This window comes from Gracilinanus agilis, chromosome 1 (genome assembly GCF_016433145.1).
Source record: "Gracilinanus agilis isolate LMUSP501 chromosome 1, AgileGrace, whole genome shotgun sequence".
NCBI classification, from domain to species: Eukaryota; Metazoa; Chordata; class Mammalia; order Didelphimorphia; family Didelphidae; genus Gracilinanus; species Gracilinanus agilis.
This window is the reverse complement of record NC_058130.1, coordinates 348,763,122-348,835,210: the sequence shown is the minus strand read 5'-3', so window position 1 is coordinate 348,835,210 and position 72,089 is coordinate 348,763,122. Positions and strand designations below refer to the sequence as shown.

General features: G+C 39.6%; 1 protein-coding gene across 1 annotated transcript; it reads right to left on the bottom strand.

Annotated features, from left to right (window-relative positions):
- Window positions 1–15,779: 15,779 nt before the first annotated feature.
- On the bottom strand, window positions 15,780–55,933 carry CD180 (CD180 molecule). Its single transcript, XM_044657714.1, has 3 exons — window positions 55,832–55,933; window positions 21,521–21,687; window positions 15,780–17,863 (listed from the first exon to the last, which is right to left on the bottom strand). Exons 1-3 carry the CDS (start codon window positions 55,931–55,933, stop codon window positions 16,138–16,140), a joined length of 1,995 nt encoding a protein of 664 aa, XP_044513649.1. The 3' UTR covers window positions 15,780–16,137.
- Between the last annotated feature and the right edge of the window lie 16,156 nt (window positions 55,934–72,089).

Below are 72,089 nucleotides of genomic sequence, written 5' to 3'. Positions count from 1 at the left end.
TGGATCATTGTCTTTATCAGATTAGCTAAATCTTTTGCACTTGATTATTGTTGTAATATTGATGAGACTCTGTACAATGTTCTCCTGGTTCTGCTTACTTCACTTTGTATCAGTTCATACAAGTCTTCCCAGGTTTTTCGGAAACCATCCTGCTTGTCAGTTCTTATAGAACAATAGTATTCTATCACAATCATATACCACATTTGTCCAGCCATTCTCCAATTGATGGGCATCCCCTCAATTTTCAATTCTTTGTCACCCCCAAAAATACTAATATCATTATGTACACATAGGTCCATTTTTTTCTTTGATCTCTTCGGAACACAGACCTAATAGTGGAATTGCTGGCTCAAAGGATGTGCACAGTTTTGTACTTTATAGTTTTATATCTTATTTTATATTTTATAGTCCTTTGGTCATAGTTCCAAATTGTTCTCCAGAATGGTTGGACCAGTTCACAGCTCCACAAAAAGTGTATTGGGAGCAGTATATGATATCCAAGGCAATATGAACAAATGAGATATTACTGGCTGAGGACTGTGTATTTGCAGACAGATTTAATCTTCATGATGCTTAAAGAGGACTTGAGATGCAGTTATTAAAGGCAGCAGTGACAGTGTGATGGAAAGAGTAATATAACTAAAATCAGATCATTCAGGTTAAGTCGCTGCTCTGCCACCTGCATGACCTTGGGCAAGTCACTTAACTTCTGTGGACCTCAAGGTCCTTATTTATGAAAGGAGGGGACTAGACTAGAAGGGCTAAAGGCTTTCTTCCAGCTCTAGAAGTAATAGAATCCTAGATGTAGACGTAGAAGGGACCTCAGAGACTTCCTAGTCCAGCTTCCTCCTTTTACAAAGAAAGACACTGAGCTCCACAGAGGCTATGACTTGCCCAAGATCATACAAGTAGCCAGTGTAGAGCCAGGGTTTGAATGATTGTAAATCCAGGATGCTTTCCATTGTCCCATCCACAAATCAATGTGACCTTAAGTTCTCTAAGGAGAACTGGAATACAGACAAAACTGATTAGAGGAGAAGCAGAAGGAAAAGAATGGCTTCAAAAAGGAAAACCTAACTAGGACAAAGGGACAGGTAGGTGGCACAATAAATAGAATGCCAGGCCTAAGACCTGAGTTCAAATTTGATCTTGGACACTAGCTATGTGACCAAGTCACTTAACCTTTTTTGCCTTAGTTTCCTCATCTGTAAAATGAGCTGGGGAAGGAAATGGCAAATCATTCCAATATCTTTGCCAAGAAAACCCCAAGAAGACATGAAGGGTCGAAATGATTGAAGTGACTGAACAAAATAGAACAAAAGGACCAAGGCTGAAGAAGATTATTAATATCTGCTCAGGCTTGTGGGAAGTGGTCATCCCCAGAAAACTTGGAATGAGTAGCCCTCATCCCTTGACAAGATGCACAGTAAGAGGGTGAAAGAATGCCATGCTGAATGCCTACTTAGACCACAAATCCTTCAACTGGTCCTCTGTGGCCTTGATCTTGAAAAGGAGGGAAAACTGAGGACTGCTCATTTTCTGTCAAACACAGAAAACTCTATTTAAAGGTCAGGGATGGTGCTCTAACATACTCTGCCCTCAGGAAAAGGAAACGTGCTTCAGAGGCTGGCACATAACATGTTTTATAAGAATTTAATTTTCCCATGTAAACCTTTAAGATGCAGCTCAAGCATCATCTTCCATATGAAGCCTTTCCTGATGCCCTGAACTGCTAGTACCCTCTCTCCTAAACTACCTTGTATATAGAGTGTTTATTCACTTTATGCTGCCTATATTTTTGTTTGCAGTTGTCTCCCTCATTAGAATGTGTTTTCCTTGCAAGTAAGGATTTCATTTTTTATCCTTATATCCCCAGCACCTAGCAAGTGCCAGGCATATCACAGGAATGTAATAAATGCTTGCTGATTAAGAACTAGGAAAAAAATTTCAATCAAGCCATTAGATAGAAAAAAACAAAACTTCAGGTCCTCTAAGCAGATTCTCTGTTACCTTCTGCTAAATTTCCCTTCAATCATGGAGGGCAAATGAGATGCTTAAAACATCATAGAGAATTGTTTTATAGATCCTCTATACGACTATAAAATACTAGTGCCGATATCACTACCCAAAGATGAACACAAATCTCATTGGCTGAAAAAAAATTTTTTTTAATTTATCTCTTAGTATGCAGCAAGGGATGGAGAACAATATTGTCTTCTTATCCTTCACCTCACCTCCTATTACTTAGGGAATGAAAAGAACTGACTTGAAAAGAGGTTCCTTTTGTGTTTTGGCAACCAAGAAAATTTCAAATGAAACTTACTAGAGAGTTGTTCGGAGCCAAAGTGATGCTGCCATTTTTCATTTTTAAATGTTGAGACTTTCGAAGAAAAATGCACTCATTCCATAATTTGCTACTGAGTTATTAGTGATGAATGGAGATCTTGGGATGAGCATAACTGGCTCGCTCACTCCTGGGTGCTGCAATTCATTCCTCAAGTCTCCTTGGATGGAGGCTGGCCAGCTTTTATGTACTACTGTGTTATTTGCTCAAACTCACTATGAAATGCAGGGTCAGCTCACTGAGCTCTGGCACACAATAATAACACATTTTTATAGGAGTAACTTGTCAGGGCCAACAACAACATGTGATACATAAAACCAATAAACACACCGAGTATACAGATTCTAGCCTCATAACCAAGATAAAGCAATAAAATTGACAGCAGCCATCAAAACACTCCCATTCTGACTTTGCACTGTGAATTTACTGTTGCTTAAAACAGAGCAGCTGTCATAAAATATTAGATTAGAACGAAGTTATGGAGTTGCAAGTACATACAATGGGCTGGGCACTTGCATGGTAAATCATATCAAGGCGGAAAATTATAGATTTTTCCAAACTTGGAACACTTTGACACAAGCAGGATATTAAATCACACACACATACATATATATTAAAGTAACATTTATAATATACGTGTGTGTGTGTGTGTGTGTAATTTTTCCAAATTAAACTTAAAAAAGAATTCTGTCTATTAAGTGGTGGAAACATTTTTAGTCTACTTGGTGGAGGAGCATAATTCCACCATTGGAATTATAGATCCTGATGAGTCTTGGGAATGTAAATAATGATTCCTCTTTCTAGTTTTAACTTCAACAGGAATACCACGTATATTAAAAATATATTCAGAATTCCTGAGTTCAAATCCAGCTTAAGAGACTTATTAAATGTGTGACTCTGGACAAGTTACCTAGCTGCTTTGCCTCAATTTTTTAATTATAAAATGGAGATAATAATAGCATCTAGTAGGGCAGCTGGGTGACTCAGTGGATTGAGAGCCAGGGTTAGACACAGGAGATCTTAGATTCCAATCAGACCTTGGAAACTTCCTAGCTGCATGACTCTGGGAAAGTCACTTAACCCTCATTGCCCATCCCTTCCCACACATTACTGATTCTAAGACAGAAGGTAAGGGTTTAAAAACTTATATCACCTAACTTCATATTTTTTATAACAATCAAATAACTTTAAAAATTTTTACTTAGAACAGTGCCTGGCATATAGTAGATACTATATAACTATTTGTTCCCTCCTTCCCTTTTTCTTTCCAATTGAAGTGGAGTCTTCTTTTCCTCCACCCCCTATTATTCAATTCTGGTCTGGGCTTATTGTCCAATTTGTAGCAATGGTCCCAGTTTTATTTGCCAGAATATAAATTCAATGGATTTATATATTCACAAATAAATGATGAATTTTCTTGTTTTCCTTTGGAGATTTCCAAATGCAATGTCCTTTGATTGCCCATGAACTTCACGGAAGAAGTTCCACGGCTTTCTAGGAATTGTTGCACCCAAGACAATGTAATCCACCAACAGGAGCACCTGGAGACACTGGATTATCTCTTAGAAAGCTTATCATTTGAGACATCATTCAGGGCAGGTGCAATCCCCTTTTGTGTGCATTTCTCTCTTGGATACTTTGCTCATCTTTGCTAATCAGAAGATCTCTGGTCAGTTCTGAATTACAGTTTCAATCCATGCCAGCTTGAAAGTTGCCTCTAAGACAAAGGGAGCTACAGTCTTTTACAGATGTACTAATCTGGGCCAAGAAAACCCCAGGTACCTTTGAATGGACCAATGTGAACAGATCAGAAAGGGATAATTAGGGGTTGGTAGAATTCCTTAGGTGGTAGGACCTGCATTGAATGAATTTGTTAGTTATTCTGCATACTTCCTTCTACCTTTCCTCTCACTCTTCCCTGTGGGAGAAGGAGCCCTGTTTAAGCAGCTTATGTTGCAAGGAATGCGGGAGGAAAAAAACCAAGAGTGTCCTGCCAGTCCTGAAAATTCATGAAGCTTTCCTGGCCTCCTTTGTGGCTGTTAACCCCTCTTATAATGATTTTTTTTATGTGTTGTATTCCCCATTAGATTTTGAGCTTCTGAAAAGGCCTGTCTTCTATAACGTGTACTTGGCACATAATAAGTAATTAGTACTTGTGGGAGCTTAAATCATGCAGGAACTTAGGACAAGGTGGTCCCAGGAAGGTCCAGACCAGAAGCTGTGTCAGCTAAGACACAGAGCTGCCACGTACTATTAAATGAGGCAGAATGGCTGACATGGCCAGAGAAATCAGTAGGTAGTATATATCTAAGCAGGCAGGAGATCAAATTAAAGGAAGAACAGACAGGTACTGAAGGTCTAACCGGGCAGGCAAGAGCCACTACCCGAGAGGATAAGGCAGCAGGAATTAAAAAATAAAAAAAATACAGTATCAGAGACCGGAGAACAAAGGTGAAGGACCCAGACAAAAGGTCTGGACAGCAATGGTTTCCAAGTACCAGGCCTGAGCCACCAGCTCCAAAGATGAGGCCAAATATCAAGCTAAAAGGTTGCTGGGGGAAAGGTTCATTTTATATTTCCTAGCCAGGACCAGGACTGACCTCAGAGAACACAGGTGAGCTCAACCCCACCATGGACAGAGATATGGGGTGCCAGGAAGCAGAGAAGGGCAGCATCTGCTGACCTCCATCCATAAAAGTAAAATTTTTCTTTTTCCCAAGTGAAACAAAGCTTTCCATGTGTGTGGTAACAAACCCCTTGATTAATACCTAGAAAAGCCAAAAAAACCCAGTAAAACCAGACTTTTACCTTCCCAATTTCTGCTCTCGGCTATCTTATCTGGACAGGAAATATTTATATCCAGGCAAGACAAACTTAATTTGTTAATCAGAGGGTCTTTAGTCAGTTCTGAACTACAGTTTAAATCCAGGCCTGCTTGAAAGCTTCCCCTAAGATAAAAGGATCTTCAGCCTTTTACAGATATATTATTCTGGGGTAAGAAAACCCAGGTACCTTTGAATGCACCAATGTGAATAGATCAGAAAAGAATAATTAGAGTTTGGGTTAAGTGGAGCCTGTACTATTGGTCAATTCTACCCTTCTGAAAAGTGTCGAATTTGCCTGAAGAATTCAAAATCATAGTCATCATTAGCAGAGCCTTTCAAAGTTTGCAACATGCTTTGCAAATATTACCTCTCTTGATACTCTCAACCCTTTGAGATAATAATGTATGTCTAGAGAGGCTGGGGTTAAAATGAAAGGAAAAAGAGAGGTAGTGAGGATCCATAATCCAGGCAGACAAGGGCCATAACCTAAGAGGATAAGGTGGGAGGCATTTGAAAAAAAATGTACAGATGGTGAAACTGAATTGATAAAGCTTAGTGATTTGCCCCAGACCACACAATACAAGTCTGAGGCAGGATTCAAATTCTGATTCTACCCAGTGTAGACCTAGCTGCCCCAGGCAAAATAGCACCATGGCCTCATCTCTAATAATAGCTAAAAAGTTAGCCTTTGGAGAGTGTTTTAGGGTCCATAAAGTCCTTTACAAATAGCGGTTCATTTTATTCTCACAGCAGCCTTATGGTGAAATGCCATTATTGTCCCCATTTTACAGATGAGGAAACAAAGGCACAAAGAAGTTAATCAACTTGCTGAAAATTCAGACAGCTCAGCTTCCTGACTCCAAGCCCAGAAATCTAAGATCTCTAGGTCACCTATATATTAACAACAAGCTTGTTTTGTGGTACCATAATCACTTCCAAGAGTACTATGAAAATTTCAATAAATAAGTAAACAAATAAATAAATGAAACGAATGAATGAAATAAATAAATGAGCAAATGAACAAACAAATGAATGAATGAAAAGCAAAAAAAAAAAAATTAAAGGAAAAAAAGAAAGAAAATTTCAAGAACGGAAAGACAAGATTCAATCAATCAGCAGTTATGAAATGCCTGCTATGTGTCAGGCACTATACTGGGCTCTGGAAATGCAAATTAAAAAAAAAAAAAAAAGGAAGAAAAGAAGAAAGGTGGGCCATTCCATCAGGGGAAATTGAACTTAAGTTGTTTTAATCTTAGAGTATGTGTAGCCGAAGTATGTGGGTTACAGCTAGGCTGGGGTTGAGTGAGGAAGACAAGAGCTCAAATCCAGCCTCAGAAACTTCCTGGCTATGTGGTCTTGGTTAAGTCACTTCACCTCTGCCACTGGGGAAGGAAATGTCAAACCAGTCCAATATCTTTGCCAAGAAAACCAAGAGTTGGATATGCCCGAATTGACTGAGGAACAACAGTCTAAAATCGAAAGTGCTCTAAAGTTTTACTCTCTACCCCAACCTGGCATTGAGGAGACTCCGGGTCCTCACTAACAGTGGAGACAAACTTTGGCCAAGCTCAGCTCGCTGGGAAGGTGTCCCATACAGGCTTGGTGATGACTGAAAGCATGGCTCTTTTGAAGCACCCAGGAACCTCAGCGTAGCAGCCAGCACTGATCTGGTGTTAAACCCCAGAAAGGCAGAGGCACAGCAGGGAAGCTCCAGGGCGCTCAGGGCTCTGGGAATCTCTTATGTGCGGGGCTTCATTGTAAAAGAGAAGGAAGGCTTCATGTCCGAGGCACCTGAGGCTAAGGTCAAAGCTGAGGCTTTTGGGGGGCTGAGCTACCACCTCTCACCGAATCCACGGAATCCTTCAATTCATTAGAACTGAGGGCTTTTTCCCCCCCAGCAAAGGTTAAGGACTGAAGTAGGACTCCCTGCCCTGCGAGTTTGGGGAACGTTGTCTTGTGAGCCTGGCTAAAGCTGTAATTTGGGCGGATGTATACACACTGGTTCTTTACTCCGAATGTCCCTTTTAGGAATTGATGGAGCGGTCGGGAAGGGGAAGGGGAGTGGGGGTGGGTGGGGGCGGCGCGCTGCATCCTCCAGGACAGCACCAGTCCAGACAGCCTCTAGTTTATCTCAATATGTCTTCTAGACCAACTGTCACAATCCAAAGCCACAATTACATCAACTCCCTCCCGACCCAACTCCCCAAACCCCAAGCAAACCTTTCAGCTTTGTTTCCAGAATTCAAGTCCCCTCCGAAACACAGAAGGAAACAAAAAGGAGAGAAATAGGATCCATGGAGTTTTTCTCCAGAGCCAAATAGACAAGAGTTTCCCGTCTTGCCCTCTGTTCCACCAGCTGCCTCATTATGTTTTTCCAAGGCCATAATGACATGGGGAAGGAGGGTCACGTTCATAAATCTGCTTTGGAAAGTGCTTTTGAAATCAGATTGAAATGAAATGACAAATTGGGTAGTTGCTAGGTGACTCAGTGGATTGGGAACGAGGTCTGGAGGCAGGAGGTCCTGGGCTCAAATCTGGCCTCAGACACCTCCCAGCTGTGTGGCCCTGAGCAAGTCACTTGACCCCCTCCCCCCATTGTCTAGCCCTTACCACTCTTCTGCCTTGGAACAAATGCACAGTATTGATTCTAAGATGGAAGGTAAAGGTTTTAAATAAAAAATGAAGTGACAATTTGAGTACTCAGAGTCTTGGGAGTTAGACACAGACACCTGTGAAGAAGACCCCCAAATGATGAGTGGCCGCTGTTCTTGCCCCTTCCCCCTACACCCCAAGCAACCAAAATGATTACATTAATTGGTGACTATCACTGACAAAGGTCAGAAGTGCCAACAAACATTTATTAATCACCTCATATGTGCCAGGCACAGCCAGAGATGGAGAGAGAAAAGAAAATTGTTCTTGTCCTCAAGGAACTTAAATTCTTGCAGAGGGGAGATATGTTCAGCAATAATCAACTAAAAGTCAAAAAAAGCAATGTCCCAAGAATTGAGGGGAGGGAGAAAGGTGCACTAGCAATGCAAACATCAGGAATGGGTTCTTGTAGGAGGGGGCACTTGAGTTGTACCTTGAATCATTCCAAGAGGCATAGACGAAAGAGGAGGGTATATTTCAGGCATGGGGACAATCTTTGCAAACTCAGAGGTGGGAGATAGATAGGATGTTTGAGGAATGTCAAGTAGACTAGATTGGTTTGAATATAGAGCACCCAAGGGGTAAGTAGTGTTCAGTTGTGCTGGAAAGTGATTCTGGAAATGATCAGCTTTGTCCCCCTCACATCATGCATGCATTCACCATGGTTGTCTTTTCCCTCTGTCTTTTATAGATTATAGCTCAGTTAATTTCATACAGGACTATCTCTCTTTCTCGCCACATATAAAACAAAAATCTTCTCCTTCCCCACTCTCTTCTGACTCTTGTCCAGTTACTTTGTTGTTGTATCTAACTCTTTGTCACCTCATTTAAGATTTTCTTGACAAAGATACTGGAGTAGTTTGTCATTCCTTTCTCTGGCTGATTTTACAGATGAGGAACCTGAGGCAAATAAAAAAATGACTTGCCCAGTGTCACACAGCTAGTAAGTATCTGAAGCTGGATTTGAACTCAGGAAGAAGAATTTTCCTGATTCCAAGTCCAGTATTCTAGCCACTGTGCCACCTATCTGCCTATTGCCCAGTTAGTTACTTCAGAAAAAAACAAACAAACAAACAAACAAACAAACAAACAAAAAACACCTCTCCTTCTCTCTGCCTTCCTTCTTTTAAAGCCAGGAAATCTAAGAAAAGAGCTAACACTATCCCTGGGTCATGGAAAAGGAATGCTTTCTCCAAATTTCAAAGCAAAATTAAATCAAGCAAGGGGTAAAACAGTGAGGCTCATCTCTAAAGCCCTGAAAAGTGCTCAAAGACCCTACTAAGAATATCTTTCCTAGTCCTTTCCTCTATCTGCCTTTTCATTTCTGTAAAGTAAGTATTATCCTCTAGTGCTAAATGTAAACAAACTTTTAATCAACTGTATTGTTTTTATTATTTTTATTTTATTTGGCAACTAGTATCGTGGCAATATTGTTTGGGGACCATATCCTTCACTGTAAATGCCTTTCGGCTTCAAAAATTCAAGGAACTGTAATTCCATATCCTTTGGGGATTAACTAGCTTCATGAGATGATGACTTAAGAATCTAATAATATTATTATTTTTATGAGAAAGAATGCCTGCCTCTGTTAAGCTAAAAGCTGCCTGGACTTGGAGGGCTAAAATCTTGGTTGGGAAGAAATGTTCCTCAAGATGTTTGGAACAATTAAATAAGACCTGGTCCTAACTATGGTTAGCAGTGCAAGGATTCGGACCACCCTGAAAGACTCAGGACGAAACATGCTTTCCACCACTGTAGAAGACTGATGGAGTCTGAATGTAGATTGAAGTATGCCATTCTTCGCTTTATTTCCTCCATTAATTTTTTTACTAGTGTAAGTGATCTGTGTCTTCTTTCACAACATAAAGATCATGGAAGTACATATTGTATGATACCATATGTTCAACTTGTATCATATTACCTGCCATCGTAGGGAGCAGGAAAGGTGAGAGGGAGGGAGAGAATGAACATGTATTACAAAATGTCAGAAAATGATTATTAAAAATTGTATCAAAATAGATGTATAAAGCAGTGGATTTGCTTATCAACTCCAGGAGGGGGGAGGAAAGAGGGGAGGGAGACAAGAATCATGTAACCATGGAAAAAAATTTAAATTAAATTAAATTTTCAAAAAATTGTATCAACCTGTCATTTGGAAAAAATAATTAAAAAACAAAAGACATGGTTAGAATCTTTATCCTCTTTGGGCATTTCACACCCTGGAGCACTATGTCCTCCTAAGGGTATGAGGAGAACCCTGGAACTTCCTGGATAACAAGTTCTTATCTGTGACTTTTTCTTTGCATAGGACAATAGATTTAGAGCTGGGGGTGGCAGGGGTGGGGGAGGGGTGTGGCAGAGACCATTTAGTCCAATAACATCAATTTGTTGAGAAGGAGTCAGAAGCCTGAAGAAGTAACATGATTTGCCCAATTGGGGTCATACAGTCATAAGTGACAGAATCCTGTGAATACAGACTTGATTTTCTTTCCATTATTCCAGAGATGCCTTTCTTTTAGTTAGTTGTGTTTTTCTAATTGAAAAGAGGCATTGGGAGGGGGTGGGCAGCTGGGTGGCTCAGTGGATTGAGAGCCAGGCCTAGAGACAGGAGATCCTAGGTTCAAATCTGACCTCAGACACTTCCTAGCTATGTGATCCTGGGCAAGTCACTTGACCCCCATTGCCTAGCCCTTAACCCTCTTCTGCCTTAGTAGATACAATTTTATGTACTTCTGCCTTAGTACATAGCATTGATTCTAAGATGGAAAGGAAAGGAAAGGAAAGGAAAGGAAAGGAAAGGAAAGGAAAGGAGCAAAGCATTGAAGGTTATGGTCTTTCTTTAGGGGTTGTATGAAAGATATTTTGGAGAGGGGACAGATTGGAAGCAGGGAGTCTCATTCTGAGGCTATCTCAATACTTCAGGATGAGCAGTAACCAGGAACTGACCTGGGCTAGGGTGGTGTGAGGAGAGAAAAGGGGGAAGATGCCAGAAATATTGAGAATGTAGAATCCAGAAGACTTGGCAACTGATTAGATATGGTGGGTGAAAGAGAAGAGTAGAGGCTGACTCCTAGGTTATAAACCTTAGCAACCAGAACAATGATGGCATGCCAACAAAAATAAGGAAACTAGGAAGAGGAATGGGTTTAGAGGAGAAAATCACGACTTGATTTGAGTACATTGTCTTTGAAGTATTATGAAATATTCAGGCAGGGATAACAGTAGGCTGTTGAAAACTTAGGACTGGAGATCAGGAGGAAAATGACCACCAGATATGTAGACTGACTTGCATCAAAATGATAGTTGAATTTGTAGGAGCTAATGAGTTAGTCTAGGAAGAGGACCCAGCCCAGGGTTCTGGGATACATGCATCAAGCAGAGGGTGGAATGAGGAAGGACATGGATGACACTTTGGTAAAGGAGAATGACAAGTAGAAAGAACCATGGGTGGTCAGAAAAACCCATGGAATAGGGAATAAGCAAGAGACGATCAACAAAGCAAGTCACTCTTTTATCATGGAGACAATAGCAGTTATTTTGAAGGTTTTTGAGCAGGAGAGGGATCTATCTAGTCAGACCTGTATTCTAATTGGTATAGCTGATTTTAGCATCTGTGTGAAGAATGGATTGATGAGAGGAGAGAAGCAGGGAAGCCAATTAGGATGCTATTATTATAGCCTAATTGAGCTTTACCCACAACGGGTGCTTAAAAAATGTTTCTTGCATTGTTGAAGGTGAGAAGGGCTTGAACTAGGGTGATGGCTCTGTGAGTAGAAAGAAGGGAGAGGATAGAAAAGATGTAGTGAAGATACAATTGACTAGACTTGTCAAGAGACTGGATACAGAGGACGTTTAGAAGAGAAAAGATGTCAGAAGTTTCAAGCATGGATGAATGAGAGGATAGTGAAGATAAGAGAAGAGGTAGTTTGGGGTGGGTTGGGAGGAAGGTTCAGGAGTGGGGAGAGATGAGTTCGTTTTGGACATGTTTCATTTAAGGTGCTAGGGTGAGTCATCCAGGTGGTTATGTTTAACAGATAATTTTTTAAGAATAAGGACCTAATAAAGTTCAAAGAAGAGCGTACACCTGGATATTCAGTGGAGTTATTTGTGCAGACGTGATAATGGAATCTATGATCGTGGATAAGATCACCAAAGGAGAGAATATAAAGGAAAAAAAGAAGGATGAGGTTAGACCCTTGAGAGGGATACCATTGTGTGAGGTCTGGGACAGGGGATAGGTAAGGGAAGTAGAAAAGATGAAAAAAGCAGAAAAGGCAAAGGAATGCTCCAAGAGAAAGGAAGAGAATCAGGAAGAATAATGTCATGGAAGCCACGGGAGGACAGAAACAGTAACCAGGAAGAAGAGAAACGATAGTTCTGTGTCAAAAGCTGCAGGGAGGTTAAGGAAGAGATCTGAGAAAAGGCCCCTGGATTTAGCAGTTAAATTGTGGTTAGTAACCTTGGAGTAGATTCAATAGAGCAGTGCAATCAGAAAGCAGATTATAAGGGCTTTTGGCATAAATTGGTAGTGACATAAGCTGGCCCTGGTTGGGATAAGGGAGGGGAAATTCTGCCTTTATTTTCTGTGTTTTAAAGATTTTTAAAATTGTATCACTTGGATATAACAGGGAACATATTGGCTATCACATTTATGGATAGGAGAGGAATTTATGAGTAAAGAGATGGAGAGCATTTCAAGTTGTAAAATAGTTAATTTTGACTTCATTAAATTGAAAAGGTATTGTGCAAATAAAATAAATGTTGCCAAGATTAGAAGGAAAGCAGAAAGTTAGGGGAAATTTTCATAGATAATTTTCATAGACCTCTCAGATTGAGGTCTCTTAGTTAAAATATATATAGAGAGAGCTTTGTCAGAATTATGGGAATAAGAGCCATCCCCCACCCCTAACTGATAAATAGAAAGAAAAAAATGAACAGACAATTTGGGGATGAAGAAATCAAATTCATATATAGGTATATGAAAAATGCTTTAGATCACTACTGATAGAGAAATGCAAATCAAAACAATTCTGAGATCTCATACCCTTCTGATCCGCTAAAATGGCAAAAAGGCAAAATTACAATGTTGGAGGAGATGTGGAAAAGCAGGGGCACTAATACACTGCTGGGAGAACTGTGAACTGATCCAATCATTTTGGAGAACAATTTGGAATTGTGCCCAGACAGCTATAAAACCCATTGCAGGATCTATTTCCCAAGGAAATCAGGGAAAAAGGAAAAGAAGCTTTATGTTCCAAAATATTTGTAGCAGCTCTCTTTGTGGTGGCAAAAAATGGAAATTGAGGGGATGCCTATCAATTGGGGAAAGATTAAATAAATTATGACCTATGGTTGTGATGTAATAATACTGTGCTGTAAGAAACACAAGCTAATTTTAAAAAAATTGGAAAGAACCACACCAGATAATAGTGAATGATATGAGTAGAAGCAAGAGAACATTCTATACAGCTACAGATTTAATATTTGAAGAATAATTTGTGAGAGTTTTACCTCTAGAGAATGAACTGAAAAAATGTCAACATGAAAGACAATCTATATCTACATATCTATTTGCCAGATGATGACTTCTGCGGTGTGAGGAAAGGAGGGAGAGGCTGAGATACATGGAAATAAATTCTATTAATAAAAATAAATGATATCCCTGGATTCTATTAAATCTCTTTCCCCCGGGAAAGGATGGGAGGATTGGGAGGATTGGGAGAGGAAGAGAAGGGATCCGATAACACATCTTTCTAATGCATGATTGCCAAGTGCTATGGAAACAGTTTGAACAGAGAGGGATGCTCATTGTTCACTGGCCCCAAGATGTCTGTTATCACAACCCTATTAATGAGGAGGGAAGCTAAGTGAAGTGAGCAGATAGGAAAGGCATGAGTTTGAACAAAAGAAAGAAAGTCAGTCTGCTGGGCATGAGGATCAAAGTTGAAGGATGGAGAACGTGGCAGCCTTGCTCAGTGGTCCCTAGTAACGAAGACTCTGAAGAGGCATAGTCTCAGAAGTCAATCTGGTTGAAACGATAGATAAAGAAAAGGATAGTAACATTAAATTTGGCTAGTAATTGTGAATTTGCTTTAGGTCAATGAATGGGTCAAAAGAGAGAGATAGAGACAGAGATTGAGGTCATTGAAATGCCCAGAGGATGAGAGAGGTGCCTACAAATTCACTACTAAGGCTTGAAAGATCTTAAATTAGTTAGGGAAGTTAGGTCATTTCTTGTCTAAGGTAACAACGGACCAGCACACAATTTCCACAGGTTTCTAGCCCAAATGTGTAGGTTATAGGGAGAACTAGGAAATATGGTACTAAATTTAGATTCAGAGATTGTGGTTTCAAATCCTGCTTTTGACACATATTTTTTGTTTAAAGAGGGAGTTGGATTAGAAGGCCTCTAAGATCTCTTCTAGCTAAAAATACCTTCTATGATCCTATAAACTATTATCCTATGTCATGGGACTCAGGATCTTTTTAAAGTACAACAGCCATTTGAGGTAACATTTTAACTTTTCTCCCAAGGCCCTCATCCCTTCATGCTTGGACTAATGTAATAACCTGCTGGTTAGTGGACTTGCTTCAAATCTCTCCCCATTTCCCTCCATCTTTCATTCGATCACTAAAGTGATTTTCCTAAAGCAGGTCTGACCATGTCACTCCTTCATAAATCAATTCCAGGGGCTCCAAATTGTCTCCAACATCAAATACAGAATCCTCTGTGTGGCATTCAAAACCCTTCCTCACCTGACCCCCTCCTACTTTTCCAGTCTTCTCCCATCTTGCTCCTCACCAGGTATTCTTGGATCCAGTGAGGCTGGCTTCCTGGCTATTTCACCAACAAGAAATTCCATCTCTTGGCTTGAGGCACTTTTTCAAACTTGGAATTCTCTCCCTCCTCTGCTCTACCTCCTGGACTCCTTGACTTTCTTCAAGTCCCATCTTCTATGCGGTGATTCCCAAAGTGGGTGCTACCACCCCCTTGTGGGTGCTGCAGCGATCCAGCAGGGCAGTGATGGCCACAGGTGCATTTATCTTTCCTATTAATTGCTATTAAAATTTAAAAAAATTAATTTCCAGGGGCTCTAAGTAATATTTTTTCTGGAAAGGAGGCGGTAAGCCAAAAAAAGTTTGGGAACCATTGTACAGGAAGCTTTTCATAACTCCTCTTAATCCTAGTGCCTTCCCTCTCATTTCCCATTTATCTTGTATATGGCTAGTTCATACATATTTGTTGTTTCCTCTATGAGATTGGGAGCTCCCTGAGGACAAAGATTTACCTTTTGCCCATTTTTTTGTCCCCAGTGCCTAGCAAACTGCCTGTCACATAGTAAGTAGTTAATGAATGTTTATTAATTATTATTTTAAAAAATACTTGCTTTTGATCTTAGAATTAATTCTGTATATTGATTCCAAGGCAGAAGAGTGGGAAGGGCTAGGCAATGGAGGTTAAAAGACTTACCCAGAGTAACAGATGGGAAGTGTCTGAGGCTGGATTTGAACCTAGGACCTCCTGTCTCTTGGTCAATGTTTATTAATCGATTGACTGACAAGAAAGCCAATCCAAATCTATTATATAGAAGTCTCAAATCTGAGTCACTGTTTGACCCAGGAAAACCTAGGCTAGCTAATTCCCAAGATAAAACGGAGAATGAGTTTTGGTCATAAAAGAAGGAAGGACCTTATAAAGGTTAAAGTCTATATCTTCAGGATACTTACAATAGGTCTGAAATTTACTGTGAAAATAAGCTTGTTACTTTTCCCTATTTATCTTGTGTATATTGTAATATCACCTGCTGGGGTTGTCCCTGTAGATCTTAGCAGTGAAAACTAAGCAGAACAAAAAGTTTTTAAAGACTGCAAAGTGGGCTGTGTGCTATTTAAATGGTGAGAGGAAGAGATATTGGGAAAAATTTTGCTTCTTTTCCTGAAACAAAGTCATGGCAAAATCAGGTTTGGAGAGAAGTGGGGGTATTGAGAAACCAGCAGGGGGAACCAAAGAGCCACATCTTGAGCCTCATTGGTGGAAGAAGAATGGAGGCAAGATGGCAGGCAACCAACACGACTTTATTCTCTAAGTAGTATCTGTCCAGCTCACTCCACCACCACCAGTCCTCTTATTGTCTAACAGAGCACAGAGCTCAACTCTACCACCACTACCACCAAAGAAAAAAGGAAAAAAAAGGTATCTAATTGCCACTGGACTCAGGAATCAAGCTGAAAAGGCTGGTTAGGGGAAGTAGGAAGTGGACACCCTCTTAGGGGAAGGTCAGCCAGTGTGGCTGCCTGTGTTGGAATCCTTCAGACCTAAATGTTTTGGTATTTACCAATTACACAGCGTCGGGCTAAGACAATGAACATAACTATGAGCATTAAAACAAAGAACACCACAAAGAAGATTCCCACCCCTGAAAGAGCACAGGAGAGGGTTATATTGGACAGCTTCACCCCTTTTAGAGGTGGTGGATCCGCACATGTTGTGTCTTCAGAATCTGAAATTTTATGCAGATTTTCCCTGAACCACTTCAGAAAGTTAATATTGGAACAAGTACAGTCTAGGGGGTTGTGACTTAAATTAATGATCCTCTGCTGGGAGAAGGCAGAGAGAAGACCAGGTGGAATGATACGTATACTGTTGGCTGCCAGGTTGAGGTGGATTTCCTTGAGCTCGCTAAGAGCTGCCAAGCCAGACTCTGTTAGGCTGTTGTGCTGCAGGTCCAGATACCTGAGTTTGTCAAGACTTCCAAATGCCTGCTGTTCTAGGGCTGTTAGACCACAGGACGATAGAATGAGGACCTCCAAGCTGGCCAAAGGATGAAGCAGGTTGCCCTTTGTGAGAATCCCAGAGGGAAAGGAATTCCCACTCAGGTCTAGATGCCAAAGGCCTTGCAGACCCACCAGGAGCTGAGGATTTTGGGTCTCAAGGAAGCAGTTAGAGAGATTCAGGACCCTGAGGAGATGGAGATTTTGGAAAGGACTCGGGGAAGCATCAGTATGAAGATGTGTAAAGGCAAAATCCAAAAGCTCCAGCTGAGGGCATTCTCCGAAAGCCTCAGGTTGGAGATAATGTGGGTCATTATAGCTCAAGTTCAGATGCTGTAGATGAGATAGGTTCCTCAGCTGACTATTACAGCAGGAGGCTGTGTCAACTTGACTGTGGCTTAAATCCAGGTGCAGGAGGTCTTTTAGTTTCTCTAAGCAGCCTGTGCCCAAGTCCAGCTTGTGTAAGTTGCCTTTAACATAAAGATGAGTAAGGGAGGGGAAGCTGGCAGCATTGATTTGGCACAAATTGTCAATTCGGTTTTGATTCAACACTAATTTCTTGAGCTGATTCATTCCCTCAATGCCAGTGGGCAAACTGTGCCAGTGACTGTGAGTCAGATCCAACTCTTGGAGTCCAGAGAAGCACTGAAAGATGGCAGCTGACTCTGAGAAAAAGCGAGCCTGGAGGTTGAGGACTTCCACTGACATATTGCAGAGCCCTTGCAGCATGGCTGGGCTTATATTTAGATTGTTTACATCTTGATAGGTCCCAAGCCAGAGAGTGTGAGTGGTGGAATTTTTCAGCCCATTTAACACTATGGAAACATCATTGATCCCTCCAAAATTCAAGTTTTGGAAGGTCATGGAATGGAAAGCCCCATCCTCAATGTCCCAAATATTATTACCCTTCAAGTTAAGGGTTAAGTTGGTTGTCTGTTTCAAGGATGTTACATCCTTTTTATTGATGTGATGTATGGCATTCAGTTCCAAGTCCAAGACTTTTAGGTTATGGGTGGGAAACGTTGAAGGGAGTTGAATGGATGAAAGATGATTGCTACCAAGATGGAGGGTTTCCAAGTTTTCCAAATTCTGCATTGGAATAAATGTGATGCTGGTCAAGCCTGTTTGGGTAAAGGTGAGATGTTTTAGGGCCTTAGGACCCTCAAAAGCTGTGTCTGCTATAAATATCAGGGGATTTCCAGTCAGTACAATGGTGCTCAGATAATTATTGTTTTGAAAAGCATCTTCATGAACCCAGTTAATTTCACACCTTAAAAAGATGAGGAAGGAAAACAGAATAATCAATTAGAAATTTTTATAAATGGTGCAAAAACACAGACTATAGGATCACAGATTTGGATCTGGGAGGGAACTTAGAGGTCATTTAGCCTAAGCTTTTCATTTTATAAATGAGAAAACTGAGACCCAGAAACATTAAATAACTTGTTCAATGTCACTCAGAAAAATGTCAGACTCTTTGTGACCCCATTTGGGGTTTTCTCAGCATTCAAACTCAGGTCCTATGACTCTAAGTTCAACTCTTCACTCCATCATGCTATCTTCCAGACTAAAATATTCCCTTAGGTACATACTGAAACATACCCATCCCACTCTCCAAGTCCGGCATAGGGGACTTGCCTTGTTCACCACACAGGTGCCTGCCTCCTTCTGGACATTCTAAGTGGATAGTCTCCTCAAATGCCTTTCCCTTATGCAACTTGAATATGCTGGAGGGCTTTTGTTTGCTATCCAGGGGAAAGAAAATATTATAGTCACATAGTCAGAAAAGAAACTTGTCAGAGTATTCAATGAGGCTGATGACTGATACTAGGAGACTCTTGGAATAGCAAGTCATTTGGCAATGCTTTTATGCTTAAACAACACTTAAGTCAAAGCAGCTAAATCCAAAGTCTCAAAGAAAAATGTGAGTTGGTCTCAAGACCAAAAAGAATTCCCAGGAAGAACTCAAAAGTACTTTCAAATCAAATAAGAGAGGCAGAGGAAAAATTGGGAAAAGCAAAAAGAGTAATACATAAGTCATTAAAAAATGACTTTGAGGGTCCTAAGTAAAGTAAAATAAAGGAAACAACCCTAAAAGCAAGCTTAAGACTCAGTGAACTAGGGAAACTACTAGGCCTAGAATTAGAAAGGAAGGTAAGTCCAAATGGAAATAGACATCTACATATGAGAGGATATGAGTTTTTAAGGAGATAATAACTGGAATTTTCATTGTCCTTCAAAATATTTGAAAAGCATCCTATTGGTATTATTTCAATGGAGTTTCACAACAACCCAGTGAGCTAAATGCTGAAGATATGATTAGTTCCATTTTACAGATAAGATTACTAAGACCTTCTGGTCACACAGCTTATATTTGTAGTAGGTTTTGATTTACTTCAGTTTCTGTATTCTTTACATAGACCAAGATACAGATGGAAGGATCAGTTCTATCCCAAAGCAAATGAGCATTAACTGCTATTTAAAAAAAAAATTAAAATATCAACCTGTTAAGTAAAGTGCTCTTAGTTTTATTGTCCTTTTCCATTTGTATCACTAATAGCACTTTTCCCAAGTGTGGTAATATTTTAAGTGAAATGCCAGGATAGTTATCTTCTTTCAGATTTCATTGTTTTGCTTATTCTACTTATCAAGACACTCCCGTCCCTGGACTCCATCCTGACTCCAGGTCATTTTCTCTGGCTGACTCCCTTTCCTGGAATGCTTTCTTTAGTCATCTTTATCTCCTGGCTTCCCTTAAGTCCCAGAGAAAAATCCTACCTTCTACAGGAAGTCTTCCCTGACCCCTCTAATCTAGTGCCTTCCCTCTGTGGATTTTTTCCAGTTTATCCTAATTGTAAATTTTTCATACTGTTGTTTTCATATTATCTCACCCATTGGACTGTCATCTCCTTGAGAGCAAGGACTTTATATCCCCAGTCCTTAGTATAGCCTTTCTAGCACTAGCACTGGCCAGTCAGCCCCAGAGCACAGTCAGAACTTTCTGTAGCTCTTGGTGCCCAGGGTCTAAACCAGGGGTCAGCAACGTATGGCTCTGGAGCTATATCTGGCTCTTTTGAGGGCCAGAGATGGCTCTTTCTGCAGGAGCCATAAAGTCAATTTTTTTTTTCAGGCTCTGTTACAGGAGTGCGCACTGTGAGCACTGTACGGCTCTCACGGAATTACATTTTAAAAAATGTGGCGTTTATGGCTCTGGCGGCCAAAAAGGTTGCCCATCCCTGCTCTAAACCTACAGAATTCTCTTTCTTTACAGATTGTTACAGTGTGAGGGACTGTAGGAATCATCTTGTCTAAGATCTTCCTTTTATAGAGGAGGAGACTGAGGCTCTTGGAGGGGAAATGACTTATTTGCTCAAAATGACATAGTGAATGACTGACTGGATCTGAGCCTTGGTCCTTTGCCTCTGACCAAAGTCCAGGTGCTTTTCATTACACCTAATTTCCTCTCTCTATACTGCATTGTGTCTGTCCTTGTAAGCTTGATGCACTAGTCAGTGCTTAGCAGGGCTTTTTTTAAAATAATGAAAATGAAAGTGATACCCATTTGTTCAACTGCTGAACAGAGTGAGTCCATCCTAGCACTAGGAAAAAGCACTAGACTTGATACTGGATGTCTAGATTTGAAGGTGGCTGATGGAGCTTTTGGCCGTGTAAGCCTGGACAAATCACTTAACCTCTCTGATCTCTAATTTTTTCATCTATAAAATGGAGTGTTCTACTTCCCTTGCAGGGCTTTTAAGAGTAGAAAGTGACCAGCTATATGTCAAATGCCTTGTAAACCATAAAGGGCCATAGAGTTTTGGTAATATTTTCCATGTAAATTCCACAGACTTAGGAAGAAAGTACAGGAAATTGAAAGAAAAAAAAACACAACAAAAAACCAACAACCTTACCTTCTCTCTTAGAATTGATACTGAGTATTGGTTCCAAGGCAGAAGAATAATAAGGCAGTGGGGGTAAAGTGATCCCAGGGTCACACAACTAAGACAATCCTGAGGTCATATTTGAGCCCAGAACCTTCTGCCTCCAAGTCTGAATCTTTATCCACTGAGCCACCTCATTGTCCCTTTCCCAATAATATTTTAATCTTCTTAGGCTGCATTTGAGATACTACCATTTAATTGACACTTTTGCCTCTTGGAGTCAGAAAACCTAGATTCTAGTTTGAACCCTACCAATTATTTACTTCCTGACTTTGCAGCAAGTTGCTTAATTTCTTTGGGATCTCAGTTTTTCTATCTGTAAAAATGGTGATAATAATAATAATAATAATAATAATAATAATAATAAGGCACCTACATGATGCAGTGGATAAAGCACTGGGCCTGGAGTTAGGAAGACCTGAGTTCAAATCTGGCCTCAGACACATCCTAGCTGTATGACCCTGGGCAAGTCACTTAACCTCTGTTTGCTTGGTTTCCTCATCTATAAAATGAGCTGGAGAAGGAAATGGCAAACCACTCCAGCATCTTTGCCAAGAAAACCCCAGTAGATCACAAAGAGTCAGACATTACTGAAAGGACTGAACAACACTGGTTACCTAAGACATAAGAGGCAATAAATGTAGGGCAGCTGGGTGGCTCATTGGATAGAGAGTCAGGCCTGGATATGAGAAGTCCTGGATTCAAATCTAGCCTCAGACCCTTCCTAGCTGTGTGACTCTGGACAAGTAACTTAACTCCAATTGCCTAGCCCTTACCCCTCTTCTGCCTTAGAACCAAATATTCAATGTCAGTTCTAATACAGAAGGGAAGGATTGGTTATACAGCTAGTATCTGCAAAGGGTGGGACTGAAAGTCAGATCTTGCTGACGTTAGTGCTAGTGATTTAGCTGCTACTTTATGTGGCCTCTCAAGACATATACAGTTTCCATTAAAACACTGGTCATTCAGGGAAAAAGTGTACTTACCTGGTTAAATCCAAGTAGACAAGGTCTCTGAGCCTGCTGAAAGTTGAGTTTTGGAGGTCAGGTAGAAAGTTAAAACAGAAGTCAAGAAATTTTGTGGTAAATGGAAGACTTTCAGGGATCTCTTTAAGTCCCAGGTCTCCACAGTTGTAGGTTACGTTGGCTGTGACCTGTTAGAAGAAAGAAGAAGTCTCAATGTTTGAGTCAGAGGACCCAAATTCTATGATTATACAGATAGTGCTTTTTCCAGGATACTATGACATCTTCTAATCAGGAAGTTGGGAAGAGTCATTTGCATTCTGCCCAGGTTACATTTAATATTTAGTAATTAATAATTATGTTTAGTTGTTTTCAGTCATGTCTGACTCTTCTTTTTAAAAATTATTTATTATGGTTCCATGATTCATGATTACCCCCCCAATCTTTCCTCCCTCTTCCCGGCACTGGCAAGCAATTCCATTGGGTTATACATGTATCATTGTTCAAAACTTATTTCCATGTTACTCATATTTGCAGTAAAGTGATCTTTTAAAGTCAATATCCCCAATCATATCCCCATCGAACCACATGATCGATCATGCGTTTTTCTTCTGTGTTTTTACTCCCACAGTTCTTTCTCTGGATGTGGATAGAAATTCTTTCTGGATTGTCCTGCATGTCTGACTCTTCTGACCCAACAAGGTTGTTTTTGTTTTGTTTTTTTAAACTCTTACCTTTCATCTTAGAATCAATACTATGTATTGGTTCCAAGGCAGAAAAGTGGTAAGGGCTAGGCAATGGGGGTTAGGTGAACATGTGGGGTTTTCTTGACAAAAATACTGGAGTGTTTTGTCATTTCCTTCTCCAGCTAAGTGATTAATCATAGGAACATAGATTTAGAGGAGAAAGCAAAGTGAGTGGCCATGTAACCCAAACCCTTCATTTTATAGATAAGGAAACTGAGGCCAATTCCACTGAGAATCTCCTCATCACATGAATTATATGTTTAAGTCCCAGACACAATCAAAATAGAACAATTTTGTGATTTAAGCATCAATAAAAATGATGTGTCTGCCCCGGCACATGTGTTTAAAAGTATGTCCCCCACATACTGTACTAATGATTCTGCATCTTGAAGTCTTCATTCTCTCTCACTGCCATGTCCAAACAATTGCCAAGACAAGTCAATTCTACCTGCTTAATATCCTTCATATATGCTCCCTTCTTGCTACTTGGAAGCCAGTGCTCTAGTTCAAGCCCTTATCACATCTCACAGGGACTATTACCATCAGCTCCTAATTGGGTTTTCTCTTATCAGATCTGGCCTGCCTTCAGTCTCTCCTCCATGTAGTTGCCAAATTTCTATTCCTAAAGAATAGATATAAACATTTCACACTCTTACTCAAAAATCTGCAGTGGCTCCCAATGCCTCTATAAAATACGAATAAACACAAAATATATAATGTAATGAGTAAACACATTTGTATAAATACAAATTCTGTTGGTATTTAAAATTTTAAATCAGACTTCAGGGGCAACTCAGTGGCATAGAGGGATAGAGTAGTGGATCTGGAGTGAGGAAGACTCATCTTCTTCAGTTCAAATCTGACCTCAGATACTTACTAGCTATGTGACTCTGGACAAGTCACTCAATCTTACTTTTTAAAAAATCATTTATTAATATTCATTTTTAACATGGTTACATGATTCAAGCTCCTACTTTCCCCTTCACCCCCCACTGCCCCCCCCCACCCATAGCTGACGCACATTTCCACTGGTTTTAACATGTGTCCTTGTTCAAGACCTATTTCCAAATTGTTGATATTTGCATTGGTGTGGTAGTTTCGAGTCCACATCCCTAATCATGTCCTCCTCAGCCCATGCGTTCAAGCATTCATTTTTCTTATATGTTTCCTCTCCTGCAGTCCTTCCTCTGAATGTGGGTAGAGTCTTTACCATAAATCCCTCAGAGCTGTCCTGTGTCATTGCTTTTTGCTGGTACAGAAGTCCATTGCATTCAATTTTACCATAGTATATCAGTCACTGTGTACAATGTTCTTCTGGCTCTGCTCCTTTCGCTCTGCATCTGTTCCCGGAGGTCTCTCCAGTTCGCCTGGAACTCCTCCAGTTTATTATTCCTCTTAGCACAATAGTATTCCATCACCAGCATATACCACAATTTGTTCAGCCATTCCCCAATTGAAGGACATCCCCTCCTTTTCCAATTTGTTGCCACCACAAAAAGTGCAGCTATAAATATTTTCGTACAAGTCTGTTTATCTATGATCTCTTTGGGGTACAAACCCAGCAATGGTATGGCTGGATCAAAGGGCAGGCATTCTTTTATAGCCCTTTGAGCATAGTTCCAAATTGCCAGCCAGAATGGCTGGATCATTTCACAGCTCCACCAGCAATGCATTAATGTCCCAATTTTGCCACATCCCCTCCAACATTCATTACTCTCCCCTTCTTTCATTTTAGCCAATCTGCTAGGTATGAGGTGGTACCTCAGAGTTGTTTTGATTTGCATTTCTCTAATTATTAGAGATTTAGAGCATTTTCTCATGTGCTTATTGATACTTTTGATTTCTTTACCTGAGAATTGCCTATTCATGTCTCTTGCCCATTTATCAATTGGGGAATGGTTTGATTTTTTATACAATTGATTTAACTCCTTGTATATTTGAGTAATTAGACCCCTGTCAGAGTTTTTTGTTATAAAGATTTTTCCCCAATTTGTTGTTTCCCTTCTGATTTTGACTACATTGTTTTTGTTTGTACCAAAGCTTTTTAGCTTAATATAATCAAAACCATTTAATTTACATTTTGTAATTTTCTCTAACTCTTGCTTGGTTTTAAAATCTTTCCTTTCCCAGAGATCTGACAGGTATACTATTTTGTGTTCACTTAACTTATTTATAGTTTCCCTCTTTATGTTCAAGTCATTCACCCATTCTGAATTTATCTTGCTGTAGGGTGTGAGATGTTGATCTAAACCTAATCTCTCCCATATTGTTTTCCAAATTTCCCAGCAGTTTTTGTCAAATAGTGGATTCATGTCCCAAAAGTTGGGCTCTTTGGGTTTATCATATACTGTCTTGCTGATGTCATTAACCCCAAGTCTATTCCACTGATCCTCCCTTCTATCTCTTAGCCAGTTTTGATGACTGCTGCTTTATAGTATAGTTTAATATCTAGTACTGCTAGGCCCCCTTCTTTTGCATTTTTCCCATTATTTCCCTTGATATTCTTGATCTTTTGTTATTCCAAATGAACTTTGTTATAGTTTTTCCTAATTCAGTAAAGAAGTTTTTTGGTAGTTTGATAGGTATAGCGCTAAATAGATAAATTAATTTGGGTAGAATGTTCATTTTTATTATGTTAGCACGTTCTATCCATGAACAATTAATGGCTTTCCAATTGTTGAGATCCAGTTTTATTTGTTTGGAAAGTGTTTTGTAGTTGTTTTCATATAATTGCTGTGTTTGTTTTGGTAGATAGATTCCCAAGTATTTTATATTGTCTAGGGTGATTTTAAGTGGTGTTTCTCTTTCTACCTCTTGGCTGCTGTGATGTGTTGGAAATATATAGAAATGCTGATGATGTATGTGCATTTATTTTGTATCCTGCAACTTTGCTAAAGTTGTTGATTATTTCTACCAGCTTCTTAGTTGATTCTCTAGGATTTTTTTAAGTATACCATCATATCATCTGCAAAGAGTGATAGCTTAGTCTCCTCATTGCCTATTTTGATACCTTCAATTTCTTTTTCTTCTCTAATTGCTACTGCTAGTGTTTCTAGTACTATGTTGAATAATAGAGGTGATAACGGGCATCCTTGTTTCACTCCTGATCTTATTGGGAAGGCTTCTAATTTATCCCCATTGCATATAATGCTTGTTGATGGTTTTAGGTATATACTGTTTATTATTTTTAGGAAGGGTCCTTCTATTCCTATACTTTTCAATGTTTTCAATAGGAATGGATGCTGTATTTTGTCAAAGGCTTTTTCAGCATCTATTGAGATAATCATGTGATTTTTTTTGTTAGACTGTTGATATGGTCAATTATGTGGATGGTTTTCCTAATGTTGAACCATCCTTGCATTCCTGGTATAAATCCCACCTGATCAGGGTGGATGATCTTCTTAATTATTTGCTGGAGTCTCTTTGCTAATATTCTATTTAAGATTTTTGCATCTATGTTCATTAGGGAGATTGGTCTATAGTTTTCTTTCTCTGTTTTTGGTCTAACTGGCTTTGGAATCAGTACCATATTTGTGTCATAAAAGGAATTTGGTAGGACTCCCCCTTTGCTTATCATATGAAATAATTCGTATAGTATTGGGATTAGCTGCTCTTTGAATGTCTGATAGAATTCACTTGTGAATCCATCAGGCCCTGGTGATTTTTTCTTAGGGAGTTCTTTGATGGCTTGTTCAATTTCTATTTCTGATATGGGATTATTTAGGTATTCTATTTCTTCTGCTGTTAATCTAGGCAATTTATATTTTTGTAAATATTCATCCATATCTCCTAAATTGTTATATTTATTGCCATATAATTGGGTGAAATAATTTTTAATGATTGCCTTAATTTTCCCTTCATTAGAGGTGAGGTCTCCCTTTTCATCTTTAATACTGTCAATGTGGTTTTCTTCTTTCCTTTTTCTTATTAGATTGACCAGTACTTTGTCTATTTTATTTGTTTTTTCAAAATACCAGCTTCTAGTCTTATTTAATTCAATAGTTATTTTACTTTTGATTTTATTAATTTCTCCATTAATTTTTAGTATTTCTAATTTAGTTTTCATCTGGGGGGGTTTAATTTGCTCTCTTTCTAATTTTTTGAGTTGCATACCCAATTCATTAATCTCTGCCCTCCTTAATTTGTTAATATATGCACTCAAGGATATAAATTTCCCCTTGAGTACTGCCTTGGCTGCATCCCACAGAGTTTGGTAGGATGTCTCATCATTGTCATTCTCTTCAATGAAATTGTTGATTGTTTCTATGATTTCTTCTTTGACAAATTGGTTTTGGAGAATCATATTGTTTAATTTCCAATTGGTTTTTGATTTGCCTGTCCAGGTGCCCTTACTAATTATTATTTTTATTGCATTATGATCTGAGAAGGTTACATTTATTATTTCTGCTCTTTTGCATTTGTTTGCAATGTTTCTATGCCCTATTACATGGTCAATCTTTGTGAATGTACCATGTACAGCTGAAAAGAAGGTATATTCCTTTTTCTTCCTATTTATTTTTCTCCACATATCAATTAAATCTAATTTTTCTAGGACTTCATTCACCTCTCTTACCTCTTTCTCATTTATTTTTTGGTTTGATTTATCTAGATCTGAAAGAGGAATATTTAGATCTCCCACTATTATGGTTTTACTATCTATTTCCTTCTTGAGCTCTGCCAGTTTCTCCTTTATGAATTTGGATGCTATACCACTTGGTGCATATATATTGAGCAGTGTTATTTCCTCATTGTTTATACTGCCTTTAATCAGGATGTAATGTCCTTCCTTGTCTTTTTTAATCATATCTATTTTTACTTTGGCTTTGTCAGAAATCATAATAGCCACTCCTGCCTTCTTTTTCTCATTTGATGCCCAAAAGATTTTGCTCAAGTCCTTAACCTTAAACTTGTGTATGTCTACCCACCTCATATGTGTTTCTTGTAGACAACATATGGTGGGATTTTGGTTTCTGATCCACTCTGCTATTTGCTTCCGTTTTATGATCAAGTTCATCCCATTCACATTCAGAGTTATAATTATCAGTTGTGCATTCACTGACATTTTTTTTATCCTCCCTTAGACCCACCCCTTCTTCTTACACTATTTTCTTTTAAACCAGTAGTTTGCTTTGAACCTGGTATCCCTTATCCCCTCCCTTGATTGACTTCACTTTCTTCCCCCTCCTTTGTTATTCTCCTCTTTTTGTTTTTAAAGGCCTATTGAATTCCCTCTCCCTTCTTCTCCCCTCCCTTTTTTGACCTCCCCACTTCCCTGTTCCCTTTGGTTTATCCCTTCTGACTTTCTCAGTAGGGTTAGATAGAGTTTTTTATCCCAATGGATAATAAAGCTACTCTTCTCTCTCCGGGTTAATTACACTGAGAGTAAGGTTTGATTATTACCTCTTAATGCTCTCTTCCTCTCCTTCTTATAATAGTATTTATCCCCTCCCCTTCCCATGCCCTCTTTGTGTGTAATAGAATATCCTATTTTTCTTATTTACTCACATTTCTCTTGGTGTCCACTACTATCCCCCTCCCTTTCCTACCTCCCATGTCATCTTAGACCATTTAGTATCCTGTCCTCTCCCTATGAATTATTCTTCTGGTTGCTATAATAGTGAATATTATAATAGTGAATAGAGTTCACTACAGAGAATTATACATAGCATTTCTCCACATAGTAATACAGATAATTAGATCTTATTTAAGCCCTTAAAGAGTCAAATTTTAAAAATTATGAGTTTTCTTTCTTTTCCCTCTGTTTCTTATTTACCTTTTCATGTTTCTCTTAATTTTTGTAGTTGGATATCAAACTTTCCATTTAGTCCTGGTCTCTTTTGTGCAAAAACTTGGAAATCTTCAATTTTGTTGAATGCCCATACTTTCCCCTGGAAGTATATAGTCAGTTTTGATGGGTAGTTGATCTGTGGCTGAAGGTCCAGCTCTCTTGCCTTTCTGAATATCGTATTCCAAGCCTTGTGGTCTTTTAGCGTGGAGGCTGCCAGATCCTGTGTGATCCTGATTGGTGCTCCTTGATATTTGAATTGTCTCTTTCTGGCTTCTTGTAAGATTTTTTCTTTTATTTGAAAGCTCTTGAATTTGACTATTATATTCCTGGGTGTTGACTTTTCTGGGTCCAGTGTAGAGGGTGATCTGTGGATCCTTTCACCGTCTATATTGCCCTCTTTTTGTAGGACTTCAGGGCAATTTTGCTGAATAATTTCTTTAAGTATGGAGTCTAAGTTTCTATTAATTTCTGCTTTTTCTTAAAGACCAATGATTTCTCATTGAGATATTTCATGTTTCCTTCTATTTTATCAGTCTTTTGACTTTGTTTTATTTGTTCTTGTTGTCTTGAGAGATCATTGGCTTCTAATTGCTCAATTCTAGCCTTTAGGGACTGGTTTTCCTTTTCAACCTGGTCCTTTCTGGTCTTCAGTTGGCTTGCCTCACTTTCCAATTGTGAAATTCTGCCTTTTAAACTGTTATTTTCTTGCCAGATCTCTTCCATCTTCCTCAACATCTCATTTTTGAACTCTTCAATAACTTGTGAGTAGTTTTCATTGTTTTGGGAAGGTTTGGATACTTGTTTGTCCTCCTCTGTTGTCTGGATTTTCTTTGTGTAAAAGTTGTCAAGTGTTCCAGAGTTTTTCTTGATAATCTTTTTGTTCTGGGGTTCTCGGCTTGCCATTGTTAGCCCCGCCCCTTTTCAGCTTTGTCTTCACACTCAGACTGCACTTTCTGAGCTCTCAAGGGCTCTGGTCTCCTTGTCCTTGGGGCCAAGCCTCCTGGTCATCCCCGGTCTGCCACTCTGTCTGAGGCTCCTTCAGCAGTCTCAGAGGTTGCTTCCACAGCCTCGCTCCCGTCTGCACCGAGTCCTTACTCAAGGTCCAAGCCTGCGCTCAAGATCTTTGTCCAAGCCTAGGGCACTGCCTTCACCGGCACAGAAGCTCGGGAAAGTCCGTGAGCTTGAGATCTCTGTCCGCGCCTAGGGCAATGTCCCCACCCGCGCAGAAGCTTGGGAAAGTCCGTGCGAGTTCTTTAGTCTCTTGGGGTCCTACGTCCTGCAGCTCTCAGGTACAAGCCCTGGAGCTTCCAGTGACTCACTGGTTGCCCCAATCCTGCTTTCACTCTTGTGCATTGGCCTTGGCGCTGTGCGTGGTGTGGGGGGTGGTGGAGGGGCTTCTTCCTCTCGTGTTTTAGTGAGAGCTGTTTCACCCCTTCACAGCGTGGAAATGCCCCGATTCTGCATACCTTCAATGCTGTGCCCCGTTGTGGGGTTCCTTCGTTTGTCTGGATTCCTTTTTATGTCCCCTTGAGGAGTCCTGTATGCTTCGGTTAGGAGAGATAGAGCAACTGCTCCTTACTCTGCTGCCATCTTCACTCAATCTTATTTGCCTTAGTTTCATCATTTGTCAAATGAACAGGGGAAGGAAATGGCACAACACTCCAATATCTTTGCAGAGAAAACTCCAAATGGTGTCACAAAGTATCATACACAACTGAAAAGACTGAACAACCATCTGGCTACAATGCTGATTATATGATACTTTCCCTCAGAAACTATGCTTTAGCCAAATTAATTTTCTTGCTTTATTTTAAACATATGATATTTTATTTCCTGCCTTTGTATTTTTGTCTAGGTTGCCCCCCCCCATTCCTGGAATACTCTCCCTCCTCTCTCTTGGTCCCCCTGGGAACCCCTATCTCACCTCAAAGCTCAGTTTGAGCCCTACCTCCTATAAGAGGCAGTGCTCTTCCCTGGAAATTCCCTTTATTACTTTGCATTTGTTTTGGATATTTTGTATTTACTTCTCTGGGTATATGTTATTTCCACTCAGTAGGAAATAAAGTCTCTGATGGGAGGGATTTTCATTTTTTGTCTTTGTATCCCCAGAACCTAGGTGCTTGATAAAATGAAGGATGAATTGGGCTGAATTGACTTCAATCCATAAACTGAATTTGGGACCCATAGAATCCCAAAGGTCTAGAGTCCTAGTCAGGAGGGGTAGAGAAAGAAGAGAGAAAATATCAGAGAGTATGTGGCAAAAAAAAAAGACTTGGATCAGGTCTTCCTAATTGCAAGGGCAACTCTTGGTCTTCTACACTTGTCTGAGGGAGCATAAACTTAGAATTGGAAAGGAACATAGAGACGTTCAAATCCAGTCCCTTCATTTTATAGATGAGGAAGCTGAGGCACAGATTAGTTAAGTGACTTGTCCAAGATTTCACAACCAGTGAAACAAGTGACTGAGATGAGATTTGAACTTACTTAACTCCAAAGCCACCATTGTATGCATTAAGTCATGCTATTTTCATTCTGACATGACCAAAATAAGAATTATAATGCTTTTACTTAAAATCATTTTCCAAATGAATAAGATTGCCACTCCCATTTTCTCTTCTTATTCCTTCCCTATTTTTCTTTGTCCCATGTAAAATCTCATTTGTCATTTAATTCCATTCTCTCTTCTTCTGTATATGGTAATTACCACTCTTGATTCCTGGACACATACATACATACATAATTATTTCCCACTTTATTTGCAGAAAAACAATGCAGCCCAGAGGCTATAATGACTGACCTAGAAGTCAGGAAGGGTAGCTAGGTAGAATGGGTAGAGCCTGGAGTCAGGAAGCTCTAGTTGTGTGACCCTGGTCAAGTCTCCTTACTTCTAGGTCTCCCTAAGTTTCCTTATCTCTAAAATGAGCTGGAGAGGGAAATGGCAAACCACTCCCATATCTTTTCCAAGAAAACCCCAAATGGGGTCAAAAAGAATCAGACATGGTTGAAAAATGATTGAACAAAAAAAAAAAAAACAGCTGCTACAAAGAAGGCAAAATGACTAGAATCAGGTTCCACTTCTGAGCTATCCTGGCTTTATGATTCCAAAGAAGTCATTGACTATCTGCCCCCAGGTAGAACTAATTCTCTAAATTATAAATTACTCAACAGTTGCTATTGTACATTGGTGAAGGGAGTCTTCCCACATAGGAGCTGAAACCACAGGTTCATCCTACCTCCACAAACACACACATGCACACACACACACACACACACACTCATCCCACATAGGAGCTGAAATGACAGGTTCATCCTACCTCCCCATACACACACACACACACACACACACACACACACACACACACACACACTCATGCCAGAGATACTGAAGACCAAAAATAATGTCTCCAGGTCAGAGGTCTTGTGCTAATCTGATTAGAACTTGACCTCAAGACTATCCTCAGTCCATTCAGTCCAGTCCAGTTCAATCCAGTCCAGTCCAGTCCTGGAATACTGAGATAGATGTTGGTGGTACATGTATTCTATCCTATCCCATGTTTTGGAGGTTTGGGTGGGGTGGGGGGATAGTACATCCTTTGAAGCAGAGCCAAGTAAATAAGCTACTAAGCACCTGATTCAAACTCAAATCTTCTTGATTCCAGATCAGGGGCTACCTAGCTGCCCTAAACAAGCACAGTTAGAGACAGGCAAAGCAAAATGTGAAATTACAAGACTAGAGATAAGTGGGACAGTTCACCTAAAGGAAGGTGAGGCGGAGAAAGCCCATGTGTGAGGCCTCCCTGCTCAGATGAGAGGCAAGCAGGGATGGAGCCAAGATGGTGGACTAGCAACAGAGAAAGCTGGAACCACTTTGAGAATCCTCTCAAACCAACATTTTATTTTTATAAAACCCTTACCTTCCGTCTTGGAGTCAATACTGTGTATTGGCTCCAAGGCAGAAGAGTGGTAAGGGTAGGCAATGGAGGTTAAGTGACTTGCCCAGGGTCACACAGCTGGGAAGTGTCTGAGGCTGGATTTGAACCTAGGACCTCCCGTCTCTAGGCTTAGCTCTCAATCCACTGAGCTATCCAGCTGCCCCTTCAAACCAACTTTTAAACGGCACCTCAAAATGCATACTGGAGTCAGAACCAACAAGGTAAAGGAGTGAAGTCATTCTCCTGTAGAAAACAACTGAAAGGTAGGCAGAGAAGGCCTATTTCATGAGCTAAAAGTGAGGAAGTAGAAGCAAAGCTGTGCACAGAGGAATGCAAGCTGCCCACCTACCACCTACTGCACCAAGTTTTAAACCTGGGCACAAGCCAAATTTGAGACCCTGGCACCTGCCTAAGCCAACAGCAGAGCACCCCCATGCTCACCCCCTTGAAGTCCTAAGCCCTGGTACTAGCCTAATGTGAGGCCCCAAGTCCATGGTGTTTGGCCTGTTCAAGTCTGTGGTGAAGCCCCTAGCCCTAGAGCAAGGTAGCTCATGGTGTTCTGAGCCTTTCAAGGCATCAGCAGCCCCTAGAGGAGATTGAATCAGCAGCAAGAGGTGACTTTCAGAGCTCTCAGCTCGCAGGTTATCATCCCACCTTGGAAGAATTAAAACTTGCAGAAAACCCAGAAATAGCCCTAAGGAAGAAATGAATGGAGCTTAAGAGTACACTGTCTAATATGAAAACAGAGTCTACCTTAAAGATAAAGTAAAAGTTAAAAAAAAGAAAAGAAGACTGGGAAAATGGGAAAACGGTAAAAGAAATGCCTAACCAGTGAAAAATTTTATGGAGATAAAGAAGAGCAATGCACAGACTCAGTAAGGGATAGTGAGAGCAAAGCAGCCAGGTGATAAACTTCAAAGGAAAATGGGCATTAGTCTCAGGCACTAGAAGAACTTAAAAAAGAAATTTAAAAACTAAATAAGAGAGACAGAAGAAAAAAGGGGAAAAGAAATGAAAGTAATATAAAAAGAAAATAGCTTAAAAAGCAGAATTAGGCAAATGGAAAAAGAGGCACAAAAATCCAATAAAGAAAATTTTTTTTAAAAAGTAAGATTGACCAAATGGAAAAGGAAATTCAAAAGGTCACAGAAGTAAATAATTTTGTAAAAATTGGGCAAATAGAAGCTAGTAACTTCATGAGATATCAAGAAACAATAAAACAAAATCAAAAGGATGGAAAAATTGAAGAAAATATGAAATATCTCATTGAAAAAACAACTGATTTGGAAATTAGATTCAGGAGAGACAATCTAAGAATTATTGGACTACCTAATGATCAGATAAGAGGCAAGCAGATGATGCCAGAGGAGCCAACCGAAGGCAAAGCTACAGTTGAGACTGATCAGCTCATCCCAGAGGGAGACCTGTTGCTTCAGGGAGAGGGAGGGAGGGAGAGAACAGGCATTTAGGAAGCTCCTATTCTGTGCCTGTCCTAATGCTAAGCACTTTGCAAATATCTCATTTGCTCCTCACAACCATGCTGGAGAGTAAGTGGTATTATTATCATCTCCATTTGACAGTTGAGGAAACTGAAGCAGATAGAAGTTAAATAACTTGTCTAAGTCACACAGCTGCTAAGTATCTAAGTCTGGATCTGAATTTAGGTTTTCCTGACTCAAGGCCCAGCATTCTATACATTCTATATTCTGTACCACTTTCACTCTAGCCTACAGAGAGCTGATCTTGGAGTCAGAGCAACTAGATTTAAATCTTGTCTTGCTGATTACCATTAAAAAAAACCCAAAAACTTTACCTTCTAGAATCAATACTGTGTATTGGTTCTAAGGCAGAAGAATGGTAAGGGTTAGGCAATGGGGGTTAAATGACTTGCCCAGTGTCACACAACTAAGAAGTGTCTGAGTCCAGATTTGAACTTAAGACTTCCTGTCTCCAGACCTGGCTCTCAATTCAAGTCACCTACCTGTCTCTAGGTCTATCTTAACATAAAAAGAAAAATATGAACATTTATCACCTGGACACTGGCTTTTTAGAGATTCAAAGTTCAACTCCTATTAGCCTCAACATCAGTATTGGCATAGAAATCCATAATCCGACAATCCTAGTATTTCTCTTTTTCTTCCATCCTTCCCTTCTTCCTCCTGCCCTCTTAACTCTCTCTCCCCCTCTTTATCCTTTTCCCTCTTCCCCTTCATTCCCCTCTTTTTCACCATGATATGAGCTGATGAGTTGCAGGTAGTAGAGGAAAGAGTTAAGAAGCTAACTGGCTCACAGCATCCATATCCCCCATTGAGCATTACCAGACCAAACAATGACCTGCTCCAGCTTCCTGTTCCCCTGGGCTTCAGACCAGCATTTCCCCCATGAAAATCTTGAGATTACTCATACCCTGAATGCATGAGCTTTTACTGGAGAGACCAGGTCTGCCATGCTAATTGCCTGACAGTGAATCTCACTCTTAGGGGTTCCTGCTTATCTGGGCACCTTTACCCTGGGAAATGAGTGCGCTCATAGAAAAGAAGTTAGATTTTCTTCCTAATCACATGGTGAGATGGCTGCATTATAACTGTCATTAATGAAAATTGTATATTTATATCTATTTGTAATTCATTTATCGTCGTACACAGACCCCCTCCCATCCCCCTGGTCCTCTAGGGAACTCCACAAACTCTCACCCTGTTTCTGAAATGCATACTTTGCATTTCAAACTCTGATTTGGCTGAGTGAGTGCTGGGAGGCAACACATGTGGGTAGCAGCTCCCAGGTGCCACTCTTGCATGCACAGGGAGCCCTGTAACTGTTGATGATACACAGCTGCTGCCCCAGCTGTGCTGCCTTAGTTCCCAGTGCCCCTACCCAATGAGGGGTGCTCTTGGGCCCTCACTCTGGTGCCTCAGCTGGAAGCACTGATACCCTGATACACAGGAGCAGGAAAAGGTATGGCAGTATTTTTCTGATCTCCTTTTGGCCTTGCAGCTGTAGGCTTTAAGGAAGCAACAATTTCCTTCTCCTCTTGAATTTGTAAAGGCTCCAGGGCCTAAATAGCTCTAAACCTAATCCTTCTCTGAACTAAAAAAACTAAGTCTTTTATGGCATTAATGGGATCCAGAGAGGGGAGCCTGGAAGACTTGCCTAGATCTCCAATGGGGTCAACAAGAGTCCTCGGTACACTGGAGACTGTGACCAAGTAGTCAAGAGAAGCCCCCATCCATATCCAAGCCTACAAAGAAGGCAGATTAGACTCAGCTTCTTAAGGATATTAGAGCAATGGGGAGTAATAGGAAGTACATAGAGATATGCAACTGAATGAAATTAAATCCAAGTAACTGAAAAATACCCCAATTTAGCAGTTTTTCCCCCTCCCTTTGTACTCTCTTTACCTTTTGCCTTAGAATCAATACTAAATATCAGTTTCAAGGCAGAAAAGCAGTATAGGCTAGGCAATGAGGGTTAAGTGAATTGTGCAGGGTTACATGCCTAGTTAAGTGTCTGCAGTCATATTTGAAACCAGGACTTCCTGTCTAAAGGCTTGGCTCTCTTTCCACTGAGCCACCTAGCTGCCCCCCTTGGACTCATTTTGAAAGGGAGAAAAAGAAATGTCATGCAATCATGTAGGGCAATGATTCCCAAAGTGGGCGCCACCACCCCCTGGTGGGTGCTGCAGCGATCCAGCGAGGCAGTGATGGCCATAGGTGCATTTATCTTTCCTATTAATTGCTATTAAAATTAAAAAAATAATTTCCAGGGGTCAAAGTAATATTTTTTCTGGAAAGGGGGCGGTAAGCCAAAAAAGTTTGGGAACCACTGATGTAGGGTATCCTACATCTAGAGTTAGATAGGACCTAAGACCATCTAGTCTAAAACCATCATTTTACAGATAAGGAAATGGCCTCAGGGGAGATAAGTGAGTTGCCAAGGTCACCATAACAGGATCTTGGGATTGTAGAACTGAAACATGCAACCCAATAACCTCATTAAAAAAAAAAATGAACTGACCCAAAGTCACACAGGGATTAAACATGATTGCTATATCAGATTCTACCTTTTCTGATTCCAAATCCAGTTTGCAGACCACTATACCCAAACAGGCTAAAGGATAGGAATAGCAAAAATATATAAGCAATGCTCTGCCACTGGACATGATGTAGGAGAATACCACATTAGACTGTTAGTCAGAAGATCTGGATTTGAGTCCTATCCTGGCTCTTATAGTTACTGACCATATGGCTCTGGACAGAAAAGATGTTTAACCTGCCTACAGTCTCTGGACCACATCTATAACAATGCCAGCCTTAAGTGGTGGCTTGTGAGCTGTGGTTTGGAGAGGATTTTTACCCACAAAGTACCTAGAACCTGAAGTAGCACAGAATTGAGAGCCCAGAATTAGTCTCTCATATTACATTATAGTCCCAAGTGGTATGGTCCACTTAGTTTTGCATGTTTCCGTGGTTACCCATATAGTTGTTTCACAAATTCATGACTGTAAGTAATAAAATGAGTAAGTAGAGGCTTAAGCTAATCAATTTGAAAAGACATTTTAAAACAGAACTACAAAAACATTAGCTAGAGCTTAGTGTGCATAATTATTGGACCTCTGAACTGTAGCAATTTTTTCTTACCCATTGTTCTTTAGTAGCCTGAAGATTGATCCTCTGCTGTTTCTGAACCACTTCTCAGATTACCTTCAACCAGTCTGTATCACTCAGTTATTGACATATCTTCTGTTCTATTATAATGTGAGCTTCTTGAAGGCTGGGACCATATTTTATTTCTTTTTATTTCTAGTGCTTAGCACCCAGGACGCCCTTTGGTATAAGTTTAATAAATGTTTGTTGACTGTCAGACTTTGCACCTTCACAAATATGGTGGTCATAAGAACAACTCACATGTCCATAGGAAATAGTCTCTTTGCTTTGGGTATCCCAAGTCCCCATGCCCTTAGGGCTAAGAACCAAGAGCCAAGAGTGGTTCTGCTTTTAACTGCCAGGTGATGGAGGCCAGCCCAATGCAGCTCTAAGAGAGAAAAAGAGGCTGGGATACAAGGTTTGGGCAGGGTGGGATTGGGGTGTTTATACTACCCAGAGGTTCTAAGTTTGATATATTGATGGAGAAAAGTTTGTGTTCTCAAGGAGCACCTGTTTTTATTTTATTTACATCTGGTGAGTTGTAATATTTCTTTGGGATTGGGCAGTTATTAATTTTAAGGAAATGATTTTGGTCTAAAATATTGCCAATTCTTCATGTATAACAACCACTCTACCCCTCTTCCCATTTATTAGCCCTTCAATCCCTTGACCTTTCATGTTATTGGCCTGCTAACTTTCAGTTCTAAGTGATCACCACCACCAGATAGCTGTGTTCCTGTTTCCTGTCTGCCCAGAATCCTTGTGGAGAACAATGAAATCATCATGATTTCACTTGCTATAAATTTATGGAGTCTAACTTCATTGGAACCTTCTTGGTTGCAGGACAATCTTTCTTTTTTAACTCTCATTGATTTTTCTCTGTCATTCCCCACAGGGCCATTTCAAACCTTTTCCTCTCTCCTAAAATCTGTAGCATCCTTCACCCCTTCCACATACATCAGATGAACTAGACTTCTATTTTACTTAGAAGACTGAGGTCATCTAAAGTAAGCTTCCTCAACACTCCTACTCTGCAACTTAAAACTTTTGGGTTTCTTTACCCATTCATTCTCTCTTCCTTCCCTCTTATTTTAGGATGAAGAATCCCTATTCCTTGCCAAAGTTAATTCCTCTGTGTTTTTGATCTTAGCCATTCTGCCTACTCTTGAATTTTATTCACTGAATGACCAAATAAATTTTAGTATATAAATATGATAGTGGCATATGACTGCCTTGGGAGAAACAATGAAATGAAGACTATGAGTAAATATGAGAAGACTTATATAAATGAGAAGACTTATAAGATGTAAAATGAAGTAAACAGAACCAAGAAGAAAACCAAGCAAACAGAAAGAAAAACAATAATAATGGTTGTTCGATTTGAAAATGGAAACTGAAGGTCATAATGGGATTATAATAACTCTAAAAGAAGTTGTGAATGGGGAGCTCTGGATTTGAAATGCAACACGTGTTTTCTATTGGACTGGGTTCAATGTCTTGGTTAGATTTTTTCAGAACAGCTTTTTTCTCACTTGTTATTTGCTGGAAAGGATGGTTCCCTGGATGGAAGAGGGGGAGGGATATATTAGAAAATGAAGGCAAGAAAAAACAAAAAAAAATCATAGAGAAAGGAAATTTAATTTACATTTTATATTACTTCCTTATCACCCAGCCATTTTCTAAACTCTTTTAGTGCCAGAGTGAACTTACTATTGAAGTCATATATCTAATGCTGGAAGGTATTGTAGAGGTTGTCAATCCTCTCATTTATAGATGAGGAAATGGAGTCCTAAAGGGATCAAATGCTTTATTGAATATCATGCTGATGAAAAGTGGCCTAAGACCCCAGATCTTCTGACTCCAAATCCAGTGACCTCCCCACTGTCCTTTGCCCTATACTCCATGCCTCCAGATGTTTTCTCCATTATCTATTATATTTTTGATGTCCTTATTTTTGTCCATGATTTCATAATTTGCCCCATTTCCCAAAGGTGAAACTGGGGTATTGTCTCAGATTTTTCCTTTTTTTCTTTTATAAAATATAATATTTTCCCCAATTACATGTAAAAATAATTTTTAACATCCATTTTCTAAAAATTTGAGTTCTGAATTCTCTCCTCTCCTTTCTCTCCTCTCTTCTTCCCTCTTTAAGATGGCAAGCAATTTGATTGCCCAAGGTTATACTTGTGCAATCAGACAAAATGTATTTCCACATTGGTCATGTTGTAGAAGAAGACTCATTTTAAAAAAAGCCATGAAGAAAAATAGCATGCTTCAATCTGTATTCAGACTTCATCAATTCTTTCTCTGGAAGGAGAGAACATTTTTCATCATGGGTCCTTTGGAATTTTCCCTCTCTTTTAAAAACCACTTGTCAAGTCCCATGAATACTATGTTTACAGTCTCTTGAACTGGTCCCCACCTCTCTCTTCTGTTATTATCACCCCAAATTTCATTATTCCTGCAGCCATCTCCCCAGCTCAAGCCCCTATCATCTTTCACACTATTCTACTCTATGTTCAACTCAGCAAAACTGGGCTATGGCTCACATTGTTCCTCATCTCCATCTGTTGAAATCCTACTGAATTTTTGGCTTATCTTAAATGTCACATCCTTGGGAAGCTTTCCCTCATCCTCGTTTCAGATACTCACTAGCACCACTTTTATAGATCTGTCCTAGGTCATTTTATATTATTGGTATGTGATGTGATAATAAAACATGCGTATGGTGCTTTAAGGTTTACAAAATATTTTATATACTCTATCTCATTTTATTCTTAAAACAACCTTATGAGGTAGACAGAGTACTGCAGGTATGATCTCCATTCTACAGATGAGGAAACTGAGGCTTAGGGAAATTAATTGACATATCCATGATCACACAGATAGGAGGTATTGGAGGTAGAATTTAAACCCAGGTTTTTCTTATTCTGATTTCCATCTACCAGACTGTCCTGCTTTTCTATCTGATCATTTAACTCCCCTCCCCCCCGCCCCCAGTTAGATCATGCATTTTGTTGAGAAATGCTTATTTAAGCTTTGTATGTCTCTGAGGAAGTAGCAGCCTATGGTGGTTCTCAGAGAGCTGACTTTTTGGTTTAGTCAGAGATCTAGGTTTGAATCCTACCTCTGACACATAACTATGTGATCCTGAATAAGTCACCTGATTTCCAAGTTCCCAAGTCCTAAGAGTGTCCAGGACTCTAAATTGTTGAATAACTGCCGATTGACATTGGAGAAAGAGTTTTCTTTTTGAGAGGAAGGAAGGCACAAGCAACTCTGTGCTATTTTTGATTTTACAAATATTATCTCATTTGATCCTCACAACAATGCTGGGATGTAGGTGATATTTTTGTCATTCCAAGTTTACAGTTTAGAAACTGAGGCAAACTGGTTAAGTGACTTGATGGATCACTTGATCAGTAAATATTTGAGGTAGAATTAGAATTCAGATCTTTCTGACTCCAGGTCCAGCACTCTAGCCACTGTGCCACTTAACCAAAATCCCATGCCCAAACTACTTCTCTTTCCTTCCTCCCTAAACAAAACAAAATTCTCTCCCAGTACTTTGAATAGAGCAACTACAAGTATTCCTTCCACATCTCTTCTTTCCTCATCATGGTTTCAATATATGGCAGGCCAGAATAAGAAATTAAATGGGAGTTTGGGGAGAGTTTTGCAGAAGTTGCAAGAGAGTTGAAGGCCAACAGATGACATAGAAAAAAAGCTTAGAAACTCATTTTTCCTTAATGTTGACCTACAAAAAGCCTATGATCAATTTTTGACCCAAATTCTACAATAAGATACTGTAAACATCCCAAAAAAGAAAAAGAAAAATTCAGACTTCTCTGGTGTGAAGGGAGGGCCAAAAGTTTTTAATGTGGATTTTCTAGCTAGAAGGGGTGCTAAGTTTCTAATCCCTGAAATGTGGAAGGGATACTTGTTCAGTTCTTTTCAGTCAAATCTGACACTTCATGACTCCATTTGAGATTTTCTTGGCAAAGATACTGAAATGGTTTGTCATTTCCTTCTCTAGCTCATTTTACAAATAAGGAAACTGAGGCAAACAGAGCCACATAGTAAATGTCTAGACCAGATTTGAACTTAGGCTTTCCCGAATCCAGACCTGTCAATCTATCCACCTTGCCACCTCTCAGCTGGGTGGTAACAAAAGTGGAAAGTGCTGATGGATGATGATGCATGGATAAAAGGAGAGAACAGCCCTTGAGTAAAATTCAAAGGATGATAAATTGGAATGTGATTTCAACACGAGCAAGCAGAAAGAAAAGACAGATGGATCTAAAGAGAAGTTAGGAACAGAACAGAAGAAAAAAAGAAGCAAAATAAGGTTCTGATCGAAAAATGCAAATGAACCCCCATGGGGATTGACAATTGAAAATACAGATGCAGCACTTGGCGAATGAGTGATACTTTGGGTTTAAAAAAACAACAACAACTGTGATCTGAGATAATCTTGGAGAAACTAAGAGAGAGCAAAGTTCCTAGCTGCCTCTTGGTACCTAAGAGTACTGAGGTACACAGACAATGAAATACTCACTTGATGGATGGAAGGCAGGTTGCCATGGATACAGGGTGGCCCTGCCCATGGTGGGGAGGGCAGTCAGAACCTATCCTGCCAAAGGGCTAGACAACATCACATCTTGCTTACTCCAGTTCATTTCATTAGGAGCCAGAGCAAAGAGACCAAGTCAAGAGGGGACCCAGGGAGAACACACGAGAACGGAAAGAGGAAGTTCCCAGTTGTACTTAAAGGAGTTAAAGGGTGATAAACAGTAACTGGTAGCATTGCCAGTGGCTGACCAAAAGGCAGAAGTAACTTCTGTGGTTGGGTTTCTGCTTACATTTTCATTCTGTACCACTAACCTAAGTTTGACTGCTCTGGAAATCTGAGCACCTTTCCTGTCTGGCTTTCTGGGACTGGGATCCCTGCTTCCTTTGAGCGACAGAATGACCAAAGTGTTTTATTTTGGTCTTTACTGATGCACTGAGGTGGTGCCATATTGTTAGAGCACTAGGACTGGAGTCAAAAACACTGAATTTCTTCAGTTCAAATCTGACCTTGCATGCTTCCTAGCTGCCTGACCCTAGGCAAGTCCCTTAGCCTGGTTTGCCTCTCCTCCTAATACTTTCATTTTTAGAGGGCTAGTATCTGAATGTTCCAGATAATTTACCTTTCTATTAGCATCTCTGTTTAGATCTCTTGTGCATCCCTATTAAATTGTAAATCACTTCAGGGCAAGGACTGCCTTTTTTTCTTATTTGTATTCCCAGAGTATAGGGGCAGCTATGACAGAAGGAGAGACAGAGAGAGTCTATGAGGTGAGACTCTTCTAGCTCTCCCCTCCTGCCGAATATGCACTATGGAGACTTTAAGGGGGTGTCACCCCGAAACAGGGTGACCTGGATGGTCGTGCCCCCCACAGGAGTTGGGGTCGAGGTTTCCATATAAGAGGAGGTATGTGGTACCCCAATCCAATTCTGATTGAGGGCGGGGTTCACGCAAGCCTCCCCCGAGGTCAGTCAACTTCACAGAGGGTGGTCTGGTTTCAAGATGGAGGCAGCCAGACCAAGCTGTGATACCCCTCCCCCTCGTCTCTCAGGCACTCTGGAACTCTGACTAATGAATGTCTTTTATTAATATCAATATAGGGATTGGGGAAAGGGGTGAAGGGCAGAGGGATTTTGGGGTGCCCTCTTCTCTATTTCTATGGGGTCTGTCACTTGGGTGATAACCTTTAGGGTTCCCACTCCTAAGCATCTCCCCTTTGCCTCTTCTCTTTTTCTTTCTCTTTCTCTTTTTCTTTTTCTTTCTCTTTCTATCCTTTTCTGTAATTGCAAGTTAGACTGGAAAGGGTCTCTCAGCAAGATTGGATAATGGGGGATGGAGCCTAAGAGATTGCTCTCAAATGGAGTCCAAACATTTAGCTTACTCAACGATTGAAGTCTTGCTGGATGAGAAGTGATGGGATGCCTTTGAACAGGGAATTGGGGTTTCAGTGTCCAAAGAAAGATCCTCAGGAAGCCCTCAGGACTGGATTCGAGCTGAGATGTTCTCCTCCTCCCTCTGTCAGTCCTCTGCTGGAAGTCCTTTCTTCTCCTTCTCCTTCCCCTTCCTCCGGACCCTTACCCAGAATTCCCTCTTGTCTCAGCTGTCACCAATTATCACCAGTGGCCTTCTTCTGGCTCTTTTTGTCCCATTCCCCCATCCTTACATTAGGTAGCACCATGGATAGAGTACCAGGTCTGGAGTCAGAAGACTCATCTTTCTGAGTTCAAATCTAGACTCAGATACTTACTAGCTGTGTGACCCTGGGCAAATGACTTAATCCTGTTTGTCTCAATTTCTCATGTGTAAAATTATCTGGAAAAGAAAATGACAAACCACTCCATTATCTTTGCCAAGAAAACCCCAAATGGGGTCATGAAGAGTCAGACAAGACTGAAACATCTGAACAGCAATAAAATTCCCAGAGCTTAGAACAGTGACTGATATGGAGTAAGTGCTAAATAAATGTTGATTGAATTGAATGGAATTATCAAAAGACTTGTGCTCTTTAATGGGCAAATGTCAAAAAAAGAGGGTCCTGAGAGCATAGACTTGGGGTTGTATATAACAGTAAACCCTTAATAAGTGCTTATTGATGGGATTTGACTTGGAAGAGATTTCAGAAATGGACCATAAGTTCAACCTCTCATTTTATAATTGAGGAAACTGAGGCCCAGAGACTGGAAAATTATCCCTTCAAGGTCACAAATGTGGAAAGTAACAAAGCTGGCATTTGCACCTAGGTCTTCTGGCTCCAAAATCCAGCACTCTTTCTACTTCCTTAGGGGAAGGAGAGAGAAAAGGCTGGCCTTTGGAGGTGCCTAAAATCTCATTGTGAAAGCAGCTGTCTGGTTTTAGGCTGGCCATGCTTGGACAGAAGCAAGTCTGTTAATTCATTTGGACCCAGGAGGATAGGGCAGGGTGGTACGCATTTGATGCACCTTCACTTTGAACAATTATTAGATAGTTGAAAGGTTCACAAGGTTATTTGGGGGAATATTTAATACTGGACCATTTCTGAGGGTAGTTAGAGTGGGATTAGCCTGGATGACCTCCTATAAGTTTTCCTACTGCCTCTAGGATAAAGCATAAACTCCTCCATAGGATTTTTTAAAGCCCTTCACAATGCAGCTGCAACCTACCTTTCTGAGCTATCACTTACTCCACCTTCCAGCTAAACTGGTCTCCTTACTGTTTTCCCATCTCCCTATTCCAACTCCTGCCTCTCTCTAATTTTGGCAGAGACTTTACAGCATCTCATCCCCAGATGAAAGTTACTCTTTCTCCCCTTCAACCTCTTAGAAGCCTATGTTGCTGTTTAGTCATTTTTCAGTGACTTCATTTTGTATTTTATTGGCAAAGATATTGCAATTCTCTTCTCCAGCTCATTTTACAGATGAGGAAACTGAGGCATAGAGGGTTAAATGACTTACCTAGAGTCACACAGCCACTGTATGAGTCCAGATTTGAATTCAGGGACAGGAGTCTTTCTGGTTCTAAGTCCAGTGCTTTAGTTTTCTTCAAAGCTCAGCTCAGCCTACTCTTGGAGGAAGCCTTTCCTGCTCTTTCTTCCCTTTCCCCCTCAAGCCTAGTGATCGAGAGTCCTCTAATTAATTAGCTTTTATTAATTACCTTAAATTTATTTTTGGAAACCTTACCTTTCATCTTAGAATAAATACAGCGTATTGGTTCCAAGGCAAAAGAGTGATAAGGGCTAGGCAATTAGGATTAAATGACTTGCTCAGGGTCACACAGCTAGGAAGTGCCTGAGATTAGATTTGAGCAACTCCTGTCTCTGGCTACGGCTCTCACTCCCCTGAGCCACCTAGCTGCCCCTTATTTACTTATCTTTTATACTTTGTGTACCTCATCACTAGTAGAAAAAGAATATAATTGAGAGCAGGAATTTTATGAGATTTTTAGGGACCACACACTTCCTCTGTGCCTAGCACGATGTCTGGTATATATGTGTACAGATGGCACGGTGGATAGGGAGCTAGGACTGGAGTCAGGAAGACCCGAGTTCAAATCTGGCCTTAGACACTTGCTAGCTGGGAGAGCCTGGGCAAATTATTTAACCTTATTTGTCTCAGTTTCCTCATCTTTCAAAAGAAGTGGAGAAGGAAATGGCAAACCATCCCAGTATCATCCCAAATCATCCCAAAGTGGGTCACGGAGAGTCAGACACCAATGAAACAACTGAACAAGAAGTAATTAAGAAATGCTTGTTGAATTAAATTGAAATGAAACAAATCATGTAATATTGTAGTTATATGTGTTAATATTATTTCCTCTTTTTAAACTATCAGTTAAGTGAAAACAGACTGTGAATTCCTGGAGGGCAGAGAATTTTTTTTGCTTTCCTTTTGAATTTCTAACACTTAGCCCAGCTCCTAACAGAGCAGAAACTTAATAAATGCATCCTGACTTGATGTGATTCGACTCAATCCTATCAAAATTTTGTGTCTCATCATCTAACACATGCTTTGTCCCACTGGGTTGAGTAGTTGCTTTTATTTATATAATGTCTTCTAGCCTTTAGTCCATTTGATCCTTCCAAAGCCTGATGAGATAAGTATTTTCCCCATTTTACAGAAAAAAAAAACCCTGAGGTCTAGGGATGATGCTCAGGGTCACATGTTTTTGGTCAGCCATATGTGACTCTTCCTGACCTCATTCTGAGGTTTTCTTGGCAAAGACACTCCAATTCATTTGACAGATGAGGAACTGAGGCAAACAGAATTAAATGGCTTGCCCAAAGTTACATACCTAATTGTCTGAGGTCATATTTAAAAAAAAAATAACATTATTTTTTCCCTTATTACATGTAAAAGCAATTTTTAAACATTTATTTTTTAAGTTTTGAGTTCTAAATTCCCTTCCTTTTTGTGATCCTTTCTCCCCATTTCCCTGAGATTATAAGCAAACTGGTATAGATTTTACATGTGTGATCATATAAAACATTTTTCCACAGTAGTCATTTTGTGGAAGAGTTCTCACATTTGAAAAAGAAGAAGAAAGAAAATGAAATATAGTATGTTTCAGTCTGCATTCAGACTTCATTAGTTCTTTCTCAGAGAGCATTTTTCATCATGAGACTGGGATTGTCTTGGATCACTGCATTGCTGAGAAGATCTAGGTTATTCACAGTTGTTCATCAAGAAATATTGCTGTCATTGTATACAATGTGCATCTGGTTCTGCTCACTTCACTTTGCACCAGTTCATGTAAGTCTTTCTAGATTTTTCTCAAATCATTCTGCTTGTCATTTCTTATAGCAAATAGTATTCCATCACCATCATATACCATTTCCGAACTGATGGACAACCCTTCAGTTCCCAATTTTTTGCTACCACAAAAAGAACTGCAATAAATATTTTTGTACAAATAGGTCATTTTTCCTTTTTATTTTATTTTTTTTTAAATCTGAGATCGGTTTGAGCTCAGGTCTTCCTGACTCCAGGCCTGGTATTCTATCTACTGTACCAGTTAGTTGCTCTTTCAGGGTCACATGGTTAATGTCAGAGGCAGAACTGAAATCCAGGACTCTCCTAACTTGGTGTTGGCAATCACCACAACTCTTTTGCCCAAGTGAGTTTTTTTTCTTCCTTCCCACTCTCTTCAAGTGCCACCCCTCCCACAAACCTGATTCAAAAAATTTAGTCTAGTGCCCTGACTCTGGTAATTGTTTCTAACTTATCCTATGTAATTTGTTTGTACATAGTTTTTGGCATATTGTCTCACCCATTAAAGTGTGAGCTACTCAAGACAAGAACTGTCCAATTTGGAATTAAGCCTAAAGTATTATAAAACAATGTATACCTTTTGATCCAGTAATACCACTACTAGGTCTGTTATCCAAAGAGATTTTTTAAAATGGGAAAGGACCTGTTTGTACAAAAATATTTATAATTGCTCTTTTTATGGAGGCAATTGCGGAATGGCTGAACAAATTGTGGAATATGATGGTGATGGAATACTATTGTGCTATAAGAAATGATGAACAAGATGATTTCAGAAAGAGCTGGAAAGATCTTCGTGAACTGATGCAGAGCGAAATAAGCAGAACCAAAAAAAAAAAAAGAGAAAGAAATAAGCAGAACCAGGAAAACATTATACATAGTAACAGCAATATTGTGGAATAATCTACTGTGATAGACTTGGCTACTCTCAGCAATACAATGATTCAGGACAATTCTAAGGGACTTATAAAAAAGAATGCTATTCCCCTCCAGAGAAAGAACTCTTGGAGTCAGAATACAGATGAAATCATGTGATTTTTTCCACTTGCTCATTTGGGTTTTGGGTTTTATATGATTATTCACTTACAAAAACAAACTACATGGAAATATTTTTTATGATAATACCTGTATAACCCAGATCAAATTGCTTGTCAGCTCCAGAAGGGGATAGGGAGGGAGACACATATAACTTTGGAAAATTTATGTGGAAATTTGTTATTACATGTAATTGGTAAAAAAAAATTAAATATCTTTATAATAGAGCAAAAAAAAAAAAGGACAAAGACTCTCCTTTCCCTTTGTATTACCAGCTTAGCATAGTGCCAGGCACACAATACTCTTTATTAAATGTTTATTGACACTCTCTCTGTTGTACGAAATTTTTTCTCCACCATCTTGATTATTCCCCTGGTTCTTACACAAGCTAATAGAAAAAACAGGAATGCTAGTTGGTGCTTTCAGATTTTAGTGGTGTAGGTCCTTTTATTTAATCCCTTTCTTCTAACAAAATAAATTATCAAAGGTCCATAAAATCTTTCTTCCCTGGGATCTCCCAGAGGCATTTCATAATTTTCATTGCTGTTCTTCAGGCCCCTTCCCATTTAGCCCCCTGTAATTCTGCTGATGTGGAAGGGCAGCTCCCTTGAAGATCTAAGGGCCCCCATCATTCTCCTGGAAGACTCTTGCTATCCATCACCTTTGCCTCATTTTATCTTACTGCAGTTTCGACTGCCTCTGACTAGAGCCCATGAATGTGCCAACGAGGCAGTTTTACCATCTTCCCTCAAAGCAATGAAAGAAAATGATTGCTTGGGATGGATGCCTAGAGCATCCACCTTTCCCCAAAAGCAGTGTAGTCTAATGAAAAGAGCCCTGAATCTGAAAACAGAATCCAAGGATTTAGAACAGATTTAGAACTGGAAGGGACCCTATCCATCCTATAGTCCAATTCTCTCCTCTTAGAGAAGGGAAAACTGAAGCTAAAAGAATGAAAACCATTGGTTTAGAGGTCACAAGGATAAGAAGTATCAGAGCCAGGACTCAAATCTAGGTCTGATGTATGACTCATCTGAACAAGACCACAGCTCCAACTGACTATGTGACCTTAGGTAGATCATGGCACTGAATGAAACTTCATTTTCCATGTCTGTGAAAAGCGGTTAATGGGGGTAGCTGGGTAACTCAATGGATTGAGGGTCAGGCCTAGAAACAGGAGGTTTGGGGTTCAGATCTGACCTCAGACACTTCCTAGCTGTGTGACTCCAGGCAAGCCCACTTAACTCTATTGCCTAGCCCTTACCACTCTTCTGCCTTTGAACCAATATACAATACTGATTCTAAGATGGATGATAAGGGTTTAAAAAAAGTGGGGGGTTCATGATGCATTCATTATCTATGTAATAGGGTCATTTTGAGCAAATGAGGCAAATTATGTAAAGGATTTTGTCATCTAAAGCATTAAAGAATAGAGTCAACCTCCACCTCCAATGCAGGAAGACTTAGGGTCAAGTCCCACTTCTGACTGTGTGGCACACCTAGCTGTGTGACTAAGGACAACTGCCTTCACCTGTCATTGCTCTAGATCAGTGGGTCCCAATGTGTGGTGCGGGATTCCTAGGGAGTCTCTGAAGCCCTTTAAAAAATTAATTAATTTGTTTGTTACAATAACGTTCCTGGATATCTCCCTTCTTCTCTCCCTTCCTCACTCTAGAGAAGGCAACATTTGATAAATAAAAAAGATACATGTATATTTAAAATGATATCTTTCTTGTTTCTATTTATCAGTTTTTTTTTAATAGGTTCTGTTGCTGCATGTAATGATCTCTTGGTTCTGGTCATTCCATTCTTCAGAATTTCACTTAGGTATTTCCATGTTTTTTTAAAAACTAACCTGCTTATAATTTCTTATGATGCAATCATGTTGCATCACAATCATGTTACAAATTATTCGGCCATTCCCCAACTGGTGGGCATCCCTTCCATTTCTGCTTCTTTGCCACCACAAAGAGCAATGCTATAAATGTTTTACGATATATAGGTTCTTTTCCTTTTTTCTTTGGTCACCATGGGAAACAAGCCTAATAGTGGTATTTCTGAGTCAAAGGGTATTCACAGTTTTATAACTCTTTGGGCATAATTCCAGACTGATCTCTAAAATGGTTGGATCAGTTCACAGTTCCACTACAGGGAGTCCACAAAGGCAAAACTATTTTCATAGTAATATTAAGACATTTTAAGTTCCAATTTGGAAAATATATGTAGATGGAACCCACATAAACAAAATTTCTTAGGGATCCCCAATAATTTTTCAGCGCGTAAAGCAATCTTAAGACTAAAAAGTTTGAGATTTGTTGCTGTCACAACTATAAGTTGTAAAGGTCCTGACTTGTCCTGGTAGAGTTTTCTTCTTCTGGAGGTAAATGAAATCACAGAGCAAGTCCCTATATATAAGTAATTTGTTACTTTTTTTTGAAACCCTTACCTTCCATCTTAGAATCAATACTGTGTATCAGTTCCAAGGCAGAAAGATGGTAAGGGCTGGACAATGGGGGCTTGTCCAGGGTCACACAGCTAGGAAGTGTCTGAGGCTACATTCAAACTCAGACCCTCTCATTTCTAGGCCTGGCTATCAATCCATTGAGCAACTTAGCTGGCCCTACCAAATACTCTTATATAAGACTGCCAAGAGAGAAATCAGAGGGAGAGAGAGTAGCTGATTGAGCCAGGGCAAAATGACTACCAAACCAGCCTTTCTTTCCTCCTGTGGATGGTAGATTGTCAACTGGATGGCATGGTGGATAGAAAGCTGGGCCTGGAGCCAGGAAGACTCATCTTCCTAAATTCAAATCTGGCCTCAGACACTTTCTATATGACGCATGACAAGTCACTTCACCCTGTTGCCTCAGTTTCTTCATCTGTAAAATGAACTGGAGAAAGAAATGGCAAACCATTCCATTCTTTGCCAAGACTACCCCAAATGGGGTCACAACTGAAAAATGACTGAATAAAATAATAACAGATTTAAACAGTTTAAACTGTGCAAAATTCTTTAGAATGAATAATGGAGGGGGATGGAAAAAGGGGATACATCATTTCCCCTCTGGGCCTCAGTTTTCTCCTCCATAAAATGAGGTGGTTAGATTAGATGATGTCTCGGATGCCTCCTAGCTCTAAATTATTGGATCCTAACTCAGGAGTCAGGGCTCTTTCTTTTGTCCTGGGTATTGCCTTTGGCAGGAGAGAAGTGCTTAGGAGCTTCCAAGCAGTCATTTTCTTTCATTGCTCCAAGGGAAGATGGTGGTAAAGATGCCTCAGTGACATATTCGATGGCTTTAATAGTAGGCAGCTGAGACTTCAGGGAGATAAAACTAGGGATATATTTCCAAATGAATGAAAATCATATTCAATATTTGACTTTTCAGCTTGAATAATAGTTGACCACCACGAATAAAATCCTTTGAGCTCCTTGGATGAAAAGTCTTTAGAAATTTGTGTTAATGCAGAGATTGGGAAATTATAATTGGATCATAGGTTTTTAGATTTAAATTTGGAAGAGACTTGGGAGATCATCTAGTCCAACTTCCTGTTTTACAAAGGTGGAAATTGAGATCTATCGAGGAAGGAATAAAAATTTGTCCAAGATCATTCTGGTAAAAAGTAGAAAAGATGCAATTCACACTGAGGAAAGTAGCGTAATATATTTGGAAAGGAAGGCAGGAAGCAGTTATTAAACACCTTCAATGTGCCAGGCACATTACCCTCATTTTACACTTAAGGAAACTGAGGCATGCACAAACAATAAATAAGGTCACACAGCTAGTAAAAATCTGAGGCTAGAATTGAATTTGTAGCTAAGATACAGTGAATAGAGTGCTGGGTCTGGAGTCAGGAAGACCTGAGCTCAAATGTCATCTCAGCACTAGCTTGTGACCTTGGGCAAGGCACTTGATCACCATTTGCCTCAGTTTCCACCTGAGGCCAATAATAGCACCTACTTCTCCAGGTTTTTGTGAGGCTCAAATGAGATAATAATTGTAAAGTTTTTAGAGGACCTAGCACATGGTAAGCACTATCTAAATGTTAGTTAAAATAATTATCATCATTATTATAATTATTTTCCCGACTCCAAGCCCAACATGCACCATCTAGCTGCCTGGATGTAACATCACACTAGAATTGAAGCTAGAGGACCAAAGCTCAAAGTTCATCATTACTATTTACTACTTGTAGGACCTTGGGCAAATCAGTCAGCCTGGATTTCAGTTTTCTGTGTTAAATGTGGGGATTGGACTAGAAGATATTCATGGCTAGGAATCCAGCTAAAATCTAGCTAAAAATCTGTGATGCTATGATCTTCACTCAATCCTATGTTGTATAATATGCCTCAAAGTTCTTACCTCATACTTCTCCTTTCCATGTGGATTTTAATGAAATATGTTTTGTCCCACTTGGACACTCTTATTTATTCAATGCCCCATGACTTTTTGGGTCCAGAACTATAATTTCATTGGTGTCAGAGAAAGGACTCCATAGAAACTCTCTGCTGAAGCCAGGGAACAACTTCTCTTTAATTTATGTTCTAGAAGAGTTCCTTAGAACACCAAGAGGTCAAAGGAATAGTCTGTGATCTCACAACTAGTCCCTAAAAATCTTAGTGCAGTTTTAAGCTTTAATTCTTTTAGAAGTATTAATATTACACATCTATTCTTAAAATTGTTTGAAAGTTTAATTATTTAAATTTCTCATATGCTTGTTGAGTTTTGTGAATTTTGAACAATAAATTTTAATTTGAACGAGATGGAGCACCCTGTCATTACGTGTTGTATATGCTGACACTTTCTCAGGCCCGAGGATTAGTGGAGTGGATCCTCTCGCTTGTCTACCTCAGTTACTTGATCTATCTCCAATAATCTTTTTCTAGCTGCGTCGTCAGAACTGTCATGAATGCATCAAAACCTTGTTCTTTGGATAATACAAAGGCTAAAACTGAAAATGCAATTGTTTCAGTCGCTGAGCAGCAGCTGATGAAAATTTCTACAATGTTTGAATATCAGCTAGAGTGATATTCAGCACAAGATAGTGGTTTTGTGAAATGTTCATAAGAAATCTATACCTTTTTTATTAATGTAAATAATTAATCTTTCAAATGTTATATTTTCTAATAAACTGGAGGAATTCCATGTGAACTGAAAAGTCCTCCAGGAATTGATGCAGAGTGAAAGGAGCAGAACCAGAAGAACATTGTACACAGAGACCAATACACTGTGGTAAAATCAAATGTAATGGACTTCTGTACTAGCAGCAATGCAATGACCCTGGACAATTATGAGGGATTTATGGAAAAGAACACTACCCACATTCAGAGGAAGTACTATAGGAGAGGAAACACAGAAGAAAAGCAACTGCTTGAACACATGTGTTGAGGCGGACATGATTGGGGATGTAGACTCGAAACTACCACACCAATGCAACTATCAACAATTTGGAAATAAGTCTTGATCGATGACACATGTTAAAACTATGGGGGGGGGAGATCGGGGGTGAACGGGAAAGTAAGAGCATGAATCATGTAACCATGATAACTTTTCTAAAAAATAAAAATTATTAAAAAAATATGATAGAAAAGGAAACTGACAAAAAAAGTAAAAACAATATTGTCTCTCTAAAAAAAAAAGAGTCATAAGAGCTTCAAGGTCTGTCCATCCCAACACAGAGAGAATTTGACTGTTGGGTTACATGTGATTGAGAAAAGAAAAGAAAAACTAAATGTTGAAACACACACACACACACGAAATTTGTGTTTCTTCTGCCCCAGCCAAAGTACTGGTTTGCTAATGAATAGTAATTTTATGTTGATCTCGAATTGAAAGTTAATCTATCAGGAAGGGTTGGTCATGGTGCCATGGATCTGCCCCCTTAGAGATTGAAGGATTTTCCCTCCCCATAAATGTATGCATAGATTTATCCATCTGCCAGTCTGTCTTCAAGATTAGACTTTAAAGATGTCTTAAAGAAATGTCCTATCAAAGTAGGCAATTCACAGTGTGGAAGCTTTCTTCAGTGATGCAACTTATTTGTAATTGAACAGACTTAGAGATTTTCTTTGAGCCCTGGATGCTTAAGCTACTTGTTCACGCCCTGAAGTTAGTGTTAACCAATCAATTATCTAACAAGAATTTTTTAAGATCTTACCTTAAGATTTGCATGGGGAAAGAAATGGAAAAGGAGAAAGTGTCCCTTTCTTCAAGGAGTGTGAACCAATACATATACACATAACTACAGACTGAATAGCTTAAGAAATACACCAAAAATACAAAATAATTTTGTATTTTACGGGAGATCACTAGTAGAGATTTGGAAAAAGTGCCATGTAAGAGGTGGTGTTCAAATTGCACTTTGGAGGAAACTGGGGAATTGAACAGGCAGAAGGGAGGAGGGAATAAATTCAAGCTATGGGGGACAGACAGCTTATGCAAAGGCTGAAATACCATGTAGGAACCATAGTAAGAAGAGCAGTTTGGTTAGATCAAAGAGTATGTGAAAGGAAGTAATGGATGAGGCTGGAAAGGGTGCCAAGACTTTAATTGCCAAAGAGATGAATTTGTATTTGATTCTATAGGTAATAGGACCCTCCAGGATTTATTGAGCAGGGGAATGACATAATTAGATTGGTGCTTTATACTCTCTGTCTCTCTTTATAGAAATATATTTATATTATATATGTTCCTACAGATATGTGGGAATAGATAGGTACATATAGGAACACACATACACATATACAGATACACACAAGCATATGTGTAGCACATACATTCTATATACACAAATATACACATAAAACACATTTATATACATTTAAAACATACGTGCACATAAAACATACAGAGCTAAACATTCACATAAATGAAGAATATGTGTATACATGTCTATATATCTATAGGATATTTACATTAATATCTATATAGTTGTTGTTTAGTTATTTCAGTCATGTCTGACTCTCATGACCCTATTTGGGTTTTTTTTTTGGCAAAGATATTGAAGTGGTTTGACATTTCCTTTTCTAGCTCATTTTACAGATGAGAAAACTAAGGCAAACAGGATTAAGTGACTTGCCTAGGGTCACACAGCTATTAAGTATATGAGGTTAGATTTGAATTTAGGAAAAATTTTCTGACTTTAGACCCAGCTGTGTCACCTAGCGCACATGCTCTCTCTCCCTCTCTCCTTTTTAAAATAGGCATCTATCTCTATGCATATCTCTATCTCAATATCTACTCTATCTATCTATCTATCTATCTATCTATCTATCTATCTATCTATCTATCTATCTATCTATCTAACAAAAATACACATACATGAAACAGCTCTACCTGACCTCAAAGCCTGCCTTTTGCCTACTACACTACACTGTCCTTAACAAACATCCGTAGTGCTGCTAAAATGTCCTAGTGTCTAAACCAAGGATTTTCAACCTTTTCTGTTTCAGGGACCAGCCTTTGCCAGGTTAGTGAGGCCTATGAACTCATTCTAAGTATATCTATTTTTAAATGCATTAAAAAATACAGAGGATTACAAAGGGAGCCAATTATATTGAAATATAATTATCAAAATAAAACAAAAACAAAAACAAATTAATGGACTCTTTGTGAAGAAATTCTAATCTGGTGCAGACTCCTCATGTTTGTTACTTCTGTTCCTAATCTCATCTCAATCTAAACCTCTTTCCCCTCATTTCAAACTATCTTGATTCTTGCTTCTGTGTCTTATTTCAGTCTTTTTTTAAAGTTACTGTTATTTCTAAACTCCTGTCTTACCTGTCTACACCCCACCATCCTCAATTTACCAAACCCAGTACTGTTTTCAGCTCCTGATCTGACTTTCCTACACCTACCTTGAATGTCTAATTTGAATTCCAGCATGGATCTGCTCTTCGTCATTAACATCATTTCAACCCCAATCTACCATGGCAGTCCACTTGATCCCATGTGGGCCCAGAGGCCAAGATGTAAGTTCATCCACCATGGAAGCAGTTGTCAGACAGGTCCTAGGCTCTGGAAAAATAGATAGTTCCAGGCAGCCAATAAGGAAGAGCTGAGGAAGATGGCTCAGAGGGGGCATTTGATGAGAAAAGGGATCAAGACTGAACTTTCTCTTTAGAAACGACTCAGAGTTAGAAAAATACAGTTTGAATCTACAGGAGTCAGGTACAATTTGACTCTTCTCTTCTATTTTTTCCTTTATGTTGGAATGGCAAAATGAGGAACTGTGGAAAAAATTAGGGACCATATAGAGGTAAAAAATATCTCTAAATGAAAAATGAGTCACTCATCTCCCTTTCTCCCATCCAATACTCATTAATACTTATGTACTTATTTCTGCCTTGTGAGAATAAGGGAAAAGCTAGTGAAAACAAGCTTTTGAGCCTCTTTCAATGACTGCTATCCATGTGGTACCTTCCATGTTCACTGGAAAGAACCCATGTTTTAATATGAGAAAACCTGGGTTCTAATGCTAGCTCTGTCATCCATTGGTTCTCTGATCTTGGGTTATCAGTAGGCATCAGTTTCTTAATGTGTAAAAATGAAGATTTCTTCTCATTTTAACATTTGGTGAGTGTGAAATAGAATTCTTTGAGGGGCAGGACTGTCCGAAGAAATCCTTGGCCTTTTTGTTTTCCTGACACTGAGCCTACTTCCCACTCCTCTCTCCCCCACAGTCCTGTGTGTTCTGTCTGAAATATATGGTTTATTCCCCATTTAGGAGAATCTTCCCATGTTCCTCATTCTTCTTTTATTGAGGGAGATAAAATCATGGGGTGCTTGAATTCAGGCCAGATTCCAAATTGAGCATCTGGATTTTACCAAGAGAAAGATCATTCTCTCCCCTCCCCTCCTTCCTCCTTCTTTCATAGTACTTACCTCAATGCACATCTTGGCTGCAGATACAGCTCCTACACATTGAGGAGTCAAGAGTCTGATCAGAAACAGGCAACATATGTAGCTTGCTGTCACAGAGGCCATTTCCTCTCCAGCCCAACTGGCCTCTCCCCTCTCTGGAGTCAAACAGTAACCATCAACCAAATGTACAGCAGGCCAGAAGGCTCAACGAAGTGTGCTCTGAAAAAGTGAATGCATGGGTCAAAGATTTCACCCTTTGGGCAGTTTCTCCTTTCTCCCACAACAAAAAGAGGAAATCCCTCTTGGCTTGGGCCCCTCCCCACCCACACACCACAAAAAGTTTAGCCCTCCTGGGAGTATGCATGATTAGCACAGCACTTCCTGATGGCAAACATGGCTTGAGCTACCAACTAGAGCAGGTATTCTCAACCTGGGATTTATGAATGGATTTCACAGGTTCCATGAGTTTGGTTGGATACACACACACACACACACACACACACACACACACACACACACACATCTTTATTATCACCATAATTAGTTTTCTTTGTAATCTTATGGATTTTATTTTGTGCTTTAAAAATGTTCATCTGAGAGGGGATCCATGGGTTTCACGAGACTTTAGGGGATGGAGGATTTGACACAAAAAAGGTGAATAATCCCTGATGTAGGACTAGGGGTGGAAGGTGGAGTGGGTGTCCAAGCTAATAATTCATTTTGATGTGGATCCATTTTAGAAAAAAACTGAGAACTTTCTGCCCCTGAAAATGAAAGCAGCTGGGAAACCATAGCGTTATGTGGTAGAGAACTTTAAATGGTTTGAGGAAGTTCAGATAGAATAATTTCTTGTAGCAAAGAGAAGGATGACTATAGAGAAGGAAGGGCAGAAGGATACTTTGAGGTTTGGGGTGTAGTGGCATAGTGAGGGTGTGAGAATGGAATGGGGATAGGAAAAACTTGACTGAGTCATAATCTTCCTATGAACTCTTAGGCTATCACCTCTATTCATCCACCAATCCTTCTTTTCCTGAATACTCTGGGTTTGCATGGCACTGCCCTCCCCACTAATTCTCTTCTTATTCATTTGGCCTTTTCCTTAGTCTTCAATGATCCTGAACTACCTTGCCAGTTCCTTCTCCATTTTAATTTACTGATAAGGAAACTGAGACAAACAAGGTTAAATGACTTGCCCAGCATTACACAGCTTGTAAATGTCTGAGGCCATATTTGAACTCAGGAAGACGAGTCTTCTTGTCTCCACCTAGCTGTCTCTTGACATATAATATATGCTTAATTAAGTGTTGACTGACTGACTGATTTGATTTTTGACTGTGCCAATTTATTTTCAAAACTTGCTTCTTTCTAAACCTGTTCTCTCTTTGTGGTGGAATGTTCCCTTGGATTTTGCATTTTCATTGGCCTCACTTGAGGATCTTCTCCTTTTTTTGTCCTTGGCATCATCTCCTGGAACCTCAGCTAAGGGACTTATCTTTCCAGGCTTTGCAAAGTTTTTTTACTTCCTTCTTTGTCATCCAAACCTCCTTAGGAAGATTAGGATCAGGGGTGAATGTGGAGAAATATTTCCTGATTTCCCTTGATTTGTTGCAATATTTCCCATTGTGTCTAGTCTTTCTGTCTTAATATGCTTATTTAAGCGGGTATGACTATTGCTGAATGGTCAATTTAAGCAATGAAAGGTTCCTTAAACATAAAATGAATTTTTTTGAGACACAACTTCCTTTAATTTTATTTGAAAAGGCAATAAAGTGAGGTTAAATAAGTGTGGTTATTATAAGAAGCTAATACAAGGCACTAAGTAATTGTTGTAAGGCAATAATAAATACATATTTATTATTATTATTGTTTCATTATATTTGCAATAGGACATTTGATTTTTTCTTTTTTTTGTACTCGAAGTACATGGAATCAATATTAATGTTTTTGATTTTGAAGGATAAGTTTACAATATCTTTTAGTCCTAATATCAATGCATACCCAAAAGCTTAAGTCTATGGAAACCTGCCATTGATTGTAAGTATTATGGAACTTTTGCTAATAATTGTGTCTGATTTAAGAAGAAGGGATCACAAAAGAGCCACTGCACAGATTGATGAGGATCTGCACCAAGACAGATGACTTGATTTGAGGTTCGGGAAAGTGGCTGTTTGACATATCCAGATGCTGAACTTTCTCGTGCTAGATTTCCAACAAGTACCTTAATTTGGCTTTCATTTTGGCTCCGCTATCCCTGAGAGTGAAGGTAAAACCAGACCAGGGAATCATACTTCCCTTTTACTTCAGAACCTAGTCCCTTCTCCTTTATAATTTGGCAATTTTCTATAGTTCTGGCTGCTAATGGGTAAAGTGCAAAATTGCTGCAATTGTGCTACAGGCTTATGGGACATAAATCACTTTAATTGGGCCTTGCTGGTGATTCAAGAACCTGTTATGGGTTTATTCTTTATTTTTTTATTCAGAATTTTATACACATAAGATTTTTATTATTTTTTAATTTTTATTTTATCCAGAATTTAATTTTTGTTCTTTTATTTGGTATATTTTTGGGGGGTTATTGGTTTTCTTTTGACAACTGATTCATATACTTCATTAACTCAGTCATGTATCCCAGGGTGATTCTGGTGTTGGTCAACACCTTCCTCAAGGGAGGAATTGTGTAATTATCCTAAAATCCAAGGTTTAAAATCTTTTGGAGAAATTTCAGGAAAAGAAACTCGCCAATACCCCGAATCAAGAAAGTGGATCTTTTTGGAGAAGGTGCCATAAGGATGCTCGTGGAAACCACACACTGCATCAAAATATCCAGAATGAACTTTGGGATATAATGAACTGAACTGAAGGGGGTTGAACATATTTATTCTGAATGTAAACTCTTATGCCAAAGTGGAATGCCCTCTAATTGGCATTTTGTCGATATGTTTATCAATCATTTTTTTGTTTATTTCCTCTTTTCTTTCCCTCTTATCCCCACATTGTTGTAATTTCCCCTTTGTAAAGTGCAATATGTTATGCACCTCTAGTCAGAATCTTTAGAGGTATTAACTACTTATGTGACATGATTCACTGGGGAGTCTAGGCATGTAAATCTGTGAAATTTCAACATGCTGCCTCCCAAAAGAATCACAGGGGGGATTGCATAGAGGGAGTTTCATCCCCTCCCCTTTCTTGGATTGCCAACCCAATTCATCCTATTTTGTGGGCCAGGGCTGTGTCCATGAACATGAATAAAAAGGTGTAGGTGTGACCCAACCTTGCTCTATTTCCCTGAATGTGGCAGGGGAGATGGACAGAGAATTATGCTGGAGGAACTACACATGGTCAGACTTAGAACAGACAAGAGACTTTAAATATATGCCTATCTGCTTTCTCTATTTCAAGTGATTATTAATAAACTCTATGGCAATAAGAACCTGAAATATTAATTTAAATCTAACACAGTCACATGCATCACTGGAAATATTCAGGGAAGCCCAACTCAGCTCCATACATATTCCTATGGAGTGCTCTCTCATCAGAGTAGATGGGTAGGGTCTGATGACTCTATTATACTCTTAACATATCCATCCACAGTATTCCATTGATATCCTTATGTTCCATTTTGCTAGTCTAGAGGAATTAATGATGACAGGCGTTAAAGTTTAATGCCTTAGAATTGACATTTTTGAATTGTGGGACTTGAGAAGACATCTGAGAGTCGCTTGGACAGAAAGGAGATCAGGTCAATCAATACTTAAAAGAACTTAATTTGGACTATTTGTTGTAAAGTCAAATATTAAAGTTGGAGCTTAAGTACTTTGGCCAAGATAGGATTCATTGGCATTCCCTGATGCTGGGAATGACTGAAATCAAAAGGAGAAGGAGATGATAAAGGTTGAGACCTCTGTCATCTGGAGTTACAAAGAGTTGGACATGACTAAACAGTAAAAGGTATTGTTATCCACTGGTCCAATATGACTTCTGGATTCAAGCTTGACACCTTCAAACTCTATCAGTCCTTGGTGTAAGATAATAATATTTAACAAATTCATATAACATAATTGATGTCATTGAAGAAATAGTCCAATTACTGAAGAAGCTGCTAATGTATTTTTTTTAGTCCTCACCTTATGTCTTTGTATCAATATTGTGCATTGGTTCCGAAGCAGAAGAGTAGTAAGGACTAGAAAATCAGGGTTAAATGACTTGCCCAGGATCACACAGCTAGGAAGTGTCTGAGGCCAGATTCAAACTCCTGTCTCTAGGCCTGGCTCTCAATCCACTGAGCTACTCAGCTGTCCCTCTTAGCAATATTTCTTGATAGCTGTTTCTTTCTGCTTATGGTTCTTACTGAGGTAGAAGTTACCACATACTTTGTGGTGCTCAGGTGCTAAAATATTTTTATACTTTGTCAAATTCTGCAGAATGAATTAATTCATGATGGTAATAGCAGACACCAATTAAAAAAATTAATTTGTTTGGGGGTAATTAGTCCACTGGTTAGATTTATACCAACACACTCAAAAAAGGTTTTCTCCATTTTAAAAATTATTGAAGATAACAGTGTTGTTTTTGTCATCCATTTCATTACTAGGTATAACTCCTAGAGTTTGCTATAAGTAAAGATTTCCTGTGACCGCAGATTCTTCAAATTTTTCTTTGCTAGATTTTTATAATCTAAATTTAATTTATTTCATTTAATCTGGTTTTAGGGATAAAGTGTTTTTTTTTAATGATTGTCCTGCATTGATTGGAAACATGTTGTATGATTTAGGACTGAGTGGACTGTTGACAAGAAGCAGGATGAAGCCCTTGCCTCTAACTGGTAACATTTAGTTCCAGTTTTGATGTTATATAAGGTGATCACCACCATTTGTCACAAGTAGAGTGAGCCTGAATCTGCCCACATTCTTAGATTTATAGGAATTTCACCCCATTGGTTGATATGCTAATTCAATCTGTACAATCATTAAAACCCAATCCAGAATTGCATGTTTCCTATCAGCCTTTTTAGTTATAGTAGGAGTCACCCAGATAAGAAAAAAAAAAGGATAAGCAGGGCAGGTAGGTGGCTTATTAGATAGAAGAGTGCCAAGTCTGGAGATGGGAAGTCCAGGGTTCAAATCTGACTTCAGACACTTCTCAGCTGTGTGACCCTGGCCTTCCCCATCTTTGATTTTGTTTTCCTCCAACATGAACAATATTCTGGGCTTCATTGACAGCAGCAATAATACCAAACAACAACAATAATGGTATTCTCATGATTCTCATCCTCAGAGTTAGTGTGAAAATAGATAATGGAGGGCACCAGGGATATTACAATACATCTAAATAGTTGTGGGTACACACACTGGGTTGTAGGAGAGACTGGACCAGGATGGGAAGACCAGAGTTCACTGGATTAACACAGGAATGGCAGTTGGTCTTAACTGTCACCCAGCTTTCCCTAGGCCAGAGTCTAGAAACAAGCAGGCAAGGTAAAAGGGTTTAACTGATTTAATTATATTTAACTAAAAGGTGGGAAAGGGATTTCTATACTTAAAACCTAATGACAAAACCACGGGGCAAGGGGAGGACTTCTCTACTCTAATCTTAGTGATCTAGCAGGCAGAGCCCAAAGGAGCAGTAATGGAATCATTGGGAGCCTGCATCAAACCTGGTTCCTGCCAGGCTTGATCAGCACAGCTAAGGGCTGAGGGTGGCTTTGGGGTTTCTCACAGTAATCCACCAATGATCTCTGGATGTCAAAAGCCAAGGTATCCAAGTAGAGAGGGTGTGCTTGAGATGCTGTCCACCAGATCCCAAACTTCTCCTCTTTCCTTGGAGCTGCTCTGTTGTTCTTGTTCTAATTCAAGTGGACAAATGGCAGCCTCTACACTGATTTGGACTGCCCAAAGGGCAGTCCCTTGTTCTTGATTTGTTACTTATTGTCACGTGTGGGTAACTCATCTCCCCTCCAACTAAGGGAGGTAGGGATGATATAATCTCGGGTAAGTAGAGTTTTGACTATGAATGGGCTAGAGCTAATTCCATTTACACAATCCCCCCTGATGATCATATTGGGTGCCTAGTCACCCCAAGTGATCATTTTACATAATCACCTTATACCCACAAAGGTCTTCTAACTACAATAGTTAGAGATAAGAAGGGAATGGAAAAGAGAGAAAGCAAACCAATGTTTGCTAAGCGCATTGACAAGAAGTCAGTTGGGGGCAGTCCCCTATTGGTATAACATGTAAATTTAAAGTAACTGTTCAAAACCCATCAGTCCATTCATTTATACTCAAAGTTCATTCTGGATCACTCGATGCAACAAACTCCATCAGTTCAATCAATTGCAACCCAAAGTTCATTCTGGATCTCTTGATTAAATGTAGATTCTTCAGGCATCTCTCTGCAAACAGTTCATTCTCTGGATTAAGGAATCAGCAAATTTCTTTCCCTGAGAAATTTTCTCAAACAAAATAAAAAAAATTAAATCTTGGATATAATAAAAATACAATAAAATTTTGGATTTTATAAAAATATAATCCCCCCTGATGTGGGTAATTAAAAAGAAATACCCAGATCAGTTCAAGATATATAGTTGAGTCATGGGGTTGTATGAGTAAATTCAAAAGAAAAAACAAAAGTATTAAAAAAAAATCAAATAGAAGAAAATTGAAACTTTGGGAAAAGAAAAATATTAAAATCAGAATCAAAATATCAAAAGCTATGTATACAAAATTTTTGAATAAACAAAATAAATTTATAACAGGCCCTTGTATTAGGGTCCAAATAATATAATTTCCATCCTACTAGTTTGTAGGACATAATGCAGTAATACTGCACTTACCCATTTGCAGCCAAGACTACAGGAAGTTGCCATTCTATAAGAGAGAAAAAGGACCAGATTTATATGCAAGGGAAGTGTCTGTCATTCCCTTCATTCTCAGGAATATATGGGTGAGCCAGATGATGGCCAATCTGCGGTACCTGACTGGCAGTGTAGTTCGGAGGGTCCTACATCTTAACATATGTTAAGCGTCGCAACTTCGATTCTTACACTGAGTTCAAGTCCTTAGTGTTGGCGTGGGAGTACCTCAATCCCACCTATATTTGTATGATCTCTTTGACCTTGTGCTCCTTGGCACTGTGCAGATGTTCTCATCAATCCCATTGGGATTGGTTGGTCGGTCTCCATGACTTTGTGCTTTCTTAGTGCTATTAATGGCTCTTGTGTTCCCTTCTCCTGGAATGAGACAGAAGCATTAATCACAGTCCCATAGCATTTAACGATATATGGCAGGTTCCCAAAGTCTAAGGCCTTTTGAGTAAGCAGTAATATTACAGCAAATACATATATATATTAAAATTATAGCACTGCAAAAAATAATAAAAAATTAAGTGATTATATGTACTTAAGTACACAAAATGAGAAAAAGGAAAAAAAATCAATTATTCTATTAAAATATAAGACTCTGGGCAGCTGGGTAGCTCAGTGGATTAAGAGTCAGGCCTAAAGACAGGAAGTGCTAGGTTCAAATCCAGCCTCAGACACTTCCCAGCTGTGTGACCCTGGGCAAGTCACTTGACCCCCATTGCCTACCCTTACCACTCTTCCACCTATAAGTCAATACACAGAAGTTAAGGGTTTAAAATAAAAAAAAAGATAATAGGAAAAGCAATATGAAAATTAAAAATAATTTCAAGGAAAGAATCAAGAACAACCAATGTGATTCCAAAATTAGCATCCATTAGTATATGAACTGTTATCTCCAATGCAGGTAACAGGAAATAGTCAATCAGGTTCAATAGAAGATGCCCTCTTTACATGTGAGCAATGAATCCAAGAGTCCTTTTCTCCAATTTTCATAGCTGTTGGGGAAGTTAATAAAATTTCAAATGGGCCATCCCATGAAGGCTGAGTTGCCCCAGTGCTCTGGAAGTTCTTTATATACCCCTTGTCTCCTGGGTTCAGGTCATGAAGTGAAAAGTCTATTGGTCTTGCTTGTACTGCAGTTCCAGATTCATGGAGTTCATGCGGTTTGTGTTGCAATTCCTGTATATAAGAAGTAATAGAAGTATCTCCTCCTAATAGTGATGTATATGCAGGAGAAAAAGGCTTAGCCTGTATAGAGGGATGTCCAAAAAGCATCTCATATGGAGAGATGTGTAGATCTCCCCTGGGCCTGCTTCTAAGATAAAATAGAGCTAGAGGGAGAATTTCAGGCCATTTTAGATGTCTTAGTACATAATTTGCCAATCATGGTTTTAAGTTCTCTGTTCATCTGTTCAATTTGGCCTGAACTCTGGGGGTGATATGGTACGTGGAATTTGGGAGTTATCCCCAAACAGGAATATATTTCAGATAAAACTGAATCAGCAAAGTGACTCCCCCTGTCCGAGTCAATATGTGCAGGCAGGCCAAAATGAGGAATGATTTCTTTTAAAAGCACCTTGGCATCAAAGGCTGATGTGGCTTGGGCAGTAGGAAATGCTTCCGGCCATCTGGTCAGTTGATCCACTATGACTAGACAGAATTTATATTGTCCAGCCTTTGGCATTGTTATGAAATCAATTTGTAAGTGCTCAAAAGGTGTGTAAGCCAATGGACGCCCACCAAAAGCCTTGACACGAAAGGCGTGTTGGTTATATGCTTGGCAGTTAGGGCAAGCTGCACCTACTTTAGAAGCTATAGTGGTTATGCCAGGAGCTATCCATACCCTCTTAACAGAGTCCACAATGCCCTGGGTACCAAAATGACCATTTTTATGAATAGATTGGCAAATTTGGTGATAAAAGTTTCTAGGGACCAGGGGTTTTCCTTCAGAGGACACCCATACTCCATTTATCTGTTTAGCTTTAAATTTCTGCTTCCATTTTGTTACTTCCTTCTCATCATAGGAAAGTAATAAATTTAAGTCATCAGTGGTTGTTAAGGTTAAAATTAATTCAGGCCCTTCTATAGCTGCTAGCTTTGTAGCAGTATCTGTCCGGTCATTTCCCCTAGAGACAGGGTCAATGCCACCTGTATGGGCAGAGCAATGAACTACAGCAAGGGCTTTGGGTAGTTGGAGAGCAGAAAGAACTTCATTAATAATTTTTGCATTAGCTATAGATTTTCCAGCTGAGGTTAAAAATCTTCTCTGGAGCCATAACATACCCACTGCATGACATATTCCAAATGCATATCTAGAATCTGTATAAATTATTGCCCTTCTATCTTTGGCAATTATACATGCATGTTTTAGGGCTATGAGTTCCGCGGCTTGAGCACTTAGATTTGAGGGCAGTGAAGCTGACCATACAGTGTCAAATTTTAGGACTACAGCAGCTCTAGTGTAGCGTATGCCATCCCTCATAAAAGAAGAACCATCAGTAAATAAAACTAGATCAGGATTTTCTAAAGGAGTGTCCAGGAGATTGTTTCAAGGCTTTTCAGCCATGGACACTAGTGTTTCACAATTATGTAAAGGTTCTTCTGAAACTGGTAAATCAGGAAGCAAGGTGGCAGGATTAAGAGTTGTACAATGTTTTAAAGTAATATTTTCATTATTTAGCAAGGTTATTTCATACCTTGTAATTCTCTGAGCAGAAAATGCCTGTGTTCTATGTCTTAGCAGTAATGCTTCCACTTCATGTGGGCACATAATTATTAATGGGCATCCCAATACTAGACCAACAGTTTTTGTCACTAACAGAGCTGTGGCAGCTACGCCTCTAAGACATGGTGGTGCACCTGCAGCTATTGGGTCCAGCAACCGGACACTGGTAAGTTCCCAAAGTTTGGGTTAAAACACCTGAAGCTACCCCTTTACGCTCATGTACATATAAAGTAAATGGTTTGTTATAATCTGGGATGCCTAGAACAGGAGCAGACAGGATAGCTTGTTTTAAATTCGATAGAGCTAACTTGTGCTCTGGCTCTAATTTAAGTTGTTCAGGGACTGAATCTTTTGTTAGTGCTATAAGGGGTTTAGTAATTTCCCCATAGCAAGGGATCCACTGTCTGCAAAAACCTGTTGCTCCTAAGATTGCTCTTAAGTGTTTTTTAGTGGCGGGATCACTCAATTTTTGAATATTTTCAATGTGCTTAGGGGAAATATAGCGAGCACCAGCTATCAAGATGAACCCAAATATTCTACTCTGGGGAGACACTATTGAACTTTTCCTTTTTATATCTTATGTCTTCTTTTATGTAATTCTAAAAGAAGATGTTTACTATCTTCTTGACATGTTTCAGCATCTGGTGAAGCCAGGAGCAAGTCATCCACATATTTAATTAACTTACTATTTTTAAATGTTGTATTATCTGTATCTTGGCTCAAAATCTGTGCAAAAATGGATGAACTTTCGCAATACCCCTGTGGAAGACGCTGCCACGCACCCTGAGAATTATTCCAGGTAAAAGCAAAAATATGTCTGGAATCCTCATGAATAGGACTTGAGAAAAAGGCTGAGCACAGGTCCATGACCATAAAGTAAGTGGCTGTACTGCGAATAGAGGAAATAATTGTGTTTGGGTTTGAAACCACAGGGTGTCTCTTTATAACATGATTGTTTATAGCCCTTAAATCTTGAACAAATCGATATTGGGGTTTTCCATCTGGGCCTGATTTTAGCTTCTTAACAGGTAGAATAAGTGTATTATATTCTGACTTGCATGGGATTATTATTCCTTGCTCAATTAATGAATTTATCACTGGGGTGATTCCCTCAATGGCTTTTTTTGATAAGGGGTACCGAGGAATGGAGGGAGCTGGCCCTCCTCTTGTTCTAATCTGAACAGGAACAGCTGATTTAAGTAGGCCCACATCAGTAGAAGATGTGGCCCATAGAGACTCTGGGATATGTTATGAGTAAGATTAGATTAGGTAGTTATTAGGTATTGATTATATATTGATTAGGAAGTACCTAGCAGGAAGGAGCTGGAGCTGGGAATTCCAGGTTGGAATGAAGGAGGAGGAAGTCTATGTGTGTGCTGTGTGTGGACTCCATTAGTGGTAGGCAAAAACTGTTGCCAACCTGGGAGAACTCAGAGCAAAGGACACCTTGCATCCTGTTTTCCCCTGGATCCTGTGTGGTGTGGCATTTAAGGAAAGAACAAGAGAAGAGGACAGTGCTTCAAGCAAAACCCTTACAGCTTAGTTCCTGAAACAACTGTAGCTCCTGGCATCCAGACATCATCAGTGGATGGCAGTGAGAAATCCCAAAGCCACAAAAGCCCCAGCTGTACTCAAGCCTGGCAGGTTCCAGGTTTGAGGCAGAAACCAGAAACCCAGAGCCTCCAGTATAGTTCCTTGGGCCCTGTTAGTTAGATAGTTTAAATTAGTGTAGTGAATAAGTCCTTCCTTGTCCCTTTGAGTTTTGTTATTAGGTGTTAAGATTTTAGAGTAGTCATTCCTATCCCTCCTTTTAGTTGTTTCTAATTAAAACCCAATTTCACCTTGTTACCTTGTCAGTTAATTCAAAGCCTCTGGCCAGAGTGACAGTTGGTTGTTATTTTTCCAGTTGGGAGTGGTGTAGCTGTACAAGACTTCAGTGATCAGCTTTAGTCTCTCTTTACATCCCAGAGAGTGTTCCCACAAACCCCATAGTTGATTTTAATATCCCTGGTGACCCTATTACTTATACTTATCTTACAGATATCATCTGGGATTTCAAAAGTGGGAGGTTCCTTTACTTCCTGCTCTTCTGAGAGAAGTACAGGGAGCAAGTTTAAAGAGTCCTCCAGCAATTCCAGTGACATAGAACCATCTGGATTGCAAATTATTGTGGCTTTAAGTTTACATAATAGATCCCTTCCCAGTAAATTTGTGGGGGATCCAGGCATTAAATGAAAGGAGTGTTCGATTGATAAAGGTCCGAGACTTACCATACGAGGAAAAAGTTTTGGGACCTTTTGAGGTGTTCCTGATACCCCTACTACATTTAGAGAGCCAATAGAATTACAGTTTTCATCTGGCTTGCTCACCAATACTGATCTTGAAGCCCCAGTGTCCAGCAAACAATCGTATTGTCTTCTTTGCTAGATGCCACCACCACACAGGATCCCAGGGAAATCAGGATGCAGGGCGTCCTTTACTCTGAGATCTCCCAGGGCTCACAACAGTTTGTGCCAACCCCTAATGGAGTCTCTCTCAGGGCACAAGCCACTTCTTCCTGCTCCTTCATTCCATCTTGGAATACTCCAGCTCCAGCCCTTCCTGTCCTATCTTAATACTTAAATAATTGTCAACTAATCTTCCTCACAACATTAGGCAACCCAGGTTCAAATCGTATCTCTAACATGTACTGGCTATATGACCTTCCATAAGTCACTTAATCTCTTAGTGATTTTGGCAGTTCTGTAGATTGATCCTATTGAGGGAGGCTTCCTCACCACAGAGTTCTCTATACCAGCGAAATCACAGGTCTTGTCCCTATCCTACCTATCTCCATATCTAATGAAGTTCATATAAAAGCAGTTCTGTGGCAAGTCTCTCTCCCACCATTATCCTTTTATGTTTGATATTTTCTAGTCTGTTGTGTAATTGAATTAAATGATTTTTATTTTATTTTAAAATTTAATTTAATTTTATTATCATTCAAAACACATTTCCATATTGATCATTGTTGTAAAACACACTCATACAAAACCCAAACCCTAAAATAAAACAGTAAATATGCTGAGGTGAAAGATAGTTTGCTTAGATCTGCATTCTGACTCCAACAGTTCTTTCTCTGAAGGTGAAGAGCATTCTCAGTCATGGCTTTCAGGATTGTCCCAGATCCTGCACTGCTGAGAGTAGCCAAGTTTTTACAGATAATCATCATCTAATATTGCTGTTATTGTATACAATATTCTCCCAGTTCTGCTTATTTCACTCTGCATCAGTTCGTGCAGATCTTTCCAGCTTTTTCTGAAATCATCTTCCTCATCTTTCCTTATAGCTCACAATACGTACCACAATTTGCTCAGCCATTCCCCTCAATTTCCAATTTTATGCCACTACAAAAAGAGCTGCTAGAAATTAAATGGTTAATTATCATAGAAGAATAGAAATATTGGGATGCCTATCCATCTTCTTTAGGTTCACTGAAAGGATTTTCTGAACAACTCCAGGAACACACAGGAGGATGGATCTATACCTCTTCCCATATGGTTTTGATTTCTTCTGCTTGAATTCTCTCTATTGAGAGCATTTTGTTCCATGCAGATTGGAGGTTATGAATATTCAATATGGTGATGTCTATTAAAATCATTGCTCTTACATTTTTATGGGTCAGTGTTAAGCCTGAGTGATTGTAGGCAACAGTTTTGTCTGCAGGGATGCGCTATTTCCAGTGCAATTATTTCTTGAATTCTCTTTTAAAACTACTGACCTAGTATATCAGAGCTTTGACCTTAGAGCTAGGAAACTCTATATTTGAATCTTGTCTCAGAATTGTAATAGCTGTGAGACCCTAATCATATCACTTACCCTTTCACAACAAAACAAAACAAAACAAAACAAATACTTGCCTCTCATCTTAGAAGTATTGGTTCTAAGGTCAAAGAGTGGAAAAGGCTAGGAAAAGGGGGTTAAGTGACTTGCTCAGGGTCACACAACTAGAAAATGTCGGATGTCAAATTTGAACTCAGGTCCTCCCAATTCCAGATTTTGCTTTCTATCTAGTGAGCTGCCTACTTGCCCATTTACCCTTAAAAAAAAATCCTTCCCTCCCCTCCTTATCTGTAAAATGAGGGTAATTATAGCATAATTGCAAAGTTGTAGTCTGTATCAAATGAGGACGCTATCACCTCTCTCTTTGTCCCTGTCTCTATATCTCTCTCTCTTTATCTCCATCTCCATTGGTATCTCTTCTCTTCTCCATTTCTGCCTCCTTCTCTTTTTCTATGTCATCTAAACCTATACAAAGCACTCTAAACACCTTAAAACACTATGTAAATATTAGCTATTATTACTACTATTTAACTCACAGTAGTATGATTGTGAAGATCTAAATTGACAGTGTCTTGTGAAAAGTCTTGGAAACTCTAAGCCCCATACAAATGTAAGTTATTATTATTATTAGTGTGAAAAGGAAATTGCAAAGGGCTATTTAAATGTCAGCTCTCTAGGAGGCTCTGGAATCATCCTTTTGATTAAGCGTGGGATGCCCAAAGGCATGAATCTGCCCAGATTAGCTCTGTAGACTGAGTGAATTGAGGATGGGAAACTCCCTGGGTTATTGCTAGGGGACCCTGAGGGAAGCTCTAGCCTTTTAGCAGAAAATCGGCAGGAAAAGGGATGGCGTTCAGAGGCCAATTCCCGTACCTGGGGAGCCCTCCAGGACCTGAGCAGTTACTCATCCTTAGGGAGGGCCTCTGGCACTCAACAACTCCATTTTCCGAGACTGGTGCATGTGTGCGCTAGGTGTTTTTGAAACTGCCTCGGTAATTCAATCATGGGAGCCTCGAGCAATCAACGTGCCATCTGGACAGAATCTAACTTGGTGCCCGAGAAGATAAAGACATCTGGACTTTTGTAAATGCCAAGGACGTGCCAACTCAGTCCGGGACTCGTGGACTGCTCCCAGCCCAGAGCTGACAAGCTCCCTTAATTGCACACAATCTACAGCTTTGAGCTCCTGCTGGGAAAGCCAATTGCCTGATGCTGCTAAGGAGCATCTCAGCTATCACACTCTGGCAAAAGCTGTCAGTGTGCTTTGGCTCCAGCCAAAAATCAGGAACTTTCCCACTGCAGTCTCTGTTAAATAGATGGATTTACTACCCGGCCGGCTTACCTAGAGCTCCTCCATAATGACGCCCGATGCCACGGAGTAGGTGGCTGGTCCTGCCCCTGTTCCAGCTAGAGCTTCACTGTGGCTGCTGATTGTTAAGTAGAGCTGAGTGGAAATGTTTGCATATACAAAGAAGCTCATTAAGGTGCTTTGCCAGCTCTACATACAGAATCAGTCGGCCCCATCGTTTTAGCTTTCGGTGGCCTTTTCAAGGAAAGAATAATAGCTCACATTCAATCGGGTACAATCGTGTTCAACAAGCATTTATCAGACCCCGCTATGTGCCAGGTACTGTGTGAATCGTTGGGAACACAAAGGCAAAAATCAATCAACAAACATTTGACAGGCGCCCTGTTATTTGCCAGGCACAGGGGCTAAGTGTTGGGGAGTGTGTGTGTGTGTGTGTGTGTGTGTGTGTGTGTGTGTGTGTATGTTCATGCGGGGGAGTGCGAGGGTAGGTGTTTGGGACTTCATTGGAACAGAACTTCTGGTGGAATATAGATAGTCTAAGGTAGTTAAGTGATTTCCCCCGGGGGCACACCGCCACTTTTTTCAGAAGGAGAACTTGAAATCAGTGCTTCCCCTCCAAGCCCAGTTCTCTATTCACTACAGCACACCCCTTCCCAAAACAATGGGGTTATAAAGATAAAGACAAACTAATTCCTGCCCTCAAAGAACTGATATTTTCCTGGGAAAATATTGTTGTTCGATTCTGTGTGACTCTCTGGGACCCCATTTGGAGTTGGCTTGGCAAAGATAATGGAGTTTGTTATTTCCTTTTCTAGCGCATTTTACAGATGAGGAAACTGAAGCAAACAAGGTGAAGTGACTTGCCCAGGGTCATATAGCTAATAGTAAATGTCTGAGGGGAATTTGAACTCAGAAAGAAGAGTTTTCCCAACTTTAGGACTGGCACTCTATCCACTCTGCCACCTTGATGATTGATTGTTATTCAATCAATATGCATCCATCAAATACCTGTGTGCTGGCATTGTGCTTAGAGCTGTTAGTAACATTATTGTTTTCATTGTATGGAGAAAACCAAGATAAATACACTAGAAGACAGGGAGAGTATACATAGGGAGAACCAACCTCACTGGCAGACATCCTGGAGGAAGAGGAGTCCCAAGATGACTAGGATACTCCCTTTCAGAGAACCAAAAGCTAGGACAAAACTAAAGGCTTCATTCAGAAGGTGTTATTCGAAGGGAATTGTGGATTCCAAGAGATGAAGGTGATGTCTGGAATGGGGCTAGGCATGGGGTGGGTTATAGGAGGTAGAATGGGTCAGGAATAGTGAGAAGGTCCAAAGTCCTGGCAACACCGACTGCCTACTGTTTGGACATTCCATGCAAGGTGGCATCATCCAAATCAAGCCAGAAGGAACTTTAGTGGCTATGTTGTAGAATGGTACCCTACCTCACAATATCCTATGTTTAGATTGTGATAAATTTTAGAGGTAGTAAGTTATAGTGGATAGAGAGCTGGGCTATCACCCAAGTCTGGAAGACCTCAATCCAAAGACCCTGGGCAG

Bases quoted from the DNA above. Each gene is read 5' to 3' on its own strand.
- CD180 (XM_044657714.1), bottom strand. From the start codon at position 55,933: ATGGCCTCTGTGACAGCAAGCTACATATGTTGCCTGTTTCTGATCAGA. The intron at 21,688-55,831 runs GTAAGTACTATG...TTCTTCTAACAG, and splicing joins CAGCCAAGATGTGCATTGAG to GTCACAGCCAACGTAACCTA. The intron at 17,864-21,520 runs GTAAGTACACTT...CATCTTTTTAAG, and splicing joins GTCTACTTGGATTTAACCAG to GTGTGAAATTAACTGGGTTC.